This window comes from Perca flavescens, chromosome 9, assembly GCF_004354835.1.
Source record: "Perca flavescens isolate YP-PL-M2 chromosome 9, PFLA_1.0, whole genome shotgun sequence".
Taxonomy (NCBI): Eukaryota; Metazoa; Chordata; class Actinopteri; order Perciformes; family Percidae; genus Perca; species Perca flavescens.
This window is the reverse complement of record NC_041339.1, coordinates 26,135,299-26,193,212: the sequence shown is the minus strand read 5'-3', so window position 1 is coordinate 26,193,212 and position 57,914 is coordinate 26,135,299. Positions and strand designations below refer to the sequence as shown.

Here is a 57,914-nt window from a genome sequence, read left to right as displayed (position 1 = left end):
CTGCAGGCCAGGGGCCCCCGAAACTGAGCCCATGCTGGGAGATGAAGAGCTGCATTATCTCAGCGAGAGCGAGAACAAATAAACACTTTACTGCCTGCAGACTGAAACCATTAGTTCATTCATTCATTCATTAGTCGAAAATCAATCAACAACTATTTTGATAATTGATTAATCGTTAAAATCATATAATTGAGCAAAAATATCAAATTCACTGCAGATCCATCCCTGATCCTGAACTTACTGCTCATGATACTTACTTATTTTCTTGATTAATCGTGTAGGTCGGGTAAAGAATGCATGTCACAGATTCCCAGAACTGAAAGTGACTTTTGTCTTCAGATCTCTTGTTTTGTCTGACTATCAGCTCCAAACTCAAATATATTCCCTTTACTATCAGAAACGACAAAGAAGAGCAGCAAATTTCCATTTTTGCTTTAAAAATGACATACGATTAATCGATTTTAAAAACAGTTGCCACTAGCTGATTATTTAACAAATTATTTCAGCTCAAAAGGTATTTTTAGGAAAAGCTTCTCAATCTGTTGCGTCCTTAAATAACTCATCTGCAGCGCTGGTATTCTGACATCTTTTTTTACACATAATAGTCAGAATAAGACCAGAAGATGGTTGAAAGTTAAAGAATCATAATACTTCAGGCAGAACTTAAAAGACCTTATACATGTAACTTAATCTTGAATGCATGAGAAACAGTGGAAAAAGGGGGTCAGTCATAATACACAGAAAAAGTAAGGGGAGCCATTATATCTAGAAAATATGCTTATTTTGTGCAAAATCGTGGTGGTCTTCCTCAGGCAGCATCCATATTTGTTCTCATATTTATCATATTAAATGTTCTCCTTTTCCTGCACTCGGGGGCTCCTCTACTAAATCCTGTGTAACTTAATACCTCTTCCGTTTGGATAAAACTTAAAACTAAATCTTTGTTTATACAGCTCGTATTATCACTGGGTCTTAAAAGATGGTGCTGAATAGACGATGGCTTAAAGAGGTCAGGGTCTGTTTTCTCTCTCTGTTGGTCGGAGTTCACCCCTTGCACCCCGGTCTGGCTCACTATGGGTACCCTTGACCCTCGGGACACCCACAGCTGCCTGTCCCCCCACTCTCTCTCTTTAATCTATAGCACTCTCGCACAATTAAGAGACTGATCTTTACTCAGTCCCTCATATTGATCTGCTGGTGTAGCTGCTTATTGCCGCGCTCCCAAGGGCTGAAAAGGAGATCATAAGAAGCTAATTGGAAGGTAATAAGTCTTAAGGTCTTATAAAGGAAGAACTATTAGAGTGCACCGCATTTCTCAGACTCATTTTAGATCGATAAAATCAGACTAATGGATTGGTTTGTTCTCTTAAAATGATATTCTCCTTTAAACTCCATTCTCTGAACAAAAGCCACGTATGTGTGTGTGTGTGTGTGTGTGTGTGTGTGTGTGTGTGTGTGTGTGTGTGTGTGTGTGTGTGTGTGTGTGTGTGTGTGTGTGTGTGTGTGTGTGTGTGTGTGTGTGTGTGTGTGTGTGTATGTTAGATCTTTTTTTGTGTGTACTTGGTGTGTTTGCAGCCGGGTCAATGTCACTCTAAGCTCCGAGTGTGTCATAGCCAGTGTCAGGCCTCACAGCGTGATCCTGGGGCTTAAGAAGAGCGACTGAACCGCCGCCCACTCTCCCCGTCTCCCTCAGGTCAAAGGCCAGCCGGCCTTATCGATTCCCCCCCAGATGAAGAAGTCTTTAGCTCTCCCCTCTTGGGCCCACACACTCCCGGACTATCATCGCGGCCCCAAAAGGCCTTTCAATTGTGTTTGGCCTCCCGATCGATCCAGTTGGTGTCTGAGGGGGGGCCTTCCTTTGAGATAACTGACAACTACAAAGGTCCCCTCCTGACAGGCTCTTGTCAATACAAATTTCCACTATTGATAAGTAATTAAAGAAAGCCTGAACATAAGGGGAGGATTGCTCACTGAAACATCTGTTAAACAGGAGACATTAACAAAAAACCTCTTAGTGACAAAAAGGAAGAAAAGAAAATCAACTGCCCCTCCACTCCACCTTCATTTTCTTCCACTGCATCCCAATTTCCACCAATGCAAATTTCATTAAAACATAAACTTTAATGAAACAACAGGTGCTTTGATTCTAGAGCTGAAATTATTAGTCGATGATTTATTAGTCTATGGACAGAAAATTAAGTGCCAACTTTGTTAATCGGTTTATCGTTTAAGTCATTTTTCAAGCAAATATGCCAAATAATTCCTATTTCCAGGTACTCGATTGTGAGGATTTTTTTTTTTTGGACTTTTTAATGTGATCGTTAACTCAATCTATTTGGAAGACTTTTGTCAATATTTTCAGTCATATCTTCCCACTAAACCAAAAACTGACAGCTCCCACTTTGTCACATTTGGACCTGTTGAATGCAGATATGTTGGCAGACCATCCACAGCTGTAATCCTGATGAGGAATTTAGATCAGATTTGTTCACCAACTATTTTTGAGTTAGTACATTTGTTTGTTTATCATTTCTCTCAACTGAAGATGTTATCCACGCTGATGTAAAAATGTTTTAGAGCTCAAACGATTAGTTGATCAATTGATGGACAAAACTACAAAAGTAATCAGCCATTTTTTAAGCAAAAATGCCCCCCCAAAAAATCACTTGTTCCAGCTTCTTTTTAGTTTCCTTTTTATAATAAACTACCTAATAATAAAAAATATCTTTGGGGTTTGGACTGTTGGTCGTTCAAAAGAAGCTATTTGAAGATGTTTATACATTTGCAATGAGCCAAAACGATTAACCAAGAGAAGGATTGGCAGATTAATCAATAATGAAAATAACCATTAGGTGCAGCCCTGATTGAATCAAAGTGTTTTCTTTCGCTCTTTCAGTATCACGTTATTGGATCATTTTATTATTTTTGGAAGCTTATGAATCCTACAAAATCACAGCTTTTGGTACTGTCTTCTGATAAATCACTGTTTTTAAAGTGTTTATAAGTTGTAACCATAGACTTTTTAAAAACTTTCTTAATGGTTTATAAAGAATTACTATTGCTTTATTGATTAGTTATAATCCATCAAAATGAATAACTTTTGGGTTGCCAAGTTGTGAAAAATCCTATTGGCATCCTTTTCTATTTAGTAATGGAGTAATACATTTTGGTAATCCTTTAATGAATGCTTGTGGGTTTCTCACTTTCTAGTCTCGCATTGTCAGACCTATCTCCACAGCGCTGTGGGGTAAGATCAGGCTACACCACACCTACATTCTGGGATAGGAGGAAAGAATGCTTTGAGTTGTTTACATTTCTTTAAACCAATCACAATCTCTCTCGAGGCGACGCAGCGTCGGTGCCTCTGGTCTCGGATAAGAACTTGTTTTGGAGGAACATTTGCGCCCTGTAAAAGAAAACATCACATACAAAATTAAACAATTAAAATATGAATTAAACTGTTCACACAATACAGTAATGTGAGCTATTTAAATTAGCTGGAAACGTGGTTATGAGTATTGTTTTACCAGTGTATCCAGTTTATCGCCGTGTGTACTTCGTCCACAGCAATCCCCACCAATCGGTCCCAAAACGTTAAAGTTAAATAGTAAATGCTGTTACATGTTGCTGAACATATTCTTTGTAAATCTTTACAATCATTCCCCGAAAGAACCAAGCAGCAAATGGCAACACTCAGAGGGAGGAAGGTGAGGGACATCCGGAGCATGAGCTGTCAGGCAATTATCCTGGAAATGTACTTCCGTTGATCCGGACTACTTACTTTCTAATAAGTCATTAAGGCCTCACTTACAAAATGTTAAGTCATTAACAAAGAGGTTTAATCATCAGGTCTGCAGTTGTGTGTGTTAATATATTGCTGGCTGCCCTTACTCCATAAACAAATGGTCAAACCAGTCAAAGGGATACTTCACAACCTGGCAACCTAAATGTTATTCATTTTGATGGATTATAACTAATCAATAAAGCAATAGTAATTATTTATAAAAATTTTAAAAAGTTTTGGTTACAACTTATAAACTTATAAAAAAACAGTGATTTATCAGAAGACAGTACCATAAGCTGTGATTTTGTAGGATTCATAAGCTTCATTCATAAGTTTGTTCTTGTTAACGGCTTATAACCGGATTACTTAATGATTTATTAACCATTATCATTTGAAGGTATCGTCTGGTATCAAATGTTTTGCAATAAATTCAGCATGCTGTATGTTTGCCACAGTACAGTAAAATATGTGATGGGGCTTTTATTAGCTGAACTTTAACAACTTCATGTTATTTGCCATCAGGCGGGATAAAGACGGAATGTTTTGACAGTCACTATTCACGTCATTTTCTTACGGTAATTCCCTCTTGCTATGTGACAAGAGTTATTAAACCTGTGCGAGTTTCCACCTGCTCAGCAGTGAGTCTGTTGTCAGTGATGTGGCTTAGCCTTTTATTCACTGTAATCCATGCATGTGTAAGTGGATCCTCTAAGAGCAGGATAACTCCCTTTAAGCTTTTTTAAACACTACAGGAGGCACTCAAATCCAGTAACTTCTCATTTACCTCTGCACCTTGTGCTTTAATGCAAAACACTCAAATGCTGGTGATTAGACCTTACTGCACCAAGGCCTGTTTCTTATTTTGAATTCACAAAACTGCTGATTAACTCAATGGAATATGATGTTGTTCAGAGCTCACTGAGTGGTACAGTCAGTCAGCAAGTTTTGGGTGACAGGGCTAATTGAAGAGGCCATTACCCGTTTCGACTGAACCCTGGTCGTCTTCATTGGTAGGAGGTGAAGCCCTGCCTGGCCCTGCAGAAGGGGAAATGATCCAAGGAGGAGGAGGAGGGGGGGCGGTGAGTCAGTGGTGGCGGCTCTGGGATGGGGAGGGTCACACACAACCACACTCTTTGTGTGCCTCTAATCCCCCCAGCCAACAGAGCTTTGGCCAGGTTTCATCATGAAAGTGCCATGAAATAACTACTTTTTTTCTCTCCTCGCAGTAAATCTCCCCTAATCCTGCGGGCTGTGGAGACAAAGGCCTCTGGGACCTAATCCTGGAGCTTTTAGTGGGGCTGAGGGGCTGGCCGACAGAGCCTCTTCTAAATGACTTATTTCTATCGGACACTAATATAGCTTGACAGCCAAGAACGGCGAAAGGAGGAGGAAAGAAAAAGCCAGGGGAAAAAAAGAGCACAAACATTTTCACATATTTTGGAAGTCTGAGCAGTGGATTGTGTGCAAGTGTGAGAAGAAGTGAACCACGAATATTTGCTGCACACACAACTGTCAAGACATCTAACATGTTTATCTGTGATTATTAATACACAATCATGTCATGAATGGGGTGGAGGAATGTACCTGTAGCAGCTTATTTATCATCATTTATTTATTTTAATTGAAACTGAGCGCAGGCAAATGTGTCTGCAATACTTAATTATATGCAACAAGTTGTACTCACAACAAAGCGTTATTTTAGAGAACTTCACGCTCAGGAAGTTTACGTTTTTATGTTGTAAACTAAGAAAAAGTAAATACAACTACATGTAAACACACTTAACAAGAAACTACCTTAAAACTGATATTTACATTCCTTTCTCCTCAGCCTCTGAAGTACGATTAAGTTTTTTCTTATCCAAATTGAGGATGTAAGGATAGATGAATGTTGTAAAGGTCATGATACTGGGCTATATCAATAAAATGAATTTAAAAATTAGTGGTGGAAGAAGTACTAAGATATATACTATACATATATATATAATTAGTGGTGGAAGAAGTACTAAGATATATACTATATATATATATATATATATATATATATATATTATATATATATATATATATATAGTATAGTGTGTGTGTGTGTGTGTGTGTGTGTGTGTAGTAGCAATGCCACATTGTAGAAATAAGCAAAAGTAGTCATACAGAATGGCCCATTTCAGAGTGATATCATATAATTGATTATAAGTATTGACGCATTAATGTGTTTATCACTTTAATGTTGCTGCTAATAAAGGTGGAGCCAATTTAATGACTTTATATACTACTGGGTACTGTAGCTTGTGTATTTACCTCAGAGGATTAATAAAGTCATACCTTGATCTATAATAATACATGTTAATTTATTTGTTGATTATATTTTGTGAATGTATTTGTCCACAACTATTACTCCTGTTTGCTGCCCCTGGGAACACTCCTAATTTAGCTCAGCGGGACTTTTAAAGAAATAGTTCTCATTGAGGAGGTTCAGATTAACTTCACATGGTGACAGTTTATGGGCAAAATATGGTGCCTGTTAGCAAAACAAACCCTTAGAGAGAAAAAAAAAAAAAAAAAAAAAACTCAGAGGGGAGACTGTCAAAGCCAGCGGTCTGAGAAAGAGGACTGAGAAGGAGAGCACAATCAAAGGCTGTTATTTTAATCTGTCCTGCCTCGGAGATTAGCCGACCACATTGTTTTAATTGTTTTAACGGGAGGGAATGAAACGCTCGCTTATAGGGGGATCCTTGGCATAAATCTCTCAAGTTCAATAGTTTCAAAAAACTTGAGCTCCTTGCAACCCCCCTCTCTTCCCTCATCCCACCTAATCCCGGCTAATACCTTTCTTTCTATTGGCTAATGGCTGAGGGGAGCCTGGGTAAATGCTTCTTAAATAGTCGTGGGTGAGAATGGTTTCGGAGAATTTAGATTTCGTGCCACGACAAAGAGCGCTGGTGTGCGAGGGTTCAAGGCTCTAACTGGACTAGGAAATACTGGACTACACTGCTCACCAGGTTCAGACTTCTGTGCGTAAAAGCGCACCTGGATCTAACGCTCCAGTTTTTGCAGGTAAACTACCGAGGACATTTGACGACGTTTATTTTTTTTATTTTATTTTTTTATCACGGAAGAAATCCTAGAATGGGGAGAGGATTCGCGTATTTAAATTGTATGATGAATATCAACGACATCTGATTTTTGAAGTGCTTTTATAGATATAAGATGCAAAATTGTCATCAAATTGGAGTATTTGTAGTAAAAGATCAGAAATGTCACCAAATTCGTAAGAAATCTAATAATAATATTTTTTTTCTTCATATTTTTAAATCGCCCATTTTTTACCAATTCACACAGACATTTTAATTAATTTATAAAATACAGAGTTCACAATCGGAACAGTGACTAATAACATGCCAAGAAAGGGGAAAAAGGAGATTAATAGTAATTATAATACTTTAGGGAGCATTGAGACATAATGTAAGTCCCTCATATTCTGTTGTACATGTGTTTTATTTGTTGGCTTCTCATTCCAACAATTTATCAATTTAAGTATCAGATAACAACAGATTATCTGTTCATTCTGTAGTAATTGCTCCCTTGACCTAATACTTTTAGCAGCTAATAATTGTACTTAAAAAGTTTAAGAGACCAATCCTAGGTTTGAGAATTACTTCGATATCGGCCTACTTTAATGCTTTCCATATTAAAAAGTCACCCTTCAGTCAGTAAAATAAGTCTTTCTGTTTCCTTAGATTCAATATGAACTCCTTGAATTTCCGCGGGCCGTCCAGCGGTGGTGTGTATCCCCTCCACGGTGTTAACTCCATGCTGTTCGACCTGCACCACCAGATGGCGGAGCAGTACCACGTCTACTCTGCAGCCGGCCCTGCAGCGCACACTCTCTCTGTGGCTGAGAGACTGGCAGGTGGGTCCTAGTCCTCTAACACTTCACTGTGAAACTTCAGTCTCACAGTTTAGTCTAAAGTTTAAAATGATTTATCTTATCCAGGACTAACATGTATTTAACTTAGCCTGATACACAGTGACTTTAAAAAAAAGCTTAAATGAGCATTACTTTTACTTAAGTAACAGATCTGAGTACTTATTTCGCCACTGGTTGCTATGCAAATGAAGATAATAAAAATGAGATATGCTGTATTGAAAGAATTGAAATGCCATAATTTAGTTTAAACGAGCTCCATCTCAACCAGCTTTGACATTGCAATGCTACGCATTAATGTTTTGTAGACAAAACTTAGTTAAATTATATAAATGCAGGACTTGTAATGGAGTAGGCTATTTGTGTGTGTGGTATTGCTACTCTGACTCAAATAATAATCTTCCACCACTGTATATATAAAGAAAAACAACATTGAAATGTGGGAGAAAATAGAAAATTACGTCCATTATGATGCTCCTTATTACAGTAAGTTAAAGAGAACCTGAGTATACCTCAGATTATATGTTGGTGATGACTTTTTGTTTCTCTCTCTGTCCTGCCCAGAGCTTATCCTGGAGGCTCGGTACGGCAACCAGCAGAAGCAGCGCCGCAGCCGAACGGCCTTCACCGTGTCACAGCTGCAGGCTCTGGAGAAAGCCTTCCAGCAGACTCAGTACCCAGATGTTGGCATGAGAGAGAGGCTAGCTGTCTGCATCAACCTGCCTGAGGCTCGCATCCAGGTGAGAGCACACTCAATACCCAACACATAATGATTTGTAAAGGTTTAGCTCAGGTTCTAGTTAAAATTAAACCTATGTTTTCACAGCTGCAATTTCCCTGGGATTAATAAAGTACATCTATCTATCTATCTATCTATCTATTAGGGGTGGGAAGAAAATCGTATGTATTGTGATTTTTTGTGACAATTTTTAAAATTGATTCTTTTACCCAGAATATATAGAGTGAGGAAAATAAGTATTTGAACACCCTGCTATTTTGCAAGTTCTCCCACTTAGAAATCATGGAGGGGTCTGAAATTGTCATCGTAGGTGCATGTACACTGTGAGAGACATAATCTAAAAAAAAAAAAATCCAGAAATCACAATGTATGAATTTTTAACTATTTATTTGTATGATTCAGCTGCAAATAAGTATTTGAACACCTGAGAAAATCAATGTTAATATTTGGTACAGTAGCCTTTGTTTGCAAGTACAGAGGTCAAACGTTTCCTGTAGTTTTTCACCAGGTTTGCACACACTGCAGGAGGGAGTTTGGCCCACTCCTCCACACAGATCTTCTCTAGATCAGTCAGGTTTCTGGGCTGTTGCTGAGAAACAGAGTTTGAGCTCCCTCCAAAGATTCTCTATTGGGTTTAGGTCTGGAGACTGGCTAGGCCACGCCAGAACCTTGATATGCTTCTTACAGAGCCACTCCTTGGTTATCCTGGCTGTGTGCTTCGGGTCATTGTCATGTTGGAAGACCCAGCCTCAACCCATCTACAATGCTCTAACTGAGGGAAGGAGGTTGTTCCCCAAAATCTCGCAATACATGGCCCCGGTCATCCTCTCCTTAATACAGTGCAGTCGCCCTGTCCCGTGTGCAGAAAAACACCCCCAAAGCATGATGCTACCACCCCCATGCTTCACAGTAGGGATGGTGTTCTTGGGATGGTACTCATCATTCTTCTTCCTCCAAACACGGATAGTGGAATTATGACCAAAAAGTTCTATTTTGGTCTCATCTGACCACATGACTTTCTCCCATGACTCCTCTGGATCATCCAAATGGTCATTGGCAAACTTAAGACGGGCCTTGACATGTGCAGGGGAACCTTCTGTGCCATGCATGATTTCAAACCATGCAATAAATAAAAATCGCAAACAAATCAAATCGGCACCCATGTAAAAGAAACGAATCTGTACAAAAGCATATCGTTTGTTTTTATGTCTCCACTTTCCTTTTCACGTTATTAATTGTCTCTGAATTTCTTCACATTTTTTATTCAGTCTTTTAAAGGAGCAGCAAGAGTTCCTGCATTGTCACTCTGTTGACGTTCCAAGTAAATTTCAAACAAAACAGAGCAAGCTCGCCCCTCCCCCCATGTTTCTGTAACTGTCATAACTAACTGACTAAAGGTGTGGACACACAGCGCCGAAAATTGGCCGTTGGACAGTCTGGCGAGGTCAGTGACTCAAATCTGTTCGGTGTGTCCCGTGCCGTGGTCAGTCTGGGGGACTGTCGGCCTTCATTTTGGCCGACCTGACATGTTCAGTCGGAGGCCGGGCAACACCCGGAAATGACGAGCGGAATGAGCGTGACTACAGTCTCCCAAAATCTGACGAAAATCTTTTAAACTGACCTTTGTTGATCTGAAATGAAGACAGATTCAGCAACTGCATGGCCTATTTCTCGCTTAAAATGTTTTCAGAAACATATTTTGGTGAACTATTTTTGTACAATATGAGATCGTATTCTGAACGGCTGCCATGACAGTCTGGCTTTGAATTTCCAGAGAAAACAAACCCATGTGATGCGTTCGTCCAATCAGCTGCCGGTTTTCATTTCTTGGGCAACAATACAGAGTAGTGCCACCTGCTGCTATGGAGACATATTACGTTTCTCAAGTCGGTGTCGCCTCAGTGTGTTCCAAGGCAGTTTTTTGGACCTCGGGGACGCGACTGATCATCTAGACTGGCTTTTCTGTCAACGGTCGGCCGTTGGCTTACTCCTCATTTCCACAGCATGCGTGACGGCTGCGGACCGGCTCCACTGCGTGTCTGCTGCATGCTCCACTGTCTCCTTCAATACCCACCAGGTCCGGATTTGTCGCGAATAATACGTCGCAAATTCACGTAGAATAGAACCACAAAACCAACAACAGTTAGTTTCCATCCAGAGGAGTAGAGGGGAAACAACTCTGTGCTGTGTTTTCAAGGTGTAGTGCAGGGAAATATGATCCGCCGCGAGCACGGTGTATTTTATTTTGAAAATGAACCGGATGTTTATTTTGTTTCTGTGCTCGATTTCCTGTCCCACACTATCTGCCGTGTGCTGAATTGCCGCGGAGCCCTCCGGTGTCCGGTGCGGAGGGCTGCGGACCGCCGGAGCTGGGACGCAGTTGGAATGCAGCCGTTATGCAACCAGTGGAAATACACACATTGACTTTAATGGAAACCTAATGACTCCGCCGCCGTTTCGGAGCCATTCCGCAGCCGTTCCGCATCTGGTGGAAATCCACGCTTAGTGTGTCAGCACCTTAACTGTCACTAACCCCCACCCCATCCCCCAACCATCTTGTCGGTGATAGGCAGGAGTGGTTTGTTGTATTTTGGTGCACAGCCTGTGCCCCTAGTGTTTGTTTGACGTTTGCGACCCCTGTGTTGTCTCCCGAGACCGGGCTGTTTCACAGTGGATTCAGGGGGCAGGCAGCTAGCGGATCAAGGAGAGATGCCTACGATTTGAGACAAAAATGAAATCACGCTGAAACCATGCAGGAACTCATAGTGCACCTTTAATGTTGCTTTCGTTTTAAAGTATAAATGTTGTAAAGCACTTGGTACTATACACTGGTACTATAAAGATAAACTGACCTTTGCTGTTTTACTCTCTCTCGTCCAGGTGTGGTTCAAGAACAGGAGGGCAAAGTTTCGTAAAGGTCAGAGATGCTCCCCACTCTCAAGAGACCACTGTCTGGAGGAGGCACCACATCGCAGCACCATGGGACAGGAGGAAGTCAGGGCCAAAGACGAACAGGACATCACCACATCACATGTTGACAGAAACATCCCTCCTCTTCATTGCTGTCCTCCTCCTCCTCCTCCTCCTCCTCCTCCTCCTCCTCCTCCTCCTCATGTGGATGAAACAAAGGATGTTTGCCCACCTCTCGCTCCTTCAGACTCTGATGTTTCACGGTGCCCCCTCCGCCTTCACTCTCCTCCACTTTTCCCCTTCATTGCGGGGGAGCGCTACAGCCACCAGCCTCACCAACCGGCTGTAGGAGTGCTGTCCGCCGAGTTCGCCTTTCCCCCGGTTTTCTGGCCCATCATACAGCAGCACAGCTCCGCCCTGGGGGTTCATCCATCGTCAGTTACTAAAAACTGTAGGCTCTCCCTTTAGACTGCTTGTTCCCGAAAGCTGTGCCTCACCCTCACCCGGGGCTGTAACTGTAGACCTGTACACCTACAGTCTGAAATCTCTGCTCCTTGTTGACTCAGATACACCTGAAGCAACCCTGTGTTGGAAAAAAAACAAGGTGGAGAAGCACTTATTGCCTTGTTTCTGTAAACCCGATGACAGACATAATATGAATTTTTATTATAGCTTTATTAAATGCCTGTCTGTCTAAAGGAATGTAAAGATGAACTGTCATATACTTTCAAGTCTAATTTGGGTCTGCTCTCATTAACATCCTACAGGTTGCCAGTGGTGTGAGTTTGCTTGAAGGAGGCTGTTGTTTAATCCATCACAAGCAGTGTAAACACCACATTTAAAGATATTGTTGTCTCCTTCAACAATTTAGCTGGCAACACTGCCAAGGAGCTACACAGTAATAATGATGGTAAACACGTGAGTGAAGTCCCTTATTGTAATTAGGCACAGCAACATAGAAATGGAAAATAAAATGATTTGTATCTGAAGTCTTTTTTTCCTTTAGTTCTTGTGAGGTTTAGCATACTGCCAGTAAAGTGGGTTTCACTTAATTAAAATGTTTTTTTGGGACACATTTACAAGACTGCAAGAATAATAAATTATATTATTGGTACTCATTCAAGCATATCTGTCAAGAAAAAAATGCAAACTATTTGGTATGCTGCTGGGTGATGATTCAATTTGATCATTTATCAAGAGTGGAATTGTATCGGCATCAATTGACCAAGTATGGAAACCCATACAAGGAATTTGACAGTTTTTCCGTTGTTCTCAATGTACAAACACAGAACTAGACCTATAACTAAAACAGGGACAAGAGGCCGTTCTGCATTTACATGTAGTGGTGGAAAGTAACTAAGTACATTTACTCAAGTACTTTACTTGAATATTTCTATTTTATGCTACTTTATACTTTTAGGCCACTATAATTCAGAGGCAAATATTGTAGGTTACTTCACTACATTTATTCGATTACTTTAGTTACTAGTTGCTTTGAAGATTCAGATGAATACTACAAAATATAATGAACAAATACATTATGATGTAATATTATGGATTAAGATAAAACTTTATTGATGTCCAGGGGGAAAATTCACAAGTAGTTCAAACAAGCCTCACCTTTACCAGCTTCAACATTAAAGTGATGTGCACATTTATTAGAAACCTATAATATTACATTATTCAGAAATGGGCTATACTGCATATTTACTTTAGTTATTTATGCCAATACTTTTATACTTTTACTTAAGTACAATTTTGAATGGATGGCTTTTACTTGTAACAGAGTATTTCTACACTGTGGTTATATACAAAATGACAACTGAGTATTTCTTCCACCTCTGTTAATTCAAAATATTGACAGTGGTCACACTTTTGATACAGCTGTGGGGAAAAAAAAAAGTATATATATATATATATATATATATATATATATATATATATATACACAATATACTTGTTTACCAGGTTGTAGATATTTGAATGTCTTCACACCTCAATGTGTCAACTAAATCGACCAATTTGGAGCATGGATGTATTTGGAGCAGCTCTACTTAACGCACGCCTGATGGTCTGCTTTATTCTCCAAACCAGTTACGTGAGTTTTTCAGCGTATCACAGCGTTGTGAGCATGAGCCCATGAAGCTGTCCCTGGGTATCGGCAGCTGAGGGAGGCTTAAAGAGACAACAGCAAAATCATAGCAACTTGAGGGCAACAGAAACGAAATGAGAAAGACACCCACAAACGAAGAACCATGACTTCGATTCCCTTTCGGTAGCTGAAATTTAAAGGTAACACGCTTTCATTTGGCGACAGAAACGTATACGTAACTGTTGTTTTTAAAGACACCGTCTCGCCGTACATTATCGTCTTTGCTAATGTTTCGTGTGCTAAGTTAGCTTGCTAAATGGCTAGCTAGCCATTGAGCTAAGCGGTAAGAGATCCCGGGGCTGCCGTGTGTGTTCAGGATTAAGGAGTTGCCCGGCAGTGGTCAGGATAATGGCTGGAATCTGAACTCAAAAAACCACACTCTTAGGTGAAACAACGACCCCTTTTATCTTAACCAGTCGGTGACATTAACTAATTAACGTTACAACGTCACTTGTTATTTCTCAGTTATAAGCTAAGCATTCACTAACTAGCCAGGTTAATGTAACGTTAGCACAGGGACTATCAATGAATATTTTATGCGTCGTTCAATTTGCATTGGTTCGTTAACGGTTTGCCAGCTCGTGTTCTTATTGTGCAGTGTTGTTAACAGATCAGCTGACGTTACATCGTTAGCTAGCTGTTTTATATATCAGGCGTTGGGCCAAGAGGAAGATGTTTTTGGTAGGTGCTAGCTAGGTTAGCTTCCACTGCTATGTGACATTTCGATTTAGCTGCAGCGTATAGATAAACATCTACTCTAATACTACTAATCGCCGTTTGTGCTGTTTTTATGTATCGCACAAAAAACGGTTAAACAGAAACAAACTGGCCGCGGTTGAACAATATCAAGCCAACTTGAGCTTGCAAACTAACGCCAAGATAGCCTGAGTACGTTATCTGGCCTTGTCCGCCGAATCAGCTATCGCTAGTGTAATGGTAAACCTTCTGAAGACACTCAACTACGGGGTTTACTTGTAATATTTAGTTTTATTTTTCTCATAAGCTAAAACAAAGGTAGTGCTATCAAAGATATAGCTAGCGTTACATCAGGTACTTTGAAACAACAACAACACACACACACAGCTACACATAACCCCCCACACAAGATATAGGCCTAAATATAATTAATATAAATAAACCTTAATTTTGTGTTAATGTTCATTTTGCTGTTTGTTGTGTACTGTCCGAATATTTGGACACATTGTATTTTGATGCTTTGGCAACCTTGGTGATTGAAACTTTTATGCCAATAAAGACCCTTTGAATTTAAGTTTGAACTAACTGCTAAATCACAACTGCCACTACCGTTATTTGGTAGCTAGCTAGTTGGATATGAGCTAGCATTGATTAATATAAGATCAAAAATCGAGATGTTCCAATACCATTTTGCCCTTATTGATACCGATTCAGAAATTCGAATTTAGCTAGCTAGGTATTGGCTGATTGAAAGGAAAATGTGTCAATCTGGTCCGGGTATTGTCGATTCGAGTCTCTCTGTTGGTCATTGGATTCATATTTATGACGTTTGAAAATTGTGTCGACTAACTGTCGATACTAACTGTATCGACTACAACGTTTATTGTAGCAAGCTGACGTTAGAACCTAGGTTTTTTTTTTTTTGCGATGTATCATACAGTTTTTTTGTCTCTGTATTTGATGTACCCCATCAAGACTTTGAGTATGGGACTACTCAGTCACAATTTTGTTAACAACTTGGTTGCTATTTTAAACCGTTGACATTAAAAGCAATACACCACTTCCTGAAATGAGACATCTAATCTAGACTTGTAGGCCAAGTTGGCCAAAAAGTTACTTAAGCCAGTAAGTTATTTAGATCTTTGTTGTTTTCCAAGGACATCTCTATCCTTTCTAGTCTTCACACCCTGTCATACTTGTGTTTTTAAAAGCATGGACTTGTGTTTTTTTTTTTTGGGTCACCTTGACAAATGATGTGTGCCATTTCAGTGGTTGTTCTGATCATTTGACTTTGCTTTTAACCATCTTGTTTATTGTACTTCAAAATCTTGTGACCAGGTAGGCTAGTCTCTCCTTATTTCCTACAGTAAGTCTCACCATGCTGGAAGGTAGACATGACAGTGTAATGATTGACTGGCTTATAAATGTGTGCTTTGTGCTGACTGCAGTAGTCAGAGTACAGACATAGGATTTTAATGGGTTGTGTTATTGTTTATTAACTCACACATGGACTTCAAAACGTTTCAGACTTAAGTAGCTAGCTAGAAAATGCCACCTCTCCAATTTGTTTGTGGAAAAAACTTTCTGTATAATTGATTGTCACTGTGTGAGTGATTTTAATAAATCTTTTACAAAAAACAATGCTCACTAATCATCAACATACTGATAATATTGGATTTTAGTCCTGTAAAGGCTATATTAGTTCTTAGTCTGTCAGATAAGCTGAGCTAGCTGTAGACTAGACCATATCCAAATCCTTCCAATAATATGTTCCCAATAATGCAAATGTTGTGATGAGATGAGGCATTACAGCAGTCATTGATCCATGTAAGTGCCTTTGCATAGGGAAGAGTAGCTGCCCATCGCTAGTGCCTGCATTACCTGCTCTCTTCAGCACCACCACCATCTTAGATCATGGACATAGGGGAGTTAGGAGGGCTGTTCTGGACAGAGACGTCTGCATGTGATTGTTAGAGAAAAGCTGCACAGAGATGGTCAAGTTACACTGCCAAAGAAAACCGAAATTATGGTTGTGATTGGCGTCGTTTGTATCTGATATTGCTTCTATTATAATGTATGGCTTAGTTTTATATCTTGTCACTTTTTTACTTTTGCTTTTTTTTAATCCTGACCTCCTCTTAGATTTGTGTTTTATATGCGTTACCAGAAGTATGCTGATCTTTTTTTTTTTTTTTTTTTACTGTTCTTATTTTATGGAATGGAAATTGATTTATTTGAAGCAGGGACAATGCACAAATAAACATTAAACTTGTTAAACAAGAGAATATGTCTTGGGCCAGGTTATAGCAACAATTGCTAATTTCCACCTGTAGTCCCTGCGCAGGTATGACAAATTTAAAAAACAATTAACAATTTTAAATAGAAATATCACAAAACTATATGAGGATTTACACATCTGCAAAAGCTGTTGAGGATTGAGCCTGCAACTTAACATTAGATGAGAATCTAACAATTTTAGATAGTTTAGTCTTGTTTATGAGAATACAACTTTGTGATCTACAAAATCCCTGAAAGGCACTGTTTTGGGTTTTCAAAAAATAGGTTTAATTGTAAAAGAGATTTTTTTTCTCATGCCTGAGGTCCACTGTGGAATATTTCCGCTCATATCGATTGCTTTATTGAATTTCCCTTGCTCCGGTCTGGAGCAAGATTTCATTTCAGCTGTATTAAGGGACAGCCACAGTAGAAATAATTTGATCTTCAAATAAAAGGTTAAAGTTTTTATTCTGAAAATGTTAATGTCTTCATGGCCACAAAGTGTTATAAGAACAGATAAAGATAGATTTTTCCAATATTTTTCCCTATATTGATTGATATATAGGGCTGGGCGATATGGAGAAAATCAAATATCACAATATTTTTGACAAAATAGCCTACATCACTGTCGATATTCCGGCAATTATAGTAGGGTTGACTATTGGTGCTTTCACAAAATATTTACACAAGGAATTCAAAATTTAGGACAATACGTAGCCTCATATGTCGATATAATATTGTTATATTGCCCAGATTGATTTTTAATTATTTAAACAGTAATGGCTGAGTTTATTTTACAAGGGATGATGATGATCTGTGTTGTTACAGCCTACATAGAAAAAAATAATAATTTCTGTATGTTTTTGCTTTTTCAGATATCCAGCTGACATCAAACCCATCGGTTACCTGTCTCTCTCGTTGCCGTTTTCTCTGACTGGGTTGCCTTGTCTGCTGTGGCCCTGCAACATGGAGAGTGTATACTGTGTCACTGAAGGCTGACCAGAAGGAATGAGGCACTCCACGAGATGTTCCCAAGTGGCCTTGTGGATGCAGTAGCTGGGATCGGAGTGCTTTTTTATGACTAGTATTGTATGTGCGTCTGTGGGCACATCCTAGCACAACCTGCCTTTTCTTCAGGCAGGGACATGCTACTCTGAAACTGAAACTAAAGAAAAACCCAAGAAAGGAGCCCCTCTGGTTAACAAGGAACACAAAGAAAAAAGGGAAGCACTCAGCAGAAGAGTTGCCTGATGGACACAAGGGGCACTTCATCTCATTTAAGTGTCTTCTAAACAATTGCACATTTTAACAGCAACACCTTTCCTCTGTCCTATGAGATTTTGTCTCCCTCCCCCTCCCTAAAGCGTCGTCTGTTGTTGTTATTGGAGCTTCTATGGTTTGCATGGCTGGAGAATAACCGTGGAGAGGCCAGGGTATCACAAGCTTATGGATTTTGATAAGAGAGGGGGCAAGGGAGAGACAGAGGAAGGGAAAAAGATGTCTAAGACAGCAGGCAGCAGGACTGGACATGGGGGCCGGAGTTCAGGGACCAATTCTGGAGTTCTTATGGTTGGCCCAAACTTCCGTGTGGGTAAAAAAATTGGCTGCGGGAACTTTGGAGAGCTGCGGTTGGGGAAAAATCTCTATACTAACGAATATGTGGCCATCAAATTGGTAAGTGCATCCTCAGGGTTGGTGAAGTAACGTAGAAACGCACTGTTCTGGTACATCTCCAATATCAGCAAATCTGTTGTTTATTATTATTTTTTTAGCAGTTCAATTATGTTAAAAGTGTATTTTATTGTGCAGCTACTCTCCCAGTGCAGCTGACTCTTTGACCTAGGAAAGTCAGACACAGGAAGTAAATAGGAACTGTCCCCCTCCCCCTCCCCCTCTACCCACAGCTTGGCCCCTGTACTGTTCATGAGTCAACTCTCTGCTTGTGTTGATTAAAGAAGTGAAGATGACTAGACTGCATAATATCTTAAACTATATTTGACTGGGATTATTTATTAATTTTTTTTTTTACAGGAGAGGCATCTCTATTCCCTCTTACAGCATTTTAAAAAGAGGGCAAACTAACAGTAAAGTTTTAGCTATAACATGTTTTAGTTCCTGACTTGCTGTCCTCTGGGCTGACATTTTTGAAGTTTTGTAAACATTGTTAAAGCCAAAATTTCAAACTTCCTATCTACCGATACTACACTTTCCTCAGTCAGTGGAGTTAAAGTCAATTCTTGTAAGCACTCCCTTTTGATAAGCTCACACCATATGAGCAGTCAATATTTTACTTTTTGTTTTGTGTCAGCATGAACCCTGTTTTTCATAGCCACTGGTTGAATAGCATTTAGACAGGCTGTGAGAAACCACATGAAATTTCAAGGCCTGTTTGTTTTCTGATTGTTAGATTCTAGGCCAGCCGGTGACTGCTCAACCATTTCCTCCGCACTTTCCTCTTCACAGCTTTTCTTTGCTATACATGTGTTGCCACTTGTAGCTTTTTGATCACTGGCAGATATTTTTTTTTCTCTCTGACATGGCCTTATTGTTAGCGAGGCCTAACTCAAACTCCAGTTAAGTAGTCATACTGGAGCTGATGGGTGGGCTTGGCGTCCTCGCCACCACATCGTATCTCCCAGTGAGGTCATTATCTCTGAACGGGCATCCACTAAAGGCTTTGCTAACCACATGGAAGGCAGAGGTTAGCAAACAGCTGTAATTGCAGTTCTCCTCTCCTCTGACATCTCTAGTTGTGCTGGCTCCCTCTCCCTCCCTTGCCTGTGAACCCTCCCATCTGTTTAGGTATTTTTATCCCCATGGTGTCCAGCTATATCTGGATCTGGCATTAGGGCCATAACACTGCTCCATGGATCTTGTGGCCCACTGGACCCAGCGTTTATCTGAATGTATAATAGTGAGAGAAGGAAGTATGCTAATCGTGTCAACAAACTTGACAATAATAGTAGGGCCTGATTGTGAGGACTCTGGTTTATTTAGGATTTCATTTTGAGGACTAATTTCAGATGGTGATTCATGTTTCTTGTTGTATTTTCGGCGCTACAATGATGGCTCTAACTGCTTCCTTTAATGCTCACAATAGCTATCACTTTTAGGCTCTTATTTTCAACGCCAACTAGACAAATTGGACTCTTATTGTAGTTTTTGGCCCATGCACTGGTGTTGTTAACGCCTGACATGGAGAGGGCTTCTCCCTTGTCAATTATTGGGCTAACCCAGACTCTCGCACAGTTGTCTGTCCACATGTTTATGTCTGTCCCTGATCTCAAAGCTCCCTGGGGTAACCCAGTGAATGTCACTGCACGGCCAGTTGTGTTTTGTCAGAGGCTGTTACTGAGCTCTTCCTTATGTACTAACACAAATAACAGCCCTGTTATCTATGAGCACATGCTTGACCTGAGTAGTTTCTCCTCCATTGTCTGACAGTCACTTCAGTGTTAACAGCTCACTTATAGATATAATCTAAAACAATTGTTAGCAAAGTCTAGGAGTGGGGAAATTCTATTAATTGATGTTTATTTATAAAGTATATTGTACAGTTTGATATAATACATTTCAAGTGGATAAGATTCTGAATTATGTGACTATTAAACTGTGCAAATATTATTTTGTTTGAAAGGAACTAGGACTGCGACTAATATTCTTTTACATTCATCAATCTGTAGATTATTATTTCCAGTAATTGACTAATTGTTTAGTCTATAAATGACAGAAAATAGTGAAACATGCCCATCAAATTTTTCCTGAATTCAAGATGATGTTTTGCGCAGTCTGATGATGTTTTGCTCAACCGATCAGTCCAAAGACATGTGGTTTTTAGTTATTTAAAAAAGAAAAGCGCAGCAAATGCTTACATTTGAGAAGCTTGTACCAAAGAATGTTTGGCCTTTTTGCTTCATACGTGACTTAAAGATTAATAGATTACCATAATAGTTGGCATTCAACAACTGATCATTTCAGCTCTAATACATACTTAAAATAGACTATACTCCATTGACATTAAAATCAGTAGATTTCTACAGTTGGTCTCATGAAACCTCTAAGCATGCATGTCAATTATTACTTTGGACTGGTTGAATAAAAAGTGATGTTGGTGTGCCAGGAAACTAATAAGGAAACATTATTTAGATAGCAGTGTGACAAGTGTGATTTGTTATCTTACTGGTTAAAACTAGTTTAATCTCTCTCCTTTTTTGCAACGTGATGAATTGTAGATCCCAGCCTTTGCAGGGCAGCACATAGTGATTACTTAGTGTTTAGCTGGTGCCTTTTGTGCCGAGTGTCATGTGTACCAACTTGCAGAGTTGCGCATGTGGGTGGTGCCTGCCTGCACCTGGGACAAAGGTGAATGCCAGTGTCACCCTGCTCCACCACATGACAGCAGAGATGAAGATGTATGGTAGACCAGTGGATCTGGAACTGCTGTGAATACTGCTGCAAAAAGCAAGAGAGAAGGGGGAAACTGCGCAGTGCTGAAAGGTAGTCTTTGTTAGCAGGCCTTGTCGACACACAGTGGTTCAGTCTTTGGTTCAGCTGGATGCTTTCTCACACTAACAAACGCCTGTGTGATGGAGGCAGCAGCATTTAATGTCTGCTTTCTGTTGCGGCTTACTGTAGAAACTAGCACACATCAGGCTCATTTAAAGGGTTTTCAGCCCCATCAATACACTACTTTTATATGGTGACATAACTGTCCACTGAGAAAATGACCATCTAATCCTCTTTTCCCCTTAAACATCACTGTGTTGTGCTATTTTTATTTGAATGCTTTTGCTATCTTGGTGCAGTGCTTTCTCTCTCTGCCAATATCTTCAGGATACTTTCTTATCAAGGTCGTCAGCCTCCTCTTAACCTCATCATTGTGTCAGCCTTGGGTGCAGGGCACTTGCACACACCCACCTAATACATTCTTTGGGCTGAGAAATGTAATTTAATTGGTTTTCACTGAAATTTCCACCAGTGCACTGCACTCTGCAAACAGTTGGAGTTGCAAACTTTACAGCTTGTATTTCATTATAGCCCCTTATCATGTAGTTTGTCATCCATTGACCGATAGGTGCCTGTCAGACAAGCTGCTTGCAAAACTGGTATTATCAGTAATCAACCAGTTGGAGGCCTATTTGTGGTGACACACTTTTGACTATGACAAGTGGCTGTAATATCTGCGCAACATGGGAGCAGTGTAATATGTGAATGTTATATTGTTGGGACTTATTGTACAGCACAGTGCGCCTCCCTTAGGTCAGGGAGAGGGGGTTGATATTAGAGTGACCATATAGGGAGACAAACACAGAGACCTACTGTGCATTGTGTGCTAGCCATATACTTAGAGAACAGTGTTTTACCCTACGTATGTTGCCAGTGCTTGTTCAAAGCACAGATGACTTGAAAATGAAGTCGATACTTGTTATTTTAAGCCCGCAAACTCGATGGCTCTGGCTGAAATGAGTATTTTCGCCTTTGGACTTTATAGCTGAAGCTAATTATTGTTAATTCCATTTGTTGGCCAAATCACAAAATGATCACTCGACTGCTGTTTCCCTCAGCTTTACGCTACGTTTAGCATCCTGCAGCACATTGTATTGGTTTTGCAGACAGTGCCATTTCCAGCTACAGCAGGTAGCTGTTTTCAAAGAAAAAGCCATGACAAACCCACTGACTTAGTGAAGACCAAAACAGAGCTATAGGGAGAATATAGGGCTTACAGGTTGCCAGATATCAGAGTCCAAATAAATGCTAATATTGCTGTGTGCTGGATGTGTAGATTGGCAAATAACATGTTTTCCAACATGTTCCCAAAGGCCAAAACAAAAAAAAGAGTAGTGCATATATGCTGTATTGAAAGTGTGGCTGTGAAAGTCTGTGGCTGAGTCACTGATGCAGAGGAACAAGAGTAAGGTGGTTTATGTGAGCGAAGCCGCTTGCGGTGCTGGACAGTCGTAATACTCTGAAGGAAATCTGAGGTGTTGTACTGAACTCTCCTGTCTGCCTCCCAGTGACGCTTGATAAGCAACTCTTGTTGCAGTCTAGCTCAGCAGCTTACACCAGCCCGCCATGAGGCAGTTGTCAGAGAACAGTGAAGGCACAAAAGCTCTATCAGCATGTTTGGCTGGAATTAAGGTGACATTTTGACAATTTAAGTTATTCCCTACCCTGCTCGGGCTCTCCAGAGAGCATGCTGGCCAGGCTAAATGAATAAATCCTTGGATGTCAACAGCATGTCAAATTCTACTTTCAGTCAACTAGCTAATCCTCTAATGAATCAGTAGCCAGCAGTAACACAGTACATTCACACAGATACATTGTTGCTTTTAAAGTTGATTTAGTATCCGTCATAAAACCTACACAGGAGAGTCTAAATGTTGCTGACTTCAGAGTAGCAACAAGCGCAGTTTTGTGTGACTGCAGAAAAAAATAGTTTGAATATGGTGTAGGGTGTGTGCCTGTAAAGCAGTGAGTGTTGTGTAATTGTACCTTGTAAGTGTACATCCTGGTTCATGCCAAAGCACATCACATTTTCCATTTATGTTTTTTTTAAGCCGTCACGCTGACAATGTATTCTTGTTTTCTAAATGATATGTAATGTTCAAGGCTATAGCAATAGTCAACCAGTTTCTCACACTTGTTTTATTGTGATTATGGTGACTGCCATGAATCTACACTGCACTGTTCTGTCTTAACTTTCTTCATCATAATTGAAATCGTAAACTAGAGCCAAAATAACCAAACCAGAATCAGATGATGGTAATTTGAAAAGAGCTGAAAGCCATATTGACCTCAGGTCTATTTTTGAGTTTGCTTTGCGAGACAAAAGCACGGCTTGAGGTTAGAATTAAAGCAGCTTCATACCATGTGAGAAATTTAAATATGTTGCTGCATGGCTTGGGTTTGACAGGATATGTGGCGCAGACCATGAGGAATAGGACAGGGATGCTTTATTTTGTTGTTGAGTCTGTAGTTTAGCATAATAGATTTGAAATCAAACATTTTGACATGTCGTATGAGGAAAACCACAGGTGTAATTAATAATATTAAAAAGGATAGCCATTTACCTGTTCCAGGGCCCTACTATTTTGCATGCTGCCACTTTGACATGGGTCACTGAATCACATAAAAGGAGCAAAGCCAGCGTTAATGGTAGTAATTACTTCTTTTCTTTTCCTGCTATGACATGTAAACATTTCTGCTGTGAAAAGGCCCCATTACTGCGGGTGGTGCATCCACATCAGATGAAAAAACATTGATGCCGTTAAAATGGGTTTAATAACATGTTTAACTGACAGCACTACTTATTACACATAGTACCTTGATTTGATTTTAGTGGAGCAACAAGTTTTGGACTAATTCCAATTTGCTTGAAAATGCAGTTAATGGCTCTATGAAGTCAGTGATCAGCAGAAACTTGGTATCTATTTTCTGATGATGATCTCTCAGGGCTGCATTTCAACCCATCTTTAATTTTTGCTTGTTTAAGGGCTTCACCAAGTAACACTAGCTGCGGTTGCATAGACAATATTTCTTTAACCTGATTGAAATCATTTTGATTAGAGATTCCAACTGCATTTAATCGGAATATAACTTTTTTGACTCGCGCAAAGTGGTTCTGCCCACTGGGAAGTGTCTAATCTGCCAGAAACATAACTGTAGAAGAAGAGAACAGATTATGCTGAAACAGCTGAAAAAAGTACCTAAGTGAAAAAAGTTACCTAAGTGAATACAGCGTGTAGTTCCTTTTTATCAACAGTTTCTCATAAGCATCATGTCTTAAAATCTCCAGGATACAGTGGCCTTTCTCTTATAGAAAGAGTCTTTTGGATCAGAATAAAATCAGTTTTACTACTGCGAGTCCGTTCAGCTTTACAGATATCACACATAGCTAAAGAACATTTCCAGATACATTTTGCAAAGTGCATCTCGGATCACATTTTAGAATAACGTCGCAGCTAATTTTACATACAGTTAAGAAAGAAAACTAAATGCTGAGGGTACATAACTACGTTTTTTCATGTTGGTTTTGAGCGGCATGCATGGAAAAACATAACTGGAAAATGTTTGAAACAGTGAAGTGAATACAGCGTGTCGTGGGAATACGTCTCCTGCAGCGGGGAGTCAAAGGCGGAGGAATGGGAGAGAGCGCTAATGTTAGCTTCTGACAAAAAGAAATCTCCTTTCTATTCGGTACAGGCTCAAAGTTTAACAAATGAGGAAGTACACAATGCAACACATTGTACTTAATGCCACGCCTAGCTCCTCTATTAAATGACAAAGGAGACTAGCCTCTTGGGTTTACATGAGTGGAACTTCCCCTGACTGTAGATCACTGGCAACATTGTGTGCTGTGTTTGCCTTCCTCTTACTATTAAACTGCTGCTAAAGAGCCAGCCCAATTTAACAGAATTTTTAAGCCTGCTAATTTCACTGCAGCATTAAAGATGGCCGCTATAGATTTTTGTGTGTGATGTTGTCATGGAAGCAAAGGGAAAAGTATTGAAAGCGGATATTTGAAATTGACAGACTTTTCTAACTTCACAAGTCAATGCCTATTTCCAATACAAAGGTCAATAAACATCAAAATACAATCATTTGAGAAGTACATGGCAGCTCTCTTAGATGCACCTAAGGCCTGATAATGATACTAGACATTGTACTTGAACTCCTGTGGAAGCTATCTTTAGTGTTGACCATGAGATAACATGATACACCATTAATTGTCCGGATGCTATCTCTCCGTTCATTTAGCTGTACCACTCCTCTCCCACAGCCCATGTGAAGTAGAAACATATGGCATGAAAATTTCACTTTATGAGGTTTTTTTAACATTAATATCCCCCAACCTGCTTATGGTCCCCCAGTGGCTATAAATGGTGATAGGTGTAAACCGAGCCCTGGGTATCCTGCTCTGCCTTTGAGAAAATGAAAGCTCAGATGGGCCGATCTGGAATCTTGTTCCTTATGAGGTCATGAGGAGCAAGGTTACCTCCCCTTTCTCTGCTTTGCCCGCCCAGAAAATTAAGCCCATCCATGAGAGAGAGACATCATGGCTTTCAAACGAGCAAAGTGGCAGTTGGTCAAGGCCACACCCCCACCCTCCATCTTGCCCCCCCTCTCTCCTCCTCAATAGCTACAGACACAGAAATGGCACATACTAAGGAAAGCTCATTGTGGGACTGGCTCTAGTGGCTGTAATTTTGCACCAAGGCTGAATATCTGGAAAGAGACTTCAGATACAGTATTAGGGGACCACTAAGGTCTATATAAAATCATCCAAAGAGCACCATGTCATGGGACCTTTAATCATCTGGCTTAAATCATGATGATAATTCTCAATTGGCACATGCAATAAATCTAGGCCAAAAGCCACTGTAACCCCACTCCAGTCAAATTGTGGAGAACATACAATTGATGTTTAATTCTGGCTGATTTCAAGCAGTGCCAGATTATCGCTCTGGATTTTGGGAGGCAGCTGATGGCTCCACCTGGGTGTGTTAAATCTGAGCTGAAACAGGAGAAGTGCTGGACACAGGCCAGCTGTTGCTCTCTGATACCACTTGCTCCTTAACACCACCTCCCAACCATAGACACCTCTGATCACAAAGAACGCATGAATAGAGAAACACACACACCACACACTCCACACACACTGCAATCTTCTTCATTTCTTGTAGTGTTACAGTTAGCAGCTAGTATCATTAATACCCATACAAAGGCTGTTAAGATGCACTATGTTGACATTTGAGCCAAGATGAGGGGAGTCACATTACCAGTTGCATATGGTGAAATGGTTTACTGGGTGTCAGGCAAAGGTCAGGGTCTATTTTGGGCTTTATGCATTATGCTGGGTCTGTTCCCCTGAATATGGCATACATATGCACATGTTGAATGTCACGCTGGCTTTACAGATGATACACAACACAGATGTTTAGGTATGTTACATTACATCACAGCTGTCTGTACTGTATCATACGCTTTTAAAATGCAATTCTTTTTTTTCTTGATCAATTGATTTAATCGTTTAGTCTAGAGAGTTGATTTTGTTTCTGCTGATTGACTAATTGTTTTATCTTTTTAAACGTAGTTGAAAATGTTCAACATCCTTAAAACGAGTGAAATCTACAGCAAAATAAATTTTTATGATCACAGTACTCATGTTTTTCAATATGTTTCCATCAACATTTTTATGCGCATTTTTGATGTATGCATTAGAAAATGTTGATGGAAACGGCCAAATTCGAAAAAACTTCCTCAAATTCGCAAACAAGTTTTTACGCTTGCCTGAGGTGGTTTTTACCTTTTTCGAGGCAGAGTTAATGCGCATGAGAGAGATGGGAGATGGAAACAACTTTGCCGAATAAGTTGTGACGTAGTGAACGTGTAACTCGCATGACTATAGTCCCGGTATCCATCGGATGGGGGAAGGATCGGGATATGGGTCCCATTCAGTTCTCCGTACACTTGTGGCACAAGGTACGTAGTGGAGTTGTGGTGCGCTATAGCCTGTGCGTCAGCCACGTCGGGTAAATTGACAAATTGGTTCAACAGCTTGAATCCTATACACAGCGGTGAACGGTTGTCTCGCTGACACCAAATGTCTCTGGCTCAACCCTGTATTCTGCACAGGTGGCCAACTTGTCCAACGCTACCTCTCTCCATTTAGCCAAAGAACTTAGCTTCTAAACTCTTTGATTTAGCACGCCGGTTTGTCTCAACTTGTGACGAAACTACACTTTGCGTAGTCTAGTTTGTTCGCTCTAAACCAGTTTGCGACATTTTAAAAGTTAGCTTAAAATTCGCTTGACAGTTAGATGGAAACATGACTGTTGATCATTAGAGGTATGACGAGATCTCGCGAGATTAAATGTGACGAGATTTCTCGTTGAGGTAAAAAGTGTCTTGAGATATCAGTACACGAGTGCAGAGCAGCAGCCTTGAAATTAGCATAGAAAATCCCCCGCTCGTTCTCCAAAGTTGACTTCTGAGTTTACTTTTGCAGAACGATAGCGGAAGAAAAAAGCTGCCTGAGAGAGTACCGCCGCTCTCCCTCTCTCTATCTTGGCCGAGACACACACACACACACACACACACACACACACACACACACACACACGTCTGCAGCATGCAGTTAGCTGTGCCGCTGTCTCCGGCAAACCACTCTCTTTCTCTGTTAAAATGAGTCGGGAAGCGGACAGCAAAACTTTACTTTTAATGATATTAAACAAAGAGAAATGTTCTCTGTCTATCCTATAATGGTCATAAATCAATACTCGTGTTGCCTACTTCCTTGTTTATTGCTGCAGTTAATAAAATGCAGAGGAGGAGAAAAGACCATCTGTCTTCACAAAAATCATCTGTTGAGTGTGTGATGGTAATGTATTTTTTAGAATGTAATCACTGTGAAACAATAGTAAAATAAGCATTATTTCTTTAAAATTTCTTTTAAACAGATACTAGATTTGTAGCGTAGTGTTGAGGCGGTTGTTGACTGTTGTTACATGTCTGTTATTTGCTACCCTTTAATGTTATTCTGAATGGTCTATCATTGATAGTTTTCTTTTTTCTCCTCTTCCTTTTGATGGTCATTACTCATCCAGTCACAGAGGTCAATTCTGATCTTCCTCAGCTGTGTTGGAGCAGAGATCAGATTTAGCCCAGATGACATCATATGCAGAGTTGGTTAATCCCAGGAAGAGGACTTTATGTGGGGCTGATGGCTTGCTCTATCCAGACAAGTATGGAGGCTACCGCAGGTCGAAATACAGGAACCACCACCTAATCCGTCATGACATAATCATATTTTTGTATAAGATTCAAATTGTTTACTCTAAGAGGGATCCTTGAAATAGCATGTAACATTTCATCTCACAACCATCCCCAGGCTGTTGTAATTACAGGATTTGATCCTACTAGGGCAGTATGTGCTGGTAGTGCTTATATTGACCATTCTGTAAGCTTTTTAGCTGTGAGTATCAGCTAGTATGTCAGTTACCACTATTTATATGCTCAAGTCCATCGTCCCTGCAATCTCCGACAAAATTTGACTGAGAAGCCAGAAACTGTGGCATCTGATTGGCTGTCGTGGTTCAGGTTTTATTGATCAAGTGGTGTGGTAGTGTCAAATCTAACGTACATTTCCCAGAGCATTCTGAAGCTCAAACACAGAGCTTTCTGCTGCAGTCTGAAATAAAACTGCTGAATATAACTGATGTGCTACTGCCAATCACGGACGTGAATCGTTAATGGATGTATAAAAAATAGATCCGATGTAGTACACTACTATTGCCATGTTGACGTAGCTTATAGCTTGACTCATTTACTTGGGGGCTAACGTTAGCTTCAGTGTAGTGAAGCTTAGTTTACTGTAGCGTCAGTAGCGGGGGGAACTGTATGAGCAGCAGCCCCGCCCTCTGCGGACAGCCGACAAGGTTGAAACGGCAGCCGCTGGCTTTAGAGTGAAAAATCGTTACATTGTACAGTGTGTCAGGGCGGTGGCACGTGGGACTGCTGGGATTGGTGGAAGTCACTGGAAACACCAGTTATTGGTCAAATTTGCAGAAAAGTTGCGGTGATTGGTAAAAATTGCGAGTTGCACCAAAGTCACGGTGATTGGTTGAATTGGCGACATCGCGAAATCCTGGAGGGACTGACTAGTGGTAAAATTCGGTATACCAAACCAGTTTGAAAAGGTTTACACCGGCCCAAGCCTAGTGGCTAGTCTAATGGCACTACCTAGATTTTTGTAAATAATTGTGGTCTTGAAAATAGGTTCTCCATTCCAATTTTTTATTGATCTCTAATTTTTCTCCTGGTCTCATGCAGATACAATTTGGTTTGAGATACATTAAACCCAGATACACAGAAACGCACACGGCTGCAGTTTGGAACAGCTGAGGTGGAGAGGTTACTGTAGCAGCAGGTCAGACAGGGAAGGGCCCTTCTGGCCTGCGGGTCAGCTGCCCTGGACACAGGCCAACACACTTGGCAAAAAGCTGCTCTCTGCATGACACCACACAGGCTAACCAAAACTTGAGTCAAGTATTACAAATCAAACAAGATGAAGTTAAAAGTGAATTGTTAAGTCATCTGAAAACTAATATTGCATCATTAATTGTAGAAGGCAACATGTTTTCTTTTATACAAATACCAAAGGGGATGAGGTGAAGGGTGTAGCTGATTTTGGATACATGTTTGGGAGAAATAAACCCCTCAGTACATTACCTTTTTACAAAAATGCTTCTGTGGGTGCATGTCCAGGGAGCACGTCGGCACAGGGAGCAGATCAAAGATTGTTTGGTATGGGAAGGAGCTGTGAAAAATCATCATATGCAAAGATGTTACATCAGACATTTGCACCTTGGCCCTGGTCATTTACACAGCCATAGCTAAGCCCATCTGCTAGGAATAGAGATGTCTCTTAAGTACGTAAAGCTGCCATAAGCCCCGGTTTCCTATTGTAAGCTGTTTTAACGGGTCCTGTGGTTTGGTGCCATCTGTTTTTGCCTCATTATTTATATATTTTATATTTTCTTTCCCTCTCCTCGCTGGTACGGCCTGACTTGTGCGAGATGTGCTCATTGTCCATGTTCATGTCAGAGGTGGAAGACGCTACAGCAATTCCTCGCTCCGCCTCCCAGGCTAGTCACTTGTCTTCCTGCCACAGGATTCCACTCCTTTGTATTCCCTCCTGTCTTCCACTATCAGTTTCTATCCTACGGCATGCCCAGTGGCTGCTGACTTCTCTGGCTTGCTTGCAAACCAAAACCAAACTGTAAAACTACATAGTTCTGCAGTGTTTGCCAGATGTTTGTCGTTCATAAGATATAACCTCATACCCCATTGTTTTATGATCTTCTCTCTTTTATAGTTCATTGATTCACTTCTATCAGTGTTTTTAAAAGCTTATTTTAGAAAAACTTAATTCTTTAGAGAAAATCCTGCACATTGACCATTACGCAAGCAATAATTTATTTAGAAGAAAAATACAACGTTTCGGTCTCAGACCTTCATCAGGTAAATCAGAAAAACTTAATTGAATCACCCTTTGGTAATGTAACTGAACCTCGCTGATACTGTTTACACTTCCTCAGTAAATGCCTACCACTGCATTCACATTAAAATGTATGTATTGTGAAGTGTTGAAACACGTTACAGAGAATAACGGAAAAGATGTGGTGGGACGACCACAAAGACACTCAAGATGCATAAAATCTGGGGCTGCTTTACTGTTGGCCACAACAGCCACATGAAGCATTAGGTTCACTGCAAAATCTTAGTTTAGATGTTTGAAAAAATATAAGATGATGTCTCTTGCTAGCCTTTGCCTTTTCCCTGCCTGCAATTGCAGCTCCCTCCATCAGAAGACTTCCAAACATACAAAACTGGTCATTATCATTAGCCTAGCAGGTGTTTGATTACATTGACACAGACCCACCTACTTGAAACAGAGGGGGTTGGAATGGAAATCTCAACAACACATACACCATGTGACTCCAGCTCCAGCTCCAGAAAATGGCAGCAGGCGGGCCAAAACTGAACATGGCCAGTTGAAAACAGATTTAGAGACTATTTCGGTCCTTTCTTTATGTTATTTAACTATTTTAATTAATCAGATATTGTTTTGTAGAAGGCAGGTAGAGACAAAATTGAGGAATATCCGAGGTAACCCTTTTATAAGTGTGACATATTATTAAATAAGCAGTCTGTTCTGGGGATATTTTAATACACAGTCAAGCGAGGTTGGTTTAATAATAAACCAAACAGTCTTTTGATTGAACCTTGAAGTGAATCCACAGAACACCTCAGATTGGACTGAGAACGGCCATCACAAATGGATGGAAAAAGGAAGTACTTTTATTTATTTATTTTTTTGTGTTGAACACAGCTCCTACTTTGTGTGTACACTCCTACGTGCTAGCAGGTCACCAGTAGAGAAAATGCTCCTGATTTAACAAAGGCCTAATGGAGTGAATGTGGGAGCTTAACAGCTTTTAGTTTACATAATTAAAAAAATGTAAGTGCTTTAGAATTAGACACACATGGGAAACAACTTTTAAGATTAAATCTCACTTCAAGCACATCTTGAGAAGTGTCTAGGCCAAATACATGTTTAGGCATTTTCATGAATGTGTATGTATTAGGGGTGTGCAAAAAAATCAATTCACATTCGTATCGCGATTCAAGCTCTAGCGATTCAAAATTGATTCAGAGGATTCCAAAAATCAATGCTTTTTTTTTTTATTATTGTATGTCTACTGCAATCACATGGGAAAAGTAACTACATTTACATACTGTGAATCGTTTTTTTTAATCGAGAATAGTTTTTTAATCAAATCGATTTTGAATCGAATCTTGAGCCTAAAAATCAATAGTGAATCGTGACATTTTCAGTCGTGCATCCCTAGTTTGTAGATTAGTAAGGTTAAAACACAGAATAAGCTTTACTCTCCATGTTTATTCTGTATCTTATATAACTAATTGTCCCACAGGTTTAAGGATACAAACATCCCCAACATTTCTATTTTACTGACTTACAATAGAAGTAGATCTTATGTATGGCTTTTTCATATTGTTTGGCATGCCAGAGCTTATCCTATAAATTTGACAAACTGCACAATGTACATCTTTGGACGCATGTAAGCATTGGTTGGCAGTGTGTTAAAAGGGGGACTGCATACTGCTACTATGGACAAGGCTTTTGCACAGGCTGTGTTGAAGATTAAGGAAAGGAATTAAGTTGGGTGTGTGTTTGTTCTATCCTCTTCATGTTTGTCTATAATGCCCTCATATCATAACAGTGGGGATAATCAGATTACATTTTAGGTTGTAAAGCTGGAGCTAGCGATATAATAAACACTATGTCCCAGTGGGTTGATTATCAGACATGTCATCACAAAAGCCTGCTGTTCACCAGCTGGAAATGCTCTTTATCCTCTCACATCCCACAAGTCTGACCCGAGACTTCATTTAAGTTATATTAGGCATGGAAATAACACAGAAACAACATTGTATTGTACGTATTTAAGTTAATAGCAGGCCAAAATAATCATGTTGTATGCAAGGTTGTCATAACTACTTTCCATTACTTTCCAGATGAGCTTTACAAATACACAATGCTCTGTTTTCCCAATTTGAGAATAGTAGTCACCTGCAGGGTTAACTGAGCCAAACCACCAACGTGTCATCGTAGATAAAGAATATTGACATTGTTTGACAAATTTGTGATCTATAAAATATTCAAACTTTCTTTTTTCTCTCTTCTCTTTCAGGAACCTATAAAGTCCAGGGCGCCTCAGCTCCATTTGGAGTATAGATTTTACAAACAGTTGGGAAATTCAGGTAAGAGAGATTGCAGTTTGTAGATTATTAGTTTCTGATAGACAGCACCATAATGATGAGTTAAATGTGACATTTTCACACGTCATTGGGCAGGAAGAGGAAACTCAGATTTTATATTCAAAAACAGACGTGCACCTCAGGGGTGTGAAAATGGCTTCCACTCACGTGTATTCAGGTCACGTTTTGTGTTTGAGATATTAAATAAGGCAATATAATTATTATCACAATGATTTTTAGTTAAATTGGCTGGCAGTTAGCAGTAGTCTCTCATCTGAGGACGACAGGTTCAGCGTACCAGAGTTGGTAATCGAGAATAATGGCAGCATGGAAATGGATGCCTTTTATGAGAGCATGTTAACAAATGGAATAGAGACAAAGATTTAATCCCTAAAAATGGTGACACTCTGTTGATTTTACTTGGCTGAGTGGATCTGTTTTTATGCCATGCCACTGGTATTTAGCTTGTGTAAGACAATTTGTTTACATCGAGGATTATATACTGTAATACAACAAATGTGATCATATCTTACTATTATGCCTCTTGGACTGGCTTAGTTTTTTTTCTCTGCACTGCAATGCGAGACCTCAGATATACGTACAGCATCTATTCAGAAAGAAAACAGCCTTTTTAATGTGAAAATTTCCAGTGTGGTGTGGATACAAGGCAAAAATGGAGAGGAAAGGATGCATTTTCAAAAGTGGACATGTAGCATCAGGAAACAAACACATGAACAAAACTCCAATGGCTTCCATTCTACTTGAGGCTAATTTTCAGGCGTGCGTTTATTAATCTTTCCACATCTGTGGGAGCCAATGGATGCTATGAAAACCTGCTTCCTCTTTTCTTATCCCACCTCTACAATACCCAGTATTTCCTCTTCTACAGCATGCCCCAGAACATGTTAATGTGCTATGATGCATAGCTGTGGCTCCAAGGCAGCAGCTCTTTGATCTTTTCTGGCAGGTCAGTTAGTTTTAGAGTGTGAGAGAGAAGGCAGAGTCAGATGGTTGGGAGGGACTGGGACTTTTTTCACATCACTACCCAGCTGGCTGTTTTTTGGGAATGCTCACCTGTCATGTTTGTATAAGTTTGTGTAGAAGATGCATGTGTTGATTTGATTTGTTTTGGTTTAATTCAGACACCATATGCAAACATGTCCCCACTACTTGGTAAAGAGCAAAAGGTACAGACAAGAGGTCTGTGTAGTGTCCCACACGTGCGTGTCCCATTAGTTCTTTTTTTGTCTCTCAGATCAAGTGCTTTCTATAATTGAGTAAGTGCAAGTACCAAATCCCAATTTACATTTTATTACATAATTTAGCCTAATGTAGGCTAACTTAGTCTATTTAAAGGGTATTTACTCACAAATTCTGCCATAACCATCCTTCACAGCATATTTAAAAAATGCTAGGGAAAAGTAAAGGAGCAAAGGCTGTAGGAGATGTGTCTTTGTGGCTCTGTAGTGTGTGAAGAGGAGGGTCAGGGGACAAAGGAGAGACTGACTGACCACTGCTCAGTGTAGAATGGACAGCGACGTAGAGCTGGTAGTCAGAGCTAACCAGCCATAAGAAGCTACTGTCAGACCCTCCATTTCTCCACTGGAAAGACAGGGAGCCGGTGTAAAATTGTTCAAACCGGTTAGATATCAAGCCAAATACCGGACTGGACCGGTATACCGAATTTTACCACTAAGTTTCACACCGAGTGAGACAGGTGAGAGAGCCTAGAGCTGAAGATCTTTGCCCGAACCCGACGGGACCCGACGGGACCCAACGGATTGGGTCGGGTTCGGGCTTAATTTCTATTATTTTTCTCGGGCTTGCGCTTCGGGCTGCATGGTATGTGAGCGGTCAGGTGATGCGTTTCAATTAGCGTGAAAATCGATCCTGAGGAGGTGAAACGGAGGCTGGTCTCTGGAGGACTTAATTAATTTCTATGTTCCAACTTCCAAGTGGCCTATAGCCTCCGTTAGTCATGAATAAATGATGTTAAAAAATGTATAAATGACTAATTTTTTACGAAAGACAGAGGAGCTGTGTGCGTGCGGCGCAGTCTCTTTTTTTCTTTCTCTCCCTTTTACGCGGTGCGAAGCGCGTGTCCGACACTCTAATGATGCTGATAGACGACCTTTACAGTTGGGCTGTAAACGGGTTCGGGCTTTTAAAAAGCTGTCAATCAAAATGTACGGGTCGGGCTCGGGCCGAACTCTGTCGGGCTTGGGCCTTTTCGGGCCGTACTTACAGCTCTAAGAGAGCCCATATTAAGAGTGTAGATTCCAGATCACATGGCGGTGGTAATGCACTTCTAAGCCATGACTTTGTACCTGACTTTTTAGTTTTCTTTGAGACTAACTGCCACATATCTCGTCACTCAAAACCATGAACTTTCTAGAAACGTCAAACAAACACAGAGCTGCCATCTTTTCCCAAAACCTTGGAGTGAGATTTGATGGGGCGAACCCAAATTTTGCTGCGTACAAAGCAAATTTCTTTGGCTCATTCAGCATCATTACTGTCAGGGTTTAAATTGTGATTTGTTATGTGGGGGGCCTCTCCCTAGGGGAGTCCGGGGGGCTATGCCCCCGGATTAAAAAAAAAAAAAAAAAAACATTAAATGGGACTTTCTGGAGAGTTTTGTGCAAAGAAATGGAAAAATCGAGTCTTACATGATATGTGCAAACTTTGCGTTGTTGTAGTATCAACAGGTATTAGGGCATTTAGATTTTACATTACTGTCAATCAGTAATCACTTGATAACACATTGTATTACCTTATGATATAAGAAGTGACCCATACAATGTGCCAAACAGAATGTGCCACATGAATATGACAGTAGCAACAGCTGAGAAGATTTGGGTATGTGGTCCAGGTCCACCTCACAAACTTCCTTCTCCCATTCTCTCTCTTTACTACTACCACACACACACACACACACACACACACACACACACACACACACACACACACACACACACACACACACACACCAGTGGTTCTCAGTGTAGGGACCAGGGACCCAAAGTTAAATTAACATTGGTCAACCAAAGGGATCTACTAGGACGACTGAAATTCTAAAGAATTAGAACCACTGATTTACATACATTCTAATCCTTTAAAACTAAATAAATAGAAATAAAAAAATGTTTGGACACCAGGGGGACTGGTGGCCAAAGACCAAACCTCATTAGATTAAGCAGTGAGGGAAATTAATTATTCAATCAAGGCCCACCACAAGGTACAGCAGAAAATAGACTGAAAAATACCAACAGCAAGACAAAAGACACAGCATGGCTCATTTTGTGCATGTTATATCACAGCCTTTCTCAAACTTGTTTTGTGCCAAGGCCCAGTAATGTTTGGCCCTCGTCCTCCGTGCCCCACTTACTGTATGTAATTTTTTGGGGGAAAAGACTATTTGTTCATTTTATGAAACATTTAATGAATTATTTACAGTTACATGGCATAGGTTTTGTTTCCAGATTTTGTGAGGAGACATAGGCTATAATTTTGAGCATTAAACACCGAATTTGTATGCACCTATTTCTACATCAATTTATGCTGGAAACAATTGAAAATATAGAAAAATAAGGCCCTCAGGCATTCTTGTATTACTTTAAACTGTTCTCTAGTAGATCAACTTTTTCTAATTTAATGTTATCTCTGCTGAGTCAACACACATGTAGGCGTAATTTACTCTTCCCTCCTCTTTTACGTCTTTTGTTGGGGAAGTAAATTCATGTGAATCATACATAATTTTAATTCATTTATAAACCCCTGGACTTCAATAGCTTAGATGTGTTTCATCAGATTTCTGCCCATGTTTACAACTTTGTGCACATTCAAAATGTAACTCCTCCCATCTGTTCTCCATAATTTGGAGAGTTGTAATATAGTCTGCTGTGCATGTTATTGCTCTGCTGATATGGTAGTATCTCATTCAGACCGTCTGACAGACACAGAGGCCCATTTGGGGCTCTGGTCTCTGACAAAGTTTAGAGGTGGATGTAGGCTACGCTGCTCTTCATCAGAGGTAGAGCACGGATGCAACACGTCACTGCCCACAGCAGAGCGAGTCCATTAAAATTAACTGAAGTTGCTACACCAGCCGCGCTGCTCACCTCTATTTTTACAGAGAGAGTGGACACAAAGTGACGGACAGGTCTGTAGCCTAATACTCAAAGCATATCTGAAGCTGGGGAAATGTGCCTGGGATGGCTTGTGAAGAAATGTTCTCACATTTGCAACATTTTGCAAATTCCACAGACAGGGAGCGCTCCTGAACCCCCTCACCTGAAAGCATAATTAGTCGATCACGAGTGGGTCAACGGGTAGATCAAGATAAACTCCTCTTTCAGTTATTTGACCAACCGGGTTGACACTTCAGCATGAGAAATCGGGGGTGTGGCGTGTGAAACCAATCAAATGCGTATGTCTCACGGCCAATGCTTGAGAGTTGGCAGCCCTGCAAACAGCGTGCACCGTTCAGCCGTTTCCTCTCTCACCCATACTCCCACCGCTACTGAAATGTAATCTCCTTCACAGCGCTCCTCGGCTCGGCAGTTAGTTAGCTCCTTTATATACAAACTTTATGTTAACCACATTGTCATATTGCTTATTACCAGTGTTTAGCAAGCCATTGGAAACTTTGTGAGCTAAGCTAACATTACCAGTTGTTCAACAGTAAATAAAGATTCACTACACTGAAGCTAACGTTAGCCCCTAAATAAATGAAGCAAGCTATTAGCTATATCAACATGGCAATAGTAGTTTACTACATCAAAGCTATTTTTTATACATCCACGTAACGATTCACGTCTGTTTAGCAGTAATACTCAGCAGTTTTATTTCACACTGCAGCAGAAAGCTCCGTGCTTGACCTTCAGAATGCTCGTGGAAATGTATGTTAGCCTGCGTGGACACTACCACACCACTTGATCAATAAAAGAGCTAGCTTAGGCTACTGACAAGCTATTTGATTCAGAAAACGTAAAAGTAGTTTATACTATTAATGCTACTGCCCAACACTGCTTGCAACACAAGTTGGATTTTAGTGCTCAGCACAGGTTGATAATGTTAGCTAATTTTTAATTTGCCAGAAGGGGACTTGGTGACAAATGGAGGTTTAGCCTCATAGATTGGATCGGTGAAACCAGAAATCAGTCCAACTCTAGCCTTGACAGTCATTAGAAGCATGTTTACGGCCCTTTTTTGAGAGAATTTCCATGTGGGTACCTGTGTTTTAGCTGGGCCATGTGGTTAACGTCAATGTTTGTAGGCCCTAAATGTCTTATTAAGCTCTGAATATAGTATATTTTTTCAACGGGCCTATATGTTGTGTTTACTGCCACTGCAGAGGAATAAATCTTGTTAATGAACGTTTTTTTTCCACCCAGGCTAGCTAATGCTAGCCCAACCAGCAGCTATGTGTGACAAGCAAAAACTGGGGCTATGGTTAGCCAGTGTTCTGCTTTATATACTTGGCACAGCAACTGCTAAGCCAGACGGAGGATGGGCGTCAACATATGTAGTAGACCTTGGAGTCTTTCCTATTTCATCATGATTATGAGGGGCCAGAGTATTTAGCTGAACCAAATTTTCAAATCCAAGCAGACGCATACAAGATCATTTTGAGAGGAGGTTTTTTTTTTTTTTTTACAGTTTTGAATTTTGTTGGAAATATCATCTGTATTTACATCATATGCCAACAAGAACCTATGTGGTTATCTGTAAAGTGCCAACAAATAAAATAATTTAGTGTGTACTCCCTCTTTAAGGTCTGTATATCAGACAAGTTTTTGTTTCGAAGACTATTGCAAGTGGCCGGTTCCTCTCGTTGCAGTGATCCTCCCAGTGTGTGCATCGTGGTCTAATTCAGTGACACGTGCCAGCTTTCTGGCTCCTTGTGCCAGAGCAAAAGCCTTCTACTGTTGATAAGGAGGTGGGGCATTAGGGCAGTCCTTGACTATTTATAGATGGCCCTCTACAAGCAGTCAGGCCATTATGGTGTGTCCTCTGCCTCCCTGATTGACTGTGTGCTGCCTGCAGATTGCAGGGAAACTCTTGAACGTGCATTGCTAACAGGGTGTGCCCTGTTTGTTTTTCTTTATGGTTGTTCTTATTTCAATCCGTCATTCTGATCTGTGAGCAAATCTTAGGCAATGCATCCCCACAAATGCATGAACTCAACAGTAACTGTAATTGTCTCCCGTGCCATTTAGCAGTTTGGTTATTGTCTGTGGTGCATTTAAACACATCCTGACCATCTCTTCCATTGAGACCACTGCTGGCCTTCTGCCTTACTCTTATTGATGGAATTCTGGGGTTGTGCAACATGTAAAAATATTCCTAGCCCTTACACACAACTACAGACAGGCGATATACAGGTAGGATAATGTGATTCCATTTCCAAATGCATACTGAACATTATTACACTATTATGTTTATGGTTTCGGTTATGATTGCTATTGCACACCTTTTTACAGATGTAGACTGCAAGTCACCATTATGTACAAGATTGACCTGACTCCCCTCACTTTCTGAATTTCACTAAAATCGGCGGGCCCATGGTAAAATATTCTGAATGACCTATTCAGGAGCAGAGCCTAGATTAGGATTATGATGTATTTACAAAAAGAAAAACATCCCTACACAGTTTTTTATTACACAGTGAATCCATAGAGGTAAATGTTTTTTTTGCATGTCCTGTATAGTAATCTTCATATAGTACTAATTGTTTCACATTGACCTGTGGCGTCTATTATATGGTGTTTTTATCTTTCAAAAACAGAGACATGTATAGAGCTATTGCATTTCCCGTCAGACCAATTTATTTAGGCTGAAATAGCTGGTGAGATCTTGCAACAAAAATTCAGATTCAACAGGTGGTGACGTGTCACATAAAGTGTGACTGGCAGACAATGAGTGTGTGGAAATCAGTGACATAATTAATGATGAATGTTAAATTCCCTCCCACCATGTTTTTAAGTCCTTAACTACTCACATGATACTTGGAACAGGAGACAGAATATTAAGTTGCCAAAATAAAACACTTTAAATGGTCAAAAATCAACTGACAATGGATTCAGCTAAATGCTGATTTGTAATATATTTATCCTGTGTTAAGGTTAGACATTGTCCATTGGCTAAGACATCTTAACATTGAGCTACAATATAACCACACAATTGAGCAGAGATGAAGACTGGCTACTCCATGATGATATGACAGAAAGGCTCTGTCTATCATGGGAGGAGTCAAGGCGATAGATTAAATCTACTTATATTTTCAACTCTTAGTCCTGCACAACCCAATAGCCTCAAATATGTCACTGCATGGACAACTCAGTGCTAATACCCAGGAGGAGCTTATCTGAACATGTTAAATCTCTCTTGTCCTGAACAGATCCCAGCAGTTGGGATTCCTGCCTTCCAGTTTACATTTTGTTTGTGAAAGTTGAGAATAGACCTGGCATTTCAGTTGCTCTTGTTAGTAATGACAGCATTGCTAAAATGTGATGGTGATACTAAAGCAAGTCCTGTTCTAGACAACCTAACGCCGCCTTCACACTGGCAGTTGAAATCCTCTCCGATACGGCTTCGAAATGACCGGAAGTCATTCATTTCCTATGGAGATTCGCAGACCGCATGCGAATAGGTTTGAACGACTGTGGTGCGAAACAAATCGTGTCAGTTGGTCATCCGGATGCGTTCAAAAAATTGAACTCTTGCGAAAAGCTACGGACGGTTCCTATCCGACGGAAGTTAGCGTTGCTATGGTACTGATAAACAAACCTGCTAATGCTAATTGGTTAGCTAGCAACAGACGTCTAACTATTGACATTATACCGCTATATCACATTTAACTGACGTGACCTGTCAATGTCCTGGGCAACTTTACTCCACGCAGCAGCCTTTCTATTTATAGCTGTATAAGAGAGGTCAGAGGCAATCGGACATTCAGACACTTATCAGTCCTTCTAGTTGTTCTGCCATTTTTGTAAATCGCTTCCGAAGCTTTTCAACGGTATAGTACGACATCCGCTGGGGGCGTATTGCGTATTACGTAGCTGATTTCAACTGCCAGTGTGAAGGCGGCGTAAGAGTTTGTGGCTTCTTTCTTAATCCCTTTACCACAGTTGTCAAGAGAATGGCTGCAGAGATGTTGTGCAGTTTTTATGCACCAACTGTCATTTAACTGTATTTCACAGGCCGATTTAGCTTGTCCAATCATGAATACATGATTGCATAGATGTTACTGTAATTAGTGTCACATATAGGGAGGTTTCCTCTTGAACATTTTTCAGTGATGGTTATTATCAGCATGCCTGTGAATATTCATGAGCCCCATCAAGGATTTTGAGTTCACAATATGATGTGTCAGTGACACAGGGTCTACGTTGATATTATTTCATGTAAATTGTGGATTCTTATGCATGTCATGTGGATCATTTTATAGATACAAATCAGTTTGCATGTTGACGGCTGTTGGACTATCATAGTTTAAATTGATAACATTATTATTAATATAATTATTATTTTAACAACTCATCAAAAGCTATACCATAGAGATAAATGTGCTATAGTGTATAACAGAAGAAATATAATAATAGCTGCGTTGCATTTGTAGCGCCAGGCTCAGTCTGTGCATGCCCAAGTACTGATCACATTTCAGCCTTATGAGAACATCTTCAGAGCACTGGGCCTAATGGAATTCACTTCTTCTCCTCCTCTTCTCTCAGTGCACGCCATTATCTAAATCTTTAATACACATTCCCTGTCCTCTCCGCTCTTGTCCAGCCCTTTCTTTTTATATTTCATTGTAGGGCAACATTTTCTTCAGCTGCCATTATGCACCCTCCCCTCTTTCTGTGTCGCCTGCCTTCAGATACAATAGGTCGGATTGTCTCAAATTGTAAATACAGCGGGGGTCAGAGCACCTCTGACATTGGCTTGCAATGAAAGCCAGAGCATATCCCATAATTCAATTCAATTTTATTTATAGTATCAAATCATAACAAAAGTTATCTCGAGACACTTTACAGATAGAGTAGGTCTAGACCACACTCTATAAATTCCAAAACCCCAACAATTACAGTAATTCCCTCAAGAGCAAGCATTAGCAGTGGCTATTGCGACAGTGGCAAGAAAAAACTCCCTTTTAGGAAGAAACCTCGGCAGACCCAGACTCTTGGTAGGCGGTGTCTGATGGGCCGGTTGGGGGCGTGATGAACAGTGGGGATAATAGTCACAATAGAAGTCACAGTGACTTCGAAGGTTATCGTGGAAGTTCATGTCATAGCAGGGCACATCGTGTCATACTGAGTAGTGCAGTCTCCTATATCGGATCCTGACTACTCTGTGTATAGGAGCATCACAGCAGGGCGTTGCGGGATGTAACGTGGCACTGCAGAGCACAGGTGGATGCTGCGGATGCAGCAGGACGCAGCAGGATGCGGCCGGGAAATGCAGAGAATCGCAGAGCATAGCTCTGCGAAGAAGAAACATAAGGACTCCGGGGAGTAAACTCCCCAGAGCTAGATTAGTAACAAGCATTTCTGGGACAGGATGCATACAAAAGTAACAAGTAGAGATGAGAGAGCAGCTCAGTGTGTCTTAGGGAGGAACAGCCTCCCCGGCAGTCTAGAATTGTAATAGCATAACTTAAGAGAGGCAGGTTAAAGAGAGGTGCCTGGTCGGGCTAGAACTCTCCCCAACCGGATCGGGCTGTACTGGCCTGCCTCCCTCTACTCTCGCTAGATTACTAATTATACAGTATATAAAACTGATGACTACGAGGAGAAGCAGGTGGGCCGGGTTAGGCGGACGCTGCAACTCCTCACTCCTTAACTATAAGCTTTATCAAAGAGAAGAGTTTTCAGTTTACTCTTAAATGTGGTGACGGTGTCTGCTCCTCGAACCCAGACTGGGAGCTGGTTCCACAATACTGGAGCCTGATAGCTGAAGGCCCTGGCCCCCAGTCTACTTCCAGAGACTCTAGGAACCATAAGTAGCCCCGCATTCCGGGAGCGCAGTGCTCTAGTGGGACAATAAGGTACTATGAGCTCTTCTAAGTATGATGGTGCTTGACCATTTAGAGCTTTGTAAGTCAAGAGGAGGATTTTAAATTCGATCCTAGATTTCACTGGAAGCCAATGCAGAGAAGCTAATACAGGAGAAATATGATCTCTTCACTTAGTTCTCGTCAGAACACGTGCTGCAGCATTCTGGATCAGTTGGGGAGTCTTAGGGGACTTATTTGGGCAACCTGATAATAAGGAATTGCAGTAATCTAGTCTAGAAGTAACAAATGCATGGACTAGTTTTTCAGCATCGTTTTGAGACAGGATATTCCTAATTTTGGCAATGTTACGAAGATGGAAAAAGGCTATTCTTGAGGTTTGTTTTAAGTGGGCGTTGAAGGATATATCCTGATCAAAAATAACTCCTAGATTTCTGACAGCAGTGCTGGAGGCCAGGGTAATACCATCCAGAGTAACTATATCTTTCCAAAACGAAGTTTGGCGGTGCGTTGGTCCTATCACAATAACTTCAGTTTTGTCTGAGTTTAACATCAGGAAATTGTGGGTCATCCAGGATTTTATATCCTCAATACACGTTTGAAGTCTTGCTAACTGACCACTTTCATCTGGCTTAATTGACAGATATAATTGGGTATTGTCTGCGTAACAGTGATAGTTAATTGAGTGTTTCCTAATAATATTACCTAGAGGAAGCATATATAAGGAAAATAGAATTGGTCCAAGCACTGAGCCTTGAGGAACGCCATGGCTAACTTCAGCATGCTTGGAGGGTTTATCATTAACATTAACAAATTGGGATCGTTCAGAGAAATAGGACTTAAACCAGCTTAGTGCGATTCCTTTAATGCCAACTAAGTGTTCCAGTCTCTGTAACAGGATGGTATGGTCAATAGTGTCAAATGCAGCACTAAGATCTAGTAGAACAAGAATGGAGACAAGTCCTTTGTCTGCAGAAGTTAGAAGGTCGTTAGTAATTTTCACCAGTGCCGTCTCCGTGCTATGATTCTTTCTAAATCCTGATTGAAAATCATCAAATAGACTGTTGCTATGTAGAAAATCACATAACTGATTAGCAACCACCTTCTCAAGGATCTTGGATAGAAAGGGAAGGTTAGATATAGGTCTATAGTTTGCTAAGACCTCAGGATCTAGGGTGGGTTTTTTCAGAAGAGGTTTTATCACAGCAATTTTAAATGACTGCGGTACATAACCTGTTAATAAGGACATATTGATCATATCTAGTAATGAAGTGTTTACCACGGGTAACGCTTCTTTGAGTAGCCTCGTTGGGTTGAAGGTCTATAGGATAAAAGCAGTCTAAGTATATGTCGGAACTCGTCGTTCTTTCTTTTGTTATGTTGTTATGGTTAAATTTAAGTTATTTCACAATATATAGTGTAAGTTACATTAGTAGACAGAAATCACCCCAAATGGGCTTTTGGCTTTCTCACCAGCCGTTTCAAGATTGGTTCTTACAGTTGCTGTAAAACATTATTATATTATATATTTGCTCACATTCGCCAGTATAAGATTAAAATACACTGTGTGCTTTTCAGCTTGTGATGACTGTGCTTTGAATGCCCTCTAGATTTGGGCCAAGCTTGGATGAGTCAGCCCTCCAAGTGATCTCTTGTCACTGCTTCATCTGTCATGGGCTTTATTACCAGGAAAATCCTAGAGACTAAAGCGTAGACAGGTGTGTGTGTCTGCCCGTGTGTGTCCGTCCGTGTGTGTGTCCGTGTATGCGCAGTGTGTCTTGTTGGACTGATGTGGAAGGGTAAATTGGGAAAATCCGACTGTAAACTCCATTTCGCATTCGCAACTTGTGTGTGTGTGTGTGTTATCATGGCAAAATGTGGTCTTGGAGACACCTACTCCACGGGAAGTTTGAGTACTTTGATTCTGTCACTGCGATGGCATCACAACTATACAAGATGCAGTCACGTAACTTTACAGGTGTGTAGTTGAGATTAAAATGAAGGCTAAGTTGCCCTCACTTTACACCCCTGGGCTGATTTGGCATCGTGTCTGGTGTGATCCCATCGCAAGATGGTCTTTAGTTTGTCTCTGTCATACATTTTATTTATTTATTTATTTTACAGACGAGTACAGTACAAATGTTTGCCAAATCTTAATCTCGTGGATTCTTTTTAGGTCTGTGTCACTATCACAGTGCTGCTCTAACCCCTTTTTGTAGCAGCACTGATGTGGTGTCTGATGATTAGTGAGCTTTCAGGCAGATGGCTGGAATATAGATACTAGGTATTTGGCTCCACAGCGTAGTTCAAAGATCTTGGTACGGCTTCCATGTGACAGAACCAACTCGAAAAGGACTAACCCGGTAGCGATGACTGTTAACTTGGTAACTGGTGATTTTGATCGTGGGAGAAGTGCAGACAGGCTACAACTTTTCTGTCAGTGGATTAAGGTCAATGGATTCTCAGGCAAAAAAATGTCCATCAGATCATCACTTTTTTTTTTTTTTTTTTTTTTTTTTTCTTTTCAGAAACACATACTCGCAGTATTGTTCCAACAGAGGGACATACTGTAGTGTTTTGCCATGCCCCAGTTTTCCCTCTGTCAAAACATTGAACATATACATGAAGATAGCACATACAAACTGCTGTGTTGATCCATCAACATTCCTCAGGAGTCATACACATTACCACAAAATGGGTGTGGTGGTTTCTAGTAGCAAAGGCTATTTACAGTTGTTGACAGGGTGCTCCACAGTGTCACTGGTGTTTCTTTTAGACACCTTTCCCTTTAATCCTACTTCAGAGGAAAATAAACTACTGTAGCCTGTTTCTGACAAACCTGTTGAGGGAAGCCAACTGAAGTGCAGTTTGTCATTGCTGCTGTAGTGTCTGAGGAGTCTTCTCCCACACTTTCTTATCAACACATCAGGGTGATGATTCAGTTCAGCGCATAAAGCACCTTTCACGGCACTTGTAACGTCTTCTCACTATGAAAATACAAAGTTTTAAATCCTTAACATGGCAATGCCAGTGACGTTTGTTTGTGGTTCATTTGATGCAGAGATGACCGAAGAGGCAGGATCACAACCACCTTTTTATGTCACAACGTTCTAATGACCTCGGCAGCTTATTCATGTTGCCACGTCAATACTCTGCAGTGTTGTAAACTCAACTTTATTTTAACAGTTGTTAAAATGAAAACACATTAGAAATATCAGTGCAATTTCAGTTTATAGACCTCTGCACCCTTATCTCTGAGCGACCCAGTAGTTGAGTAGTTTCTGGTGCTTTTTTTTGTGTGCCAATTAACCCCTGTGTTTACTTTGGGTCAAATTGACCCATTTTCAATTTTTGTTTTAGATCAGAAAATATGGGACGTAGAAATAAGCGCTGAAAATGTGTAGAAGAAAAATTTAACAATTTAAAATGTTGGAAAAAGCAAAACAAACGTCAAAAACGTCGAAAAAAGGTGTACACTTGAACTGTAATTCCAGTTAATTTTAAAGATGTTTTTTTTTCAAGGTTGATGGGAAGACAACACAAGGGTTAAAGAAAATATGTTGTTGTTGTTGTTGTTGTTGTTATTATTATTATTATTATTATTATTATTATTATTATTACAAAAGTCCACACACTTTGTGTTTCCACAGAGGGAATCCCTCAGGTGTACTACTTTGGTCCTTGTGGGAAATACAACGCCATGGTGCTGGAGCTGCTCGGGCCCAGTCTAGAGGACCTGTTTGATCTCTGTGACCGCACCTTCTCCCTCAAGACCGTCCTCATGATAGCCATACAGCTGGTAAGGTCTTTGAGGAGGAGTGCAGCAGGCGGATATTTAGATAAGCTATCTTTAGTGATTTTAAGCTTTACAGAAATTATAGGGCAACTTTGACATTATTATATACTTATAGTTGAGGGAATGCCAAGGTGCTGCATGCAAAGTATTGTAGCATTGTTGACACTACCATAGTTTGGGATAAATATTTGAATTTGGTAGTCATCAAAGATATTTTCAACTTTAACTGAAAGTAATAATGTAATAAAATTATGATGTTTACTGAAAGTGTCTGTCTTCAGTACTCCGAATACATTACCTTCCTGTTTGAAAACTGTCTGGAAAATTGAGTGATTTAAATTTGATCTGTTTATTGCACGTCTAGATAACACGGATGGAGTATGTCCACACCAAGAGTCTGATATACAGAGACGTGAAGCCAGAAAACTTTCTGGTTGGGCGGCCAGGAAGCAAGAGGCAACACACCATCCACATTATTGACTTTGGTCTGGCCAAAGAGTACATAGACCCAGAGACCAAAAAACACATCCCCTACCGGGAGCACAAGAGTCTGACTGGGACGGCACGCTACATGAGCATCAACACACACTTGGGAAAGGGTAAGAAAGTCTATAGAGCAGGGCTGGAGTTTGATAAGCCTTTTAGATTTGCATAGACAAGCTTTGCTTGCATTTACATTAAGTTTAATGGAGACTGCTAACTGTATTGTGTACAAATAATTCACGGACATGTACAGAGCATTGTAAAAACAAAAACAGATTTTTTCTTTTTTACAGCTGATTCTACACAGTTTTTTTTGTTGTTTCTTAATTCCAGAATTGCTTTTTTTACTCTGTGGCAGTGGCGGCTAATCATGTGCCATGGAGAGTCAACAGTCTGTGTGTTTAAAGTCTAACCAATCACTTCAGGAGTTGATTTCATTGATTAGTTCTTCCTGTCTACTTGTCACAGTGCTAATCAGTGAGAGAGAACCTGCAGACTGTTGGCTCTCCGTGGCACAGGATTTCCCCCCCCCCTCCACTGCTTAATTATGCCCTTTTACACTGTACATTGTTAATTTGAACTCCTGCATAATTATGCTGTATTTCCTACTGATCAGTTGCCTGTTAACATTGCCAGCTGGTTATGAAATGAATTTCTTTCTCACAAGTAACTTAATTTTTGTCTCATTCTGTCTCTTCCAGAGCAAAGCAGAAGAGATGATTTGGAGGCGCTGGGTCACATGTTCATGTACTTCCTCCGAGGTAGCCTTCCCTGGCAGGGCCTAAAGGTACTGTAGCGTATTGTTTGACACCATCCATTTGTTTGTCAGACTCCTGTAATCCTCCTAATGCTTGGCATAGAGATATACCTTTTCCTGCTGGGCTTGTCAGTACAGTATATCTTTCACACCCATCCACATGATTTAGGGACACAGAGAGCCTGGTGTTTACGACGTCATCCTCTCACACTGGTGACATTACAAGGTCTCCCCACTGATCCATTTGTATTGTCACTCAGACACAGAAACTATTGAGTCTTCCATGATTGTTTTATTTCATGTTGTTTAATACAAACTTGATATAATCTGTGTTGGAATAATGCACAATGCTGAGGCACTTGCGTATAAATGACACGGCAGAGGCAACGTGAAGCAAAGTGGTGTTCCCTATGCCAAGTCTGTTATTTTCTCTGTCAGGACATCTTTTGACCTTTTTTTTGTTTGTTTTCTGTGGTCACTTAAAAATATTTTTATTTTGCTTATGTAGTGATTATCGTTGGTTAACCACCCAACATAAGGTAGACTGTTAGTGTTATCACACTTATACCATAACCACTTGCCAACAAACTGCTATATATCATCAATTCCATGTATTTGCAGCCTTTTTTTTTTTTTTTTTTTTTTATATCTCACTATCCCACCAAAGTGTACAGCTGGTCACCCAAACCCACAGACTAGAGTTCTCAACTCCTTTTTAAATTCTTTAAAACTGGGTTTTAGTACAAATCTACAGTAAAGAAAAGTATCTGCTCTGACATCCTAAACAATTGCTAATATTCTCTTCCTTTTTATAAAGTAATTTGTCGTAAATTGCTGTTTACATTTGGGCCACACACCACCTGCGTTTCTGTTTTTCATGTTCAAGTTAAGTGCTCACAATCAAATCTAACAGTCCGTGACTAGAAAAGACTGTCCCCGTAAATGTGGGCTATTCCCTGCATTTGCATTTGTGTTGCTGTATAAACAGTCACATGCAACAAAAAAATCCACCTCCACACTTGCTTTGCATTTGAACAGTTTACTGAGGAAGAGCTTACAGCACTAAGAAACACTGGTGTGATGACGTGCCTGGACGGCAGGTTATAGCTGCAGTTTGAGGGCTTTTTACAGGCGTCAAAATCAAAGGTGTACATAGAAAAGACCCGACACTTCATCTGAACATTTGCTATGTGGGAGGAAGCTCGTGGTAGATGAATGTGATGGATGTATGAATGTGGGGGATGTCTGGTGGCTTGGGCCAAAACAGGTTCTCACCAACACAACATGACCGTTAGTATCAAAATACAATGAAGGAGTGAAGTGACCAAATAGAGTATAATGGTATACAATCCTGCAGGGTCATTGTTGTGTGAAGTAGAGTTTAGATTCCCTGTCTGAGCCTGAACTTGACCGATATTTCCAGCCACTATCCTCGGGCCGGGCCAGGCCCTTGATCAAGCATTTGTGTTTTTTTAATTTATTAGCCTAATTGGGTGGGGAGAAAGCTATGCCTCTCCAGCTTTTCCCGGTAGCTCTGGGTATATGTCCTGCACTGACTTAAGTGTGAGGTAAACTGTGCTAAATCGTGTCTCCCCCATCTGTAGCACTGTCTTCGATAATTGCGCAACTAGGCCAGATTGTTTCAGATATCTAACGAGTCTTTTAGCAGCAGATATGGTCTCTCCTATTTGTGGCGCGTTGTCGGCCAGTGCGTCAGCATGCAGACCTTGTCAAGCCCTATTATTTAGGTGATCGAGACGAGAAAGTCTCCTATATGGTTCCAGGGCTTTGATTATGTTGCTGCCTTGATCTGTTACCCACAATGGGTCTTAATGTCTATAGATTGACACTGTGTTACGCAAGTATACCATAATATCATGGCATACAAGACTTATCCATCATGTGTCCCCAAGGAGATTTCCCACAAGAATACACCTTTTCAAATATAAGAATTGTTCTGTGGTATTTGGAGAAACATTCAGGGGACATTATGAACTGACCACACAACCCCCTGATATGAACAACATTTTATTGTTGCGACAAGTACCGATGTTCACGTAGTCGGTTTAAACATCATAATGCTACAGGTCCCTTTTTGGGTCCGTGCCATAGCCTGTGGCAAAAATTGTCTGGGATTGTACTGAACAGATGTTTCCATGTTTCTGGTGACTGGGGTGACAAAGCCGATTTTCACCAACACAAGCATCTCAGTGCTGTCCATATCTGTTATGGCTCAAGAATTCAGAATGACTTCCCAGAGAATTTGCATCTGACTTCAACTCAGGTGCCTAATATGTAACACATTTGAATAATACACCTATTCGTTTACACCGCCCGCAGCTTTGTATTTGCTCACATTTTAAGTGTAATATTTATTTTTCCCTTCTAGGCGGACACTTTGAAGGAGAGGTATCAGAAAATTGGAGACACCAAACGAGCGACACCTATTGAAGTGCTTTGTGAAAGCTTCCCTGGTCAGTAGAACCAACCATTTTGCTTTTGTTTACTGTGTTATTTAACCCTTGTGCATCACTTGTGGAAAACCCATTAAAATCTAATTTTTTTTATCCCATGGCCATTACACCATAAAATTATGCATTCTATTATATCAGACTTTCAATCTAGAGCCCTGGCCTCAAAGTGGTTGTTTTTGCTATTTTCCACCAGATTGAGCCATTTTGTCGTGTAAGCCCTATGGGGCAAGTACTAGGGGTGCAACGGATCACAAAACTCACGGTTCGGATCAGGGATCGGATACATTTTCGGATCGGCACAAAAAAGGGGGCAATTTAAATGATTAATTAAAAATGTAACCACAATATCAATAACTTCTTTCACCAGTAAATTGCTGTTAAATCACAAAAACAGATGAGAAAATTTTATTTTACAATAACTTTAAACGAGGTTTACCAGTTTCAAGTAAACGCAACATTCACGTCTGTGTTGTTTTTCCGACAACAGCCATTGTCTTTTATCTCACAGCCTTAGCAGCAGGCTGTTCTACGTCCCGGTGTTGGAATCCTCTACAGTGAAATACAGACACACTTTTACACCGTTTAGTCTGTCAGCATTTTAACCGTGTTTAATCCAGCTAGTAGCTAACGGTAACGTTAGGCTAACATCAACGTTAGCTGCTGCCGGAGAGAGTGTACCGTTAGTGTTAACGGGTGGGACATGCAGCGATGCTTCTGTTGTCTCTAAAGTCTGTTTCAGGCATTTAACCCTTGTGTTGTCTATGGGTCAAATTTGACCCGTTTTCTAAATGTCTATATCAGAAATATGGGTTTCTTTTTAACTACCTAATTTTAATTACCCAAAAATAACACGGATGGATGATTCCATCCATACAACGCGCTTCACAAGTACAGTAGAAGATCGGATCTCTACTTTCATTGAATTTGGGGTGTTTTGTTAAATTTTTTTAGCATTTGAAAAATAAATTAAAATGTATCGAAACAGTGTCCTGACTGAACGTTGACATATATCAGTCTGTGATTATCCTTCCTTTAATATTAGCCTAAATTATACATAATTTCGGCTTTTTTTAACTCAAGAATTAAGTAAAATTTCCTATAAATGACGTTTATTGACCATGAGAGAGAGAGAGAAGGGGAGAGAGAGAGAGATTAAGTAACCGCAACAGTAGGCTAAAAATGTGTTTCTCACTATTATTATGGTTAAACTTTGCAATTGATCCGCGGTTCACGTGCATGGAGCACTAGTGTTTGATGCAATGCATCAATGTGCATTTGGTAGTGATGATCAGGACTGAAGATGGTTAAAAGATTTAACTCATGAAAGTGGAAAATAATATTAATATATGACTTTCTGGCAGTTTTGACTTTTTTTTTTAAAGGGATGCACAAGGGTTAATTTCTTCATCATTCAACCAGATTAGTAATTTAATTATATGTTCTCTTTTGCTACAGAAGAGATGGCCACCTACCTGCGCTATGTGAGGAGGCTGGACTTCTTTGAGAAGCCTGATTATGACTACTTGAGGAAGCTCTTCACTGATCTGTTCGACAGGAACGGCTATGTCTTTGACTATGAATACGACTGGGTCGGCAAATCACTTGTGAGTGGCTCTTACCGAATCCACTCATCCTTCCCCTCTGAAATCCTTTGATTGGACTTTCACGAGTTTCACGGCCGCAGTTGCTTTATTGCTCTCGCTGTAATGATCTGTCACTAGATCATAACCGATTCTTTTTGCAAACCCTGTTACGTAAAATTGCTCACTATATTTTAACATTTCTCTAAATTCAACACTAGTTTTTACCACTTTGTTCCCTTTTTTAAATTGTGTTCATTTTGACATTGATTGGTTTGTTGTTTCCCGCAGCCCACACCGATAGGCCCTATCCCCAGTGACGCGCCCGTGCAGCCCAGCAGCAGAGACAAAGCACAACAGCAGACCAAAAACCAGGTGAGGTCATCAGCAGTAAAGCACAACAAACACCACACCCACCCACCCATCTACCAACCAACCAACCAACTGACCAGCCAGCCAACCAGCCAACCCGGTCATTGGAGTTCCTCTGACTGGCTACTCTTGTTGTGTCCAAGTGTAATCAACTTCCTGGAGAAAATGGCTGCCTTTCAGTTCCACTTCTCCTCCGTTCCTGTTCCTGTCTACAGTCTGACTGCTCGGCAGGGACATCATCTTTCATCAAGACGTGTACAAAATTGATGCTTTACCAGTAAATGAACCAACATGCATAATCATGAGGCAGGCTCTCCTGCTCCAGCTGCGAAACAAAGCACCGTTTTCGGCTTCAATTTATCCTCCACACCTTGCCACTCTAAGCTCCAGTCATTGAATGCATGAGTTGAAAATGCAAATTGCATTCTTCATACCAGTAATGACAAACTATGTGCTTAGTGTGTGACAAAGTGTTGACTTTGTTTTATTCCTTTTATTGGCATGCTATCCGAGCCTTGTTTTAGTTTGTTTAGTAGAGGGGTAATAATTCAAGCGTTTAAGTAGAAAATGATTATGAAATCCTTCTGATAGACTCAAATAATGGTACCAATCATGTTGTTTCACTGGATGAGTCTGACTCAGTGTTTCCCGTAAAGCCAGACAGGGAGTGCATTAGATTTTATGATTGACTTATTAGAGTGGACTCTAACCTCTTTTTCACTGCTCTCCATTTAACGTGATTGGCTTGGCAACAACTTGCCACCTTTTTCTCTCAAAGCCCCACCTCCAGTTCCACGCACATTGCTCATGACTGTAAAAACCTGTAACATCCTGGTTAAAACAGTCTTCTGCATCAAAAGAAAATGTGTTGTGTGTCTCTGTAGGTTATATTTGTTGGTGGGAAGAGAAAAAGTACAATTTTAAGACAGCAAAAGTAAAAATACGAAAAACAAAGAACCTCTATATTGAGCCTCTAGTTGAAGTTCAAGTAATGCTGTTACCCAAATACCTAATAACATAGATACTTGTCTGTCCTTAGTGACTATGCAGTGCTAGTGGAGGTGATCAAGGCTGTTTTCTTTTACTCCTGCATGACTTTGTTAGTGTGTTGAGCTTCGCATAAAGTTTTGCTTCCCTCTACTCTTCTATTAACATAGTTTGTCTTAACAAACCTGCTTCTGCTTGGGAGAAGTCTTCTATAATTTTTTTGTTTTTGTTTTCATTCACTCCCCCTCCCCCTTGTCCCTTCTCCCTCACACAACTCTACCCTCAACCCCCTCCCACCACATTCCCTCACCTTCACCTGACAAACCATCCCCCTCACCCCCCTCCCCCCCTCTCCTTCCTAATCACCACTTCACGAACACCTGCCTCAACCCTTTTTGCTCTTTGCGTCAAGTCGCCTGAGCCCAAAGGAAGTGAGTCTCAGCCCACTCCAGTGACCAATAAGGAGACTCTGGGGTCGCACCTCACAGCTGAGCGGCTAGGGGGCTCTGTTCAGGTACTACTGCTGCTGCTGCTGCTACTGCTGCTCTGGTGGCTAATGCATGAAGCCACATAGTTCTGAATGTGTCTGATCCCCTCTCCCACTGACTCATTACTGTCAGGGGCTCTGTCTTGACTCTCTCTCTCTGTGTGTGTATGCATCAGACTGTTTGAATTCCTGTGTGTCAGTGCTTTGCCTGCTCTGTTTGCTCTCACTGCTTTATTCGCCTCATCTGCTGTATAGAAAGCCCACAGGAAGGGCCATCCAGCAAGATATCAAACGGCAACTGTCATGCAAACCTCATGACTAAAAGATTCTTAAATCATTAGAAAAACACAAACTGATAGGCCAAAAGCAGCTCAATAGATTTTAGTTTTTTCAGTTAGTATTAAAAAAAAAAGCTAGGGCAATCTAAACTATGAATAAAAATCTTTTTTGCTTTTTTCCAATTGTATATCAGTAGAAATCAGAAGCTTCCATAGTAAACGTGGCACAAATATGCCACCTAGTGTTAGCTAATAGAATTGCAACTTTTAAAGGATATGCTCACATTTCTCAAGTCTTAACAGTATTCACATGCCCTTATCCACATTTGACCATCGAAGCCGGGTTTGTTTTGCTTGTTAGAATTCCTCTTCTTCTAATGACAAGATTTACAGTCTTCGCTCTGGAAAAATGTATTCCAAAGTTTATCAAAAGCTAATGTGACACTTCAGCAGTGTGTTAGATCAAGTTGGTGTTTTTAGTATTGAATCCCCTCTTAATGTTTCCACAGACAGTTTCTTTGCTGAGCTGCAGTGGAGGGATAGCAACCCAGAGGGAATGTTGTACTAAAAATAGTCTAACTGAAAGATATGCACTTGATGTGTCTAACTCAAGCTACTGAAACGTCATTTTAGCTTTAGTTGAACCTTGGACCGTAGATTTACACAGATCGAGGACTCTCGATGTTATCCACCATCTTAGAAACATTAGAAAAGGACTGCTTTAATGGGCAGTATGAAAAGCAAGAGTGATCACAGCAAGCAAAACCTGTTTAAATGTCCATGTGGGCACCTGACTTTCGTGTTAAGACGAACCTAAAAATGTGAACCTATACTCTAAACTTCTGTGAAGTTGCCTTACGCCAGGTTCACACTGCGATCCGTCAATTCTCGGGCAAGAACTAGCTATTTCTATTTCTCTGCGCCGGTCAACACTTTGACTTCAACACTCTGTTCTGAACACGTGTGTGTGTGTGTGTGTGTGTGTGTGTGTGTGTGTGTGTGTGTGTGTGTGGTATAAGTACAATAATTTTAAAAACACAATCCCAAACAGCAGTGATACGAGGCTATTTCTAAAAAATGTAGCCTAGTGGATGAGCAGATTTTAAAATGTCATCATGTCAAACCGGGGGAACTAAAACGTCTGGAGAACAGCAGGGAGAGTGGCAGGAAAATCAAAAGGATTAATTTACTCTCATTTATCAGAATCGGATCATTTATATGTGTAATGTCTTTTATATAGCGTATAATAAATTATCAGTGTGATTTCATGCCAGATACACTCGCGGTACGTGGGGAAAATAGACCGGACGCCAAAACTATCGCTGCAGAAGGCAAGCCGTCTGCGGAGCTCGCGGCACGTTGCGTCCTACGTGAACATCCCAAGTGGTTAACATGGGTGCGAAAGGAGGTGGGCACTTTGTGGCCATCCGCCGTGCTTTTGTGTCCAGTGTGAACCCGGCGTTAGTCGGGGCATTCCAGGTTACGTGCTGAACTGCTCTTCTTGTCTGAGAGAGGGCCGATAATGTGGGATATTCAAGAGTACATATTTTTATGTGAACGTTCATTTCCACCCTGCAGTCGGCTTCTCGAAGTGTATGTGTGTGTGAGCAGTCTGGTGTCCTTTTGTACTCGTGCAGGTGATGAGCTCAACGAATGGCGAGCTAAACACAGATGATCCCACGGCCGGACACTCCAACGCTCCCATCACCGCTCCCACCGAGGTTGAAGTGGCCGACGAAACCAAGTACGAAGACAGTCCTGCTAGCCATTGTTGGGTCGGGGGTTAATGGCATTTAAATGAGTTCAAATCCAGTGTTAAATTGGAAATAAATTTGAACCATTTTTGCATTCCGTGCTGAATCTCTTTAAGTTCAGCTATTATTTGGGAGTACAATTTGGATGATTTCAACCAGTGAAAGTGAAACGTGTGACCAGTACATTTACATACATTCAAGCAACCAGGTTACACAGGGAATCTTAGAATACCTTTACAATGCATTGGTTACTGTAAATATGTGTATACATGCAGCAGATGAGTAAACTATTCTCCCTTATTCTGACCTTATCTTGGAAGCGTTACTTGGTGATTTTACCTCTAATAGTGCTAGAAGACAGTGCTACTTTGCTTCCTTATCTAAATAAAAACAGCGCTTCAGCATTAGAAACCAACCTATTTAGACTGCGAGAGGCTACTTTGTGTTGGTTTTCGTCAAAGTCTGGCTTTGGATGGAATTATTTAAAATATGAGAATGCATCTCTATTATCTCTCTAGTCTTTGTCAGGCACATGCATACTTGTAAAAAGCATATTAGAAAACTACACGGGCCCCAGGAGAAATCTCAGTTTTTCTGTAATCCGCTACCTCCACTACGAAAACATTCTTGTTTATATGACTTTTAAGTCATTCGGAGAAAGCCGTGAATGTGCATGTAAACGCGCTGAATGTTTTCTACATCGTTCTTTGCTAAAAAGGAAGTGAAGTTAAGTGAATCTGGAAACCGGATCCCAAATTAAACCAGCTTTGAAACCCAACACTAACGAGCAGTGTGTTGGGCGCTGTATCTGTTTCTGTAGATACGTCTGGAAATAATTATTTTTCCTTTTTGTTTTCCTGCAGGTGCTGTTGTTTCTTCAAAAGGAGAAAGAGGAAAGCCCTCCAGAGGCACAAGTGAAAGAAGAGAACGGAGAGAACTTGAAACATTGTGGTCACTGTCAAGTTTTAAATGGAAGCAACTACACGGACTCCCTGTCCCTTATCTCTTTCCAGCTTCCCCCTCACCTCTTTGTCCCTCTCACCTTATTCCCACTGTCACTGTACCCCACCCCCCCCTTCCCTTGCGCTCTCTTTCACGTTCTCAGTGCTCCTACTGGCGAGTTAAAGGAATGTTGCAGTCCTACTGACTCCACAACAGACTCTTGATTCCTTTATCAACGAAAAACAAACGTACCTGCATTACAACGGGGGAGGGGGCTTGAGAAAAAGTATATAAAAAAAGCTGTAACAATGACACAACATGTAACAACTCGAATACTGTGGCGTGAATATGAAAAAAGATACTGTTTGAAACAGTTCTATATTCTAGATTCCATAAGAACGCGTGTTGTTCCAACAGTCAGCTGTTGATCAGGGGGAACCATTTGAGTGGTTCAAGTGAAAGAAATCTGCTCCTTAGGAAAATGTTTTTTGTTTGTTTTTCTTTTCTTCCTTTGGTGTGTGTTTTGGGATCAAGGTAAAGAGGAAACGGTGAACTATGCTGATGTGAAATCTGAGCAACACAGCATTTCATCTACAAAACAGAATTTGGAGGATTTTAATGTTGTTGTTTTTTGTAATTGAATCCTCAGTTTTCAAAATCAAATCCCTGCATTGAAAACTTATTTTTATGTTGTAGTGTTTCTGGAGTTCAATTCTTTTCCTCACTCTGGCTTTCTTTTTGTCTGTCAACGTGGACTTTGTAGCACAGTCACTGGCCTCAGGTACTGTGGAAGATTGAGAGAAACAGATATTAAGCTCTCTTATTATTATTATTGCACTTTTGGGAAAAAAAAAACAATTACAGTGGAAAACTTTAGGTTTGAAATTAACAATTAAGAAAACAACTTAATAAAGACTGATCTAGGAAGAGTCCTTCACAACGCTTATATCTGAGTTAAGGCTGAAAAAATGTTGTATGGAAGAAGAAAAAAAAAAAGATATGTCTTTCGATTTTTATTTCTTACATCAAAATAATTTACCAGGAAATCATAGTTTGTGCCTTTCTAAGTAAAATGTTTAAAGCTCAAGTGAGTGTCCCGCAATGGCATTTTGTGTGTGTGTGTGTGTGGGTGTGTGTGTGTGTGTGGACTGTTGTGTGTGTG

The 57,914-nt window shown here is 40.5% G+C and overlaps 2 protein-coding genes across 7 annotated transcripts; both read left to right on the top strand.

Annotated features, from left to right (window-relative positions):
• Nucleotides 1-6,764: 6,764 nt before the first annotated feature.
• dmbx2 (diencephalon/mesencephalon homeobox 2) lies at nucleotides 6,765-11,931 on the top strand. The gene is made up of 6 exons (XM_028586592.1): nucleotides 6,765-6,835; nucleotides 7,519-7,691; nucleotides 8,271-8,446; nucleotides 11,326-11,509; nucleotides 11,603-11,789; nucleotides 11,922-11,931. The coding sequence occupies exons 2-6, from the start codon at nucleotides 7,526-7,528 to the stop codon at nucleotides 11,929-11,931; spliced, it is 723 nt and encodes a 240-aa protein (XP_028442393.1). The 5' UTR covers nucleotides 6,765-6,835; nucleotides 7,519-7,525.
• Nucleotides 11,932-13,421: 1,490 nt separating this feature from the next.
• csnk1g2b (casein kinase 1, gamma 2b) lies at nucleotides 13,422-56,885 on the top strand. Of its 6 annotated transcripts, none has more exons than XM_028586885.1 (12): nucleotides 13,422-13,647; nucleotides 17,356-18,154; nucleotides 32,758-32,827; nucleotides 46,493-46,641; nucleotides 47,003-47,237; nucleotides 47,823-47,908; nucleotides 50,268-50,352; nucleotides 51,811-51,956; nucleotides 52,224-52,307; nucleotides 53,704-53,805; nucleotides 55,694-55,800; nucleotides 56,674-56,885. In XM_028586885.1, exons 2-12 carry the CDS (start codon nucleotides 17,927-17,929, stop codon nucleotides 56,726-56,728), a joined length of 1,347 nt encoding a protein of 448 aa, XP_028442686.1. In that variant the 5' UTR covers nucleotides 13,422-13,647; nucleotides 17,356-17,926; the 3' UTR covers nucleotides 56,729-56,885. The 6 variants fall into 6 exon arrangements, with proteins under 6 accessions (XP_028442686.1, XP_028442683.1, XP_028442688.1 ...); XM_028586882.1 differs by having other exon boundaries at nucleotides 51,808-51,956; XM_028586883.1 differs by lacking the exon at nucleotides 13,422-13,647 and adding an exon at nucleotides 13,742-13,892 and having other exon boundaries at nucleotides 51,808-51,956.
• Nucleotides 56,886-57,914: the final 1,029 nt, after the last annotated feature.

What these genes read in the sequence shown, in the direction of transcription:
- csnk1g2b (XM_028586882.1), top strand. Translation starts at nt 17,927, where the DNA reads ATGGATTTTGATAAGAGAGGGGGCAAGGGAGAGACAGAGGAAGGGAAA. An exon ending in CAAACAGTTGGGAAATTCAG is followed by an intron (nt 32,828 to 46,492) that starts GTAAGAGAGATT and finishes GTGTTTCCACAG; the next exon opens with AGGGAATCCCTCAGGTGTAC. An exon ending in AACAGCAGACCAAAAACCAG is followed by an intron (nt 52,308 to 53,703) that starts GTGAGGTCATCA and finishes CTTTGCGTCAAG; the next exon opens with TCGCCTGAGCCCAAAGGAAG.
- dmbx2 (XM_028586592.1), top strand. Translation starts at nt 7,526, where the DNA reads ATGAACTCCTTGAATTTCCGCGGGCCGTCCAGCGGTGGTGTGTATCCC. An exon ending in TGTGGCTGAGAGACTGGCAG is followed by an intron (nt 7,692 to 8,270) that starts GTGGGTCCTAGT and finishes TGTCCTGCCCAG; the next exon opens with AGCTTATCCTGGAGGCTCGG. An exon ending in CATCCCTCCTCTTCATTGCT is followed by an intron (nt 11,510 to 11,602) that starts GTCCTCCTCCTC and finishes TCGCTCCTTCAG; the next exon opens with ACTCTGATGTTTCACGGTGC.